Here is a 72089-nt window from a genome sequence, read left to right on the forward strand (position 1 = left end):
TTAAAATGTATATACATGTAGTGTTTTAATATGTATTTATACACTTTTGAAAGACTTCAATACACTTATCAAAATACTTCTACTTAACAAAAATGCTTACAATTACATCCCCGTTCAGTTTCATCAACAATTCTACTCGTATGCACCCGTATTCGTACTCGTACAATACACAGCTTTTAGATGTATGTACTATTGGTATATACACTCCAATGATCAGCTCTTAGCAGTCCATGTGAGTCACCTAACACATGTGGGAACCATTATTTGGCAACTAGCATGAAATATCTCATAAAATTACAAAAATATGAGTAATCATTCATGACTTATTTACATGAAAACAAAATTACATATCCTATATATCTAATCCATACACCAACGACCAAAAACACCTACAAACACTTTCATTCTTTAATTTTCTTCATCTAATTGATCTCTCTCAAGTTCTATCTTCAAGTTCTAAGTGTTCTTCATATATTCTACAAGTTCTAGTTACATAAAATCAAGAATACTTTCAAGTTTGCTAGCTCACTTCCAATCTTGTAAGGTGATCATCCAACCTCAAGAAATCTTTGTTTCTTACAGTAGGTTATCATTCTAATACAAGCTAATAATCATATTCAAACTTTGGTTCAATTTCTATAACTATAACAATCTTATTTCAAGTGATGATCTTACTTGAACTTGTTTTCGTGTCATGATTCTGCTTCAAGAACTTCGAGCCATCCAAGGATCCGTTGAAGCTAGATCCATTTTTCACTTTTCCAGTAGGTTTATCCAAGGAACTTAAGGTAGTAATGATGTTCATAACATCATTCGATTCATACATATAAAGCTATCTTATTCGAAGGTTTAAACTTGTAATCACTAGAACATAGTTTAGTTAATTCTAAACTTGTTCGCAAACAAAAGTTAATCCTTCTAACTTGACTTTTAAAATCAACTAAACACATGTTCTATATCTATATGATATGCTAACTTAATGATTTAAAACCTGGAAACACGAAAAACACCGTAAAACCGGATTTACGCCGTCGTAGTAACACCGCGGGCTGTTTTGGGTTAGTTAATTAAAAACTATGATAAACTTTGATTTAAAAGTTGTTATTCTGAGAAAATGATTGTTATTATGAACATGAAACTATATCCAAAAATTATGGTTAAACTCAAAGTGGAAGTATGTTTTCTAAAATGGTCATCTAGACGTCGTTCTTTCGACTGAAATGACTACCTTTACAAAAACAACTTGTAACTTATTTTTCCGACTATAAACCTATACTTTTTATGTTTAGATTCATAAAATAGAGTTTAATATGAAACCATAGCAATTTGATTCACTCAAAACGGATTTAAAATGAAGAAGTTATGGGTAAAACAAGATTGGATAATTTTTCTCATTTTAGCTACGTGAAAATTGGTAACAAATCTATTCCAACCATAACTTAATCAACTTGTATTGTATATTATGTAATCTTGAGATACCATAGACACGTATACAATGTTTCGACCTATCATGTCGACATATCTATATATATTTCGGAACAACCATAGACACTCTATTTGTGAATGTTGGAGTTAGCTATACAGGGTTGAGGTTGATTCCAAAATATATATAGTTTGAGTTGTGATCAATACTGAGATACGTATACACTGGGTCGTGGATTGATTCAAGATAATATTTATCGATTTATTTCTATACATCTAACTGTGGACAACTAGTTGTAGGTTACTAACGAGGACAGCTGACTTAATAAACTTAAAACATCAAAATATATTAAAAGTGTTGTAAATATATTTTGAACATACTTTGATATATATGTATATATTGGTATAGGTTCGTGAATCAACCAGTGGCCAAGTCTTACTTCCAGACGAAGTAAAAATCTGTGAAAGTGAGTTATAGTCCCACTTTTAAAATCTAATATTTTTGGGATGAGAATACATGCAGGTTTTATAAATGATTTACAAAATAGACACAAGTACGTGAAACTACATTCTATGGTTGAATTATCGATATCGAATATGCCCCTTTTTATTAAGTCTGGTAATCTAAGAATTAGGGAACAGACACCCTAATTGACGCGAATCCTAAAGATAGATCTATTGGGCCTAACAAACCCCATCCAAAGTACCGGATGCTTTAGTACTTTGAATTTTATATCATATCTGAAGGGTGTCCCGGAATGATGGGGATATTCTTATATATGCATCTTATTAATGTCGGTTACCAGGTGTTCACCATATGAATGATTTTTATCTCTATGTATGGGATGTGTATTGAAATATGAAATCTTGTGGTCTATTATTATGATTTGATATATATAGGTTAAACCTATAACTCACCAACATTTTTGTTGACGTTTTAAGCATGTTTATTCTCAGGTGATTATTAAGAGCTTCCGCTATCGCATACTTAAATAAGGACGAGATTTGGAGTCCATGCTTGTATGATATTGTGTAAAAACTGCATTCAAGAAACTTATTTTGTTGTAACATATTTGTATTCTAAACCATTATATAATGGTCGTGTGTAAACAGGATATTTTATATTATCATTATTTGATAATCTACGTAAAGCTTTTTAAACCTTTATTGATGAAATAAAGGTTATGGTTTGTTTTAAAATGAATGCAGTCTTTGAAAAACGTCTCATATAGAGGTCAAAACCTCGCAACGAAATCAATTAATATGGAACGTTTTTAATCAATAAGAACGGGACATTTCAATAGCTATGGAGGTGATGGGTATGGTTCATGGGTATGCTCGTGAGGTCAATCTAGTATTTATCATCTCCGTTGAGTCTACGTACTTTCCTGCAATATTGAATCTCAATATTGATACGTACGTGAATTCGAGGCCAACCTTGCACTTGTTAAATGACGTTATATGTATTTTTACTATGAAATACAGTATGGTGAGTTTCATTTGCTCCCTTTTTATTTGCTTTTGCAATATATTTTTGGGCTGAGAATACATGCGCTCTTTTATAAATGTTTTACGAAATAGGCACAAGTACTAAAACTAATTCTATGTGGGTTTAAACCAGAAATATACCCTTAGCTTGGTAACATTAAACTACTTGTCTATGTACGGTAGGCGCGAATCCTAAAGATAGATCTATTGGGCCTGACAAACCCCATCCTGACTATGGGATGCTTTAGTACTTCGAGGTTATTTTAAACACACCTGGTCTGGTGTACTTTAGAGGGTAAAACATGAACGTTAAGGCTTGTTACCGGGTGCCTACAACTTATAGAATACTTTTATACACTTGCGAGTGTACATATATTTATAAACGGAAATCTTGTGGTCTATTAATATATTGAAATGATTGTTATGATAAACCTATCAACTCACCAACCTTTTGGTTGATACTTTAAAGCATGTTTATTCTCAGGTATTAAAGAAATCTTCCGCTGTGCATTAGCTCATTTTAAGGATATTACTTGGAATCATTCATGGCATATTTTGAAAGACGTTGCATTCGAGTCATTGAGTTCATCAAGATTATTATTATGTCAATTATAGTTGGATGTATTATTAAATGGTGTGCATGCCGTCAACTTTCATTGTAAAGAAAGTTTGTCTTTTAAAAACGAATGCAATGTTTGTAAAATGTATCATATAGAGGTCAAATAAATCGCGATGTAATCAACTATTGTGAATCGTTTATAATGTATATGAACGGGTCCTTTCAGTTGGTATCAGAGCGGTGGTCTTAGCGAACCTGGTCTGCATTAGTGTATCTAACTGATAGTCGTTAGGATGCATTAGTGAGTCTGGACTTCGACCGTGTATGCATGTTAAAAGTTTTGCTCATCATTTTTGTCGGAAATTACCTGCTTATCATTCTTAGTCTAGACACATCTTATTGCATTGATTGCATGAATAGTGTATAGACAAAATTCATATCTTAGCGTATCTGCTAATTCATATCTTAGCGTATCTGTTACTGTAAACTTTGCCTGACATATTCCGTAAATTCCTCCGTAATCTACGAAACCTTTTACTCTATATAATTAGAATACCACCCGATAGCCGGAAAATTATTTCATATCGAAAAATTCTTTATTCAATTGTACAAAATGGAATTCGTCATTAGTTCAAGTCCCTCGGATTCCGAAATGGAATCCCACTCAAGTTCCGAAAGCAGTGTGACCGGAATGGATCAACCAATTAGTCATCATCTATTCTGGATGAATTGGGGATGGGTTCGTAGCCTCCTTAATCATTGGAGACAAGAAGAAGGTGATCCCTTCCATCCACCACATTGCCCTCTTGGCAAAGAACCTGATGCACTTACCGGCGAACCTATCCGAAACACGATTTTCTCTCTTATTTCTAGAGTATCTCGTCACGATTACATACTACACCAAATTCTAGATTTTATTTATCCACTCGTCCGAACCGACAATCACCCCGGTGTAATAGAAGAACTCAACGAGCTTCGCGCTCGGGTAGTGGCTTTGGAGAATATGGTGCAATGGTTACAAACACCAGCAGCAGCACCAGCAGCATAAACAGTACCACCATCAGAAACACCAACAGTACCATCACCACCACCAACAACAACATCGGCATCCCACACCGTAACATCACAATCTGTATCTCAAACATCAACGTCATACGCCCTGTAAATATCCAGGAATATCAATAACAACAAACGATGAAGTATTAATTCATAAACTTCATTGAAGAGATATCTCTGTGGCAGTTATGTAATCTCCAAAATCTTAGAGATTATTTAATTCTGACCGTAAATCGGATGAGTGAACGGAGATGGTAGAGTAGAAACTTTGATCGAAAATGGTGTACGATTTACAAGCTAGAATTGTTTTACCAATAGCATCAACAGGACCGTAGCATCATCAACACAGTCAGTGCCGTCAGTATCGTCAGAATCAATAGCACATGTAACATCACAAACTCTGTCAGTTCAAGAATCATTGTGGACATCATTACGAATCAACAACAAATATATTGTATCAACGAGTTATGAAGTATTAACTCATTTCCAATCGAAAAATTTATATGTATATTTTATATGTATAAATTTTTAAACCATAATAAATCTTCTCGTACTAAGCTATTATGTGTGAATCTTAACTACTCAGTTAATTCATATTACAAATATGCAATGATGTACGTACTTCGTCTGCAACTTAACCATCGTTAATTTCAATCTCTGTCTCAATTCAATAAAAATCCAATTCATAATAAATCAAGTGTATTATTCGAATATATGTTTGATTTTACACTTTCATCATCGATGTACTCGAAACTTTTCAAATAACATCATTCGTACCTTGCGAAGTTCACAAGAATTTCACGAAAACCAACAAATAACAAAGTAATGATTCATAATTTCAATATTATTGAAGAAATACTTATGCAATTTATAAAGTTTTAGGGATTACTTAATTCTAGTTCCAACCATAAAACAAATGAGTTTAATTTAATATTAACTCATTAAATCTATATTACATCTAAAGAAAATATACACATATATTTTCATAAAGACTGTAATAAACTTCTTTTGTACAAAATATTAATTGTGAAATTTTTTTTAACAGGTAGGTAATACCCGAGAGATATATAAATTCACAATTAATAGATTACATTTTTCGAAACTGATTCAGCAATCATCAACTATACTCCCTACTTTCACAACAATATCCATTCTTTCATATAAATCAAAACAATCATACTCATTCAAATTCAATTACATATTCTAATTTTGAAATCGCATAATTCAATTCGAAATACAACCAGTATCATCACTCTTAGATTCCTATATCTTTCAAAGCTATACTTTGACTTCAAAACTATGTTAGAACATCATATGTATTAACGATTACAATATGTGCTCAAACCCTTCGAAATTCCTGAAGACACTTCAACTAAGGAACAATCGAGATGATGATCTAACCACATGTTACCCACAGTTATACACCTGAAAAACTCTCAAAACCCAAGACATAGTTCGACACGTATCCGTGTTAGACCCTTTGGCATTTACTAGCTAAAATAACTTTTCAATTCCATTTCAAAATAGACAGTTTTGTCACAGCTCCAGCAAGTCAACTTCGACTTCTCAATCAAAACAGTCTTATTATAACCTCGATAGATACGTTGCCCTTTCGCCAACGTTATCGGGGAATCGTTTATATTCACCACATTAGCAATAAACTTACAAACAACTTCACTGATCTTTGACTTTCCAAAAAAAAATCATTATAATTATCGAAACCTTATCATATACTCATTCGTACCTTATAACAAGAATTGCCATACCAATTATTGTGAATCAGCAATCAGTATTTGAAACCTCACAGCATGTCTACATCAACAATTACATATACACACAACGTCTACCTCCAAGACTTACATTCTTTGAATGAGAAATTTCTGAAAAACACCCTAAACTGCGAACCATTTCTCGAAATTTTGAAAAATGCTGATGAAGCAGCAAAAACTGTAAACGACCTTAACAGTAAAAAGTTGGATGATAAAGGATAGTATATTGGCAAAGCTTAGAAAAAGAGAAGCTTTGGAATTAGAAAACGGATTGAGCAAAGTATGAAGGAGGCTGTGGACAAATCACAAAGGTTGAACCTGCCTTCAAAGAATCCAAATGATTCAGTACTTGCTGAAATCATTAACGAATACCTTGCTCCTGACTCTAAACCCCTGCGGACAATATCCTTCATCATCCTCTGATATTAGACATTCTAAGATATCATCGTATCTTTCATTATAAATATCATCCATACTTCTGAAGATATTTTTATAATTATTCTTATCTGAAATCATTTACCTCTTCGCGCTATCTGTATTATATCATAAAAGAAACTATTTTAGTTTCTAAATTCTGAAACATTCGAGTTTAAAATAGGAATATTCTTGAAGAAGTGTTGGGAGCTGAAGCATGAGTTAGTATAATATAATGACACTTGATCAACATGATTATATTACAGTAATTCATGCTGAGTTTCTAAATGGAACATGATGATTCACAGATCATAACATCATCATGTGCTATGTTACACGACTCTTGTATTCTCTTTGATCTCTAAATATCAAGAAAATATTTCTTGATGATTCGGCCTTTTCCGAGGTATTCTGGTAATTTGACAAGTCAAGATCGTGCCATTACAATTTCCTTCCTAGAACATTAACAATGTTCATTCCGAAATTTATATCTACGAATTCTGGACCATTACAAGCGGTGCTTAATCGCAAGAAGAAGAAACGAAAGGACAAAGCTCCGAACTAGAAATGGGAGTATAAATCATAGCAAATAGAAGAGAGCATTAACTGTGGATGACAATGATTATAGAAGAAGCAAGGACTTTGAAATATAAGGGAAGATATAAAACCCAACAACAACCCAGAAATCACAAATCGTATATATCAATGCATATAGCAATATAAAGACACGGGAGAACTAAAAACACTATAAACCCAAGAGTATAGTAGAAGTAAATAGATTCTTCCGGAGGCAGATGAAAAAGAAGAGCGACAGATATGAAAGTGAGGAGTATATCAAGAATCAGCACTGGATGAAGCATATTGACAAATACTTTAAAATATGAGTTGAGAAGGTGTGAGTTGTAAGAAAACAAATGAGGTGGATTTATAGTGAAATATCCGACAGAGAAATCAAAATGGATTATCGCATTAATTCGAAGAGGATCATAATTTCCTTAATCGCCGAATAATCAAATCCAATATATATTACAAAGATTTTCTTTTCGGAGATCAATCGTGATGACGTCAAAAGATACGACGAATCACTATTATCTTATTTCATTCATTTACGATAACTTCACTAACACGCTTCTAATAATCGAATTATTTTATCCATTCTTCTTGAACATGATAAAACTCTATAATCGTTATAATAACATTCTCATTGTTAGTCATGACGACCTCTATCAAATTTCGGGGACGAAATTTCTTTAACGGGTAGGTACTGTGACGACCCGGAAATTTTCGACCAAATTTAAACTTTAATCTTTATATTATTCCGACATGATAAGCAAAGTTTGTTAAGTTAAATCTCAAGAATTTTAAACTGTGTTCATACATTCATTATAGCTTCGACCAAATTCCGACGATTCACGAACCGTTATATATAAATAGATATGTATATGTATATGTATGTGTATATATATATATATATATTATAACTTGAGAATATTAATAAAGTATTAAACGTATAATACTTTACACGAACGTATTTGTTTCAATATGATTTTCGACGAAATAAAAAAAAATATATTAAATGATTGAATTATCAGAAACATTGAATTATGATTACAAGTCTCTGTTGAGAGGTCCACTATGATTTGAGAAAATCTATTCCTCTTAATGATATTCAGAATAATTTGTAAAGCTATTTATAAATAAAAACAAAAAGTGTCATTTACGAAAGTTAGACAAAAGTTAGTGAAGAATTGGTTTCCATAATATTATATTAATCTATTTTCAAACGTACAAAGACGTTTTCAGTTTAAAAAGAACTTTATTATTAAAATGTATATAACTTTTATAAATATCTAGAATCACTTTTGACAACTCATTACTTAACCAGTATAATAAATATAATGATATTTATATTTATTTCATTAAATATATATAATGATTTAAATTAATATTATATATATTTATACGCGTATTATACATACATAGTTTTTATACTTTTACTATACTTTAACTTTACCTTTACTTTACTTTTACTTTACTTTAACTTTAATAATTCACTTTAATAATTCATACTTTAATAATTCACTTTAATAATTCATACTTTAATAATTCACTTTAATAATTCATACTTTAATAATTCACTTTAATAATTCATTTTAATAATTCATACTTTAATAATTCACTTTAATAATTCAAAAATCTATTATAAATAGAATTCAGTAGGTTTCATTATTTCATAGAAACTTGAAAATATATTTCTCTAAACTCTCTCAATCGATTTATATATATATATATATATATATATATATATATATATATATATATATATATATATATATATATATATATATATATATATATATATATATATATATATTTGCTCTGTATTATTTCAAGATATTATTAGTATACATAAAATATTACGACAGAGTGCTGTCCGAGTGATTTCAAAATAGTTTTTTTGAATGAGTCGAAGCTAAGGAAATTATGGGTTATAGCTATGGAGGTGATGGGTATGGTTCATGGGTATGCTCGTGAGGTCAATCTAGTGTTTATCATCTCCGTTGCGTCTACGTATTTTCCTGCAATATTGAATCTCAATATTGATACGTACGTGAATCCGAGGCCAACCTTGCACTTGTTAAATGACGTTATATGTATTTTTACTACGAAATACAGTATGGTGAGTTTCATTTGCTCCCTTTTTATTTGCTTTTGCAATATATTTTTGGGCTGAGAATACATGCGCTGTTTTATAAATGTTTTACGAAATAGGCACAAGTACTAAAACTAATTCTATGTTGGTTTAAACCAGAAATATACCCTTAGCTTGGTAACATTAAACTACTTGTCTATGTACGGTAGGCGCGAATCCTAAAGATAGATCTATTGGGCCTGACAAACCCCATCCTGACTATGGGATGCTTTAGTACTTCGAGGTTATTTTAAACACACCTGGTCTGGTGTACTTTAGAGGGTAAAACATGAACGTTAAGGCTTGTTACCGGGTGCCTACAACTTATAGAATACTTTTATACACTTGCGAGTGTAATATATTTATAAACGGAAATCTTGTGATCTATTAATATATTGAAATGATTGTTATGATAAACCTATGAACTCACCAACCTTTTGGTTGATACCTTAAAGCATGTTTATTCTCAGGTATTAAAGAAATCTTCCGCTGTGCATTAGCTCATTTTAAGGATATTACTTGGAATCATTCATGGCATATTTTGAAAGACGTTGCATTCGAGTCATTGAGTTCATCAAGATTATTATTATGTCAATTATAGTTGGATGTATTATCAAATGGTGTGCATGCCAACTTTCATTGTAAAGAAAGTTTGTCTTTTAAAAACGAATGCAATGTTTGTAAAATGTATCATATAGTTGTCAAATACCTCGCGATGTAATCAACTATTGTGAATCGTTTATAATGTATATGAACGGGTCCTTTCACCATTCGAGTAAAAGCTATGAATATAATGATTCACACTAACCTTACTACTCAAATAAAGGAGGTGCAACAAGGAGTTTTAAAAGAGGGAAATTTAAAGGATGAAATACCCAAGGATCGAAGAAGCATCTTAATATTCAGGAAGACGGAACCCGGTATAGTGCTGAAAGAATTTCGGTACCAAAATTTGGAGATATGAGAGAAATGGTACTTAGAGAAGCTCATAAAACCAGATACTCAATACATCCTGGAACGGGGAAGATGTACAAGGATATCAAGAAACATTTTTGGTGGCCAGGTATGAAAGCCGATGTTGCTAAATACGTAGGGGAATGTTTGACGTGTTCTAAGGTCAAAGTGGAGCATCAGAAACCATCAGGTCTACTTCAACAACCCGAAATCCCATAATGGAAATGGAAAAACATTACCATAGATTTCATCACTAAATTGCCAAGGACTGCAAGTGGTTTTGATACTATTTGGGTAATAGTTGACCGTCTCACCAAATCAGCACACTTCCTGCCAATAAGAGAAGATGACAAGATGGAGAAGTTAGCACGACTGTATTTGAAGGAAGTCATCTCCAGACATGAAATACCAATCTCTATTATCTATGATAGGGATGGCAGATTTATTTCAAGATTCTGGCAGACATTACAGCAAGCATTAGGAACTCGTCTAGACATGAGTACTGCCTATCATCCACAAACTAATGGGCAGAGTGAAAGGACGATACAAATGCTTGAAGATATGCTACGAGCATGTTTTATTGATTTTGGAAATAGTTGGGATCGACATCTACCGTTAGCAGAATTTTCCTACAATAACAGCTACCATTCAAGCATTGAGATGGCGCCGTTTGAAGCACTTTATGGTAGAAAGTGCAGGTCTCTGATTTGTTGGAGTGAAGTGGGGGATAGACAGATTACGGGTCCGAAGATAATACAAGAAACTACCGAGAAGATCATCTAAATTCAACAACGGTTGAAAACCGCCCAAAGTCGACAAAAGAGCTACGCTGACATTAAAAGAAAAGATATAGAATTTGAAATTGGAGTGTTGGTCATGCTTAAGGTTGCACCTTGGAAAGGCGTTGTTCGATTTGGTAACGAGGGAAATTAAATCCAAGGTATATAGGACCATTCAAGATTATTGATCGTGTCGGACCAGTAGCTTACCGACTTGAATTACTCCAACAACTCGCGACTGTACATAACACTTTCCACGTCTCAAATTTGAAGAAATATTTTGCTAAAGAAGATCTCACTATTCCGTTAGACGAAATCCAAATCAACGAAAAACTTCAATTCGTCGAAGAACCCGTTGAAATAATGGATCGTGAGGTTAAAAGACTTAAGCAAAACAAGATACCAATTGTTAAAGTTCAATGGAATGCTCATAGAGGACTCGAGTTCACCTGGGAACGAGAAGATCAGATGAAGAAGAAATACCCACACTTATTTCCAGAAGATACGTCAACACCTCCAACTGCTTAAAATTTCGGGACGAAATTTATTTAACGGGTAGGTACTGTAGTGACCCGAACTTTTCCATGTTTATATATATTAAATGAAATTTTTATTTACATGATTAAGTGTTTCCAACATATTAAGCAATCAAACTTGTTAAGACTTTATTAATTGAAATAGGTTTCATATAGACAATTGACCTCCCAAGTTGACCGGTGATTCACGAACGTTAAAACTTGTAAAAACTATATGATGACATATATATGATTATATATATAGTTAAAATGATATTATGATAAGTAAGTATCTCATTAGGTATTTTAACAATGAGTTATATACATAAAATTGAGTTATTGAATTAAGAAACTCGAAACGATATATATAACGATTATCGTTATAAAAACGTCTTACTAAATACATATGAATCATATTAAGATATTGATACACTATGTTTAATCATGATAAATGATAAGTAAACATGTCATTAAGTGTATTAATAATGAACTACATATGTAAAAACAAGACTACTAACTTAATGATTTCGAAACGAGACATATATGTAACGATTATCGTTGTAACAACATTTAACTGTATATATATCATACTAAGATATATTAATATATTATAATATCATGATAATGTAATAATTTAACATCTCTTTAGATATAATATACAATGGGTTAACAACATTTAACAAGATCGTTAACCTAAAGGTTTCAAAACAACATTTACATGTAACGACTAACGATGACTTAACGACTCAGTTAAAATGTATATACATGTAGTGTTTTAATATGTATTCATACACTTTTGAAAGACTTCAATACACTTATCAAAATACTTCTAATTAACAAAAATGCTTACAATTACATCCTCGTTCAGCTTCATCAAGAATTCTACTCGTATGCACTCGTATTCGTACTCGTACAATACACAGCTTTTAGATGTATGTACTATTGGTATATACACTCCAATGATCAGCTCTTAGTAGCCCATGTGAGTCACCTAACACATGTGGGAACCATCATTTGGCAACTAGCATGAAATATCTCATAAAATTACAAAAATATTAGTAATCATTCATGACTTATTTATATGTAAACAAAATTACACATCCTTTATATCTAATCCATATACCAACGACCAAAAACACCTACAAACACTTTCATTCTTCATTTTTCTTCATCTAATTGATCTCTCTCTAGTTCTATCTTCAAGTTCTAAGTGTTCTTCATAAATTCTATAAGTTCTAGTTTCATAAAATCAAGAATACTTCCAAGTTTGCTAGCTTACTTCCAATCTTGTAAAGTGATCATCCAACCTCAAGAAATCTTTCTTATTTACAGTAATATATCTTTCTAATACAAGGTAATACTCATATTCAAACTTTGATTCAATTTCTATAACTATAACAATCTTATTTCGAGTGGAAATCTTACTTGAACTTGTTTTCGTGTCATGATTCTGCTTCAAGAACTTTCAAGCCATCCAAGGATCCTTTAAAGCTAGATCTATTTTTCTAATTTCTAGTAGGTTTATCCACAAAACCTGAGGTAGTAATGATGTTCATAACATCACTCGATTCATATATATAAAACTACCTTATTCGAAGGTTTAAACTTCAAATCACTAGAACATAGTTTAGTTAATTCTAAACTTGTTCGCAAACAAAAGTTAATCCTTCTAACTTGACTTTTAAAATCAACTAAACACATGTTATATATCTATATGATATGCTAACTTAATGATTTAAAACCTGAAAACACGAAAAACACCGTAAAACCGGACATACGCCGTCGTAGTAACACGGCGGGCTGTTTTGGTTTTGATAATTAAAAACTATGGTAAACTTTGATTTAAAAGTTGTTCTTCTGGGAAAATTATTTTTCTTATGAACATGAAACTGTATCCAAAAATTATGGTTAAACTCAAAGTCGAAGTATGTTTTTGAAAATGGTCATCAAGACGTCGTTCTTTCGACTGAAATGACTACCTCTTACAAAAATGACTTGTAACTTATATTTCCAACAATAAACCTATACTTTTACTGTTTATATTTATAAAATAGAGTTCAATATGAAACCATATCAATTTGATTCACTCAAAACGGATTTAAAACGAAGAAGTTATGGGTAAAACAAGATTGGATATTTTTTTATTGTTGTAGCTACGGTAAATATTGTAACAATTCTATACAAATTATATCCTAGCTAACTTATATTGTATTATACATGTATTCTAATATATTATGTAATCTTGGGATACCATAGACACGTATGCAAATGTTTTGACATATCATATAAATCCATCTATATATATTATTTGGAACAGCCATAGACACTCTATATGCAGTAATGTTGGGGTTAGCTGTACAGGGTTGAGGTTGATTCCAAAAATATATATACTTTGAGTTGTGATCTAGCCTGAGACGTGTATACACTGGGTCATGGATTGATTCAAGATAATATATATCAATTTATTTCTGTACATTTAACTATGGATAACTAGTTGTAGGTTACTAACGAGGACAGCTGACTTAATAAACTTAAAACATCAAAATGTATTAAAAGTGTTGTAAATATATTTTGAACATACTTTGATATATATGTACATATTTGTTATAGGTTCGTGAATCGACCAGTGGCCAAGTCTTACTTCCCGACGAAGTAAAAATCTGTGAAAGTGAGTTATAGTCCCACTTTTAAAATCTAATATTTTGGGATGAGAATACATGCAGTTTTATAAATGTTTTACGAAATAGACACAAGTAATTTAAACTACATTATATGGGTGAATGATCGAAGCCAAATATGCCCCTTTTGCTTGGTAATCTAAGAATTAGTAAACCGATCTACTAATTGACGCGAATCCGAAAGATAGATCTATTGGGCCTAACGAACCCCATCCAAAGTACCGGATGCTTTAGTACTTCGAATTCGTTTTTATCATGTCCGAAGGATTTCCCGGAATGATAGGGGATATTCTTATATGCATCTTGTTAATGTCAGTTACCAGGTGTTCACCATATGAATGAATTTTATCTCTATGTATGGGATGTATATTGAAATATGAAATCTTGTGGTCTATTATTATGATTTGATAATATATAGGTTAAACCTATTACTCACCAACATTTTTGTTGACGTTTTAAGCATGTTTATTCTCAGGTGATTATTAAGAGCTTCCGCTGTTGCATACTAAAATAAGGACAAGATTTGGAGTCCATGCTTGTATGATATTATGTAAAAACTACATTCAAGAAACTTATTTTTGATGTAATATATTCTTATTGTAAACCATTATGTAATGGTCGTGTGTAAACGGTATATTTTAGATTATCATTATTTGATAATCTATGTAATGCTTTTTAAACCTTTATAGATAAAATAAAGGTTATGGTTGTTTAAAAAATGAATGCAGTCTTTGAAAAACGTCTCATATAGAGGTCAAAACCTCGCGACGAAATCAATTAATATGGAACGTTTATAATCAATATGAACGGGACATTTCAGATAGTAGCCCCAACAAGATTTTTGATGTAACAAAATACAATATTAAATAAAAACAAGTATCATAGTGGTATTTAAATGGGCATAACATTTCACATGTAAAGGAATTACTTATCGTAAGATGTAAAAGTGCAAAATTCACCTTTAAAAATAGTAAAATCTCATTTTCGGCAACTAAACTGCTTCGAACGGGGGAAAGCCTTAAGGAAGACTTGCTCGTAGAGTAGTTTTATAGTTATCTTTCAAAAATGGGCCTAATTAGCAATTAAAATTTTTCAAAAAATTCTCCTTAAAATTTTGCCCGATTTTGTGGGGAATGTAGTGACTTCAAATATGTGTTTTGCGGCCATTAATTATCATTAAAATGATACTACACACTCATATAATCGCATTCACTATGAAATTTAGAAACAAAAATAATTGTTACGTTATGAATCTAGAAAAATAAAAAAGCGGCTAAAAATACTCGAACAATAAAACCAAGACGTTGTAAAAGCATCAACGTTTTGTACCTAAATACAATATTATAGTGATATTACTTATAGTAAGATCTAAAAGTGCAAAATTCACATGTGAAGGTATTACTTATCGTAAGATCTAAAAGTGCAAAATACACCTTTAAAAATAGTAAAATGTGATTTTTGTCATCTAAACTGCTTCGAACAGGGGAACGACTCAAGGAAGTCTTGCTCGTAGCGCCGTTTTATTGTTATTTTGCAAAATTGGGCCTAATCTGCAATTGAAAATTTTTCAGAAGATTCTCCACAAAAATTTGCTCGATTTTGTGGGGAATGTATTGACTTAAAATATGTGTTTTGCGGAAATTAATTATCATCAAAACCAAACTACACTCTCATATATTCGCAGTCAATATGAAATTTAGAAACAAAAACAAAAATAAGGTTATGAATCTAGAGAAATAAAAAAGCGACTAAAAATACTCAAACAATAAAAACAAGCCTTTATAAAAGAAGCAACATTTTGTAGCTAGGTTAGATAGTAGCCCCAACATGATTTTCGATGTACCTAAATACAATATTAAATAAAAACAATTATCATAGTGGTATTTAAACAGGCATAACAGTTTACATGTGGAGGTATTACTTATCGTAAGATCTAAAAGTGCAAAATTCACCTTTAAAAATAGTAAAATGTCATTTTCGATATCTAAACTGCTTCGAACGGGGGAAGCCTTAAGGAAGTCTTGCCCGTAGCATAGTTTTATAGTTATCTTATAAAAATTGGCCTAATCAGCAATTGAAAATTTTTCGGAAAATTCTCCACACGATTTTGCCCGATTTTGTGGGGAATGTAGTAACTTCAAATATGTATTTTGCGGCTATTAATTATCATCAAAACGAAAGTACACGCTCATATATTCGCATTCAATATGAAATTTAGAAACAAAAAAAGAATAAGGTTATGAATCTAGAAAAATAAAAAAGCGGCTAAAAATACTCGAACAATAAAACCAAGAGGTTATAAAAGCATCAACGTTTTGTAGCTAGTGGTGTGATAGTAGCCCCAACATTATTCTCAATGTACCTAGATACAATATTAAATAAAAATAAATATTATAGTGGTATTTAAAGAGGCACAACAATTCACATGTGAAGGTATTACTTATCATAAGATTTAAAAATGTAAAATTCACCTTTAATAATAGTAGAATGTCATTTTTGGCATCTAAACTGCTTCGAACGGGGGAAACCCTTAAGGAAGACTTGCTCGTAGCGCCGTTTTCTAGTTATCTTGCTGAAATAGGGCCTAATCTGCAGTTGAAAATTTTTCTAAAAATTATCCACAAAATTTTGTCCGATTTTGTGGGGAATGTAGTGACTTAAAATATTTATTTTGCAGATGATCATCTAAACGAAACTACACTCTCATATATTCACATTCAATATGAAATTTAGAAACAAAAATAAAAATAAGGTTATGAATCTAGAGAAATAAAAAAGCGGCTAAAAATACTCAAACAATAAAACCAAAACGTTATAGAAGAAGCAACGTTTTGTAGCTAGTGGTGAGATAGTAGCCCCAATATGATTCTCGATATACCTAACTACAATATTAAATAAAAAAAAGTATCATAGTGGTATTTAAAGAGGCACAACAATTCACATGTGAAGGTATTACTTATCGTAAGATCTAAAAGTGCAACATTCACTTTAAAAATAGTAAAATGTCATTTTCGGCGTCTAAACTGCTTCGAACGCGAGAAAGCCATAAGAAAGTCTTGCTCGTAGCGCAGTTTTATAGTTATCTTGCGAAAATTCGCCTAATCTATAAATGAAAATTTTTTGAAAAATTCTCCACAAGATTTTGCCCGATTATGTGGGGAATGTGGTGATTTCAAATATGTGTTTTGCGACCATTAATATTCATCAAAACGAAACTAAACACTTATATATTCGCATTCAATACGAAATTCAGAAACAAAAACAAAAATAAGGATATGAATCTAGAGACATAAAAAAGCGGCTAAAAATACTCGAACAATAAAACCAAGACGTTATAAAAATAAGCAACGTTTTGTAGCTAGTGGTGAGACAGTAGCCCCAACATGATTCTCGATATACCTAAATACAATATTAAATAAAAACAAATATCATAGTGGTATTTAAAGAGGCACAATAATTCACATGTGAAGGTATTACTTATCGTAAGATCTAAAAGTGCAAAATTCACCTTTAAAATAGTAAAATGTCATTTTCGGCATCTAAACTTCTTCGAATGGGGGAAAGCCTTAAGGAAGTTTTGCTCGTAGCGCCGTTTTGTAGTTATCTTGTGGGGAATGTTGTGACTTCAAATATGTGTTTTGCGGCTATTAATTATCATCAAAATGAAACTACACTCTCATATATTCGCATTAAACATGAAATTTAGAAATAAAAACAAAAATAAGATTATGAATCAAGAGAAATAAAAAATGGCTCAAAACCAAGACGTTATAAAAGTAGCAACGTTTTGTAGCTAGTGGTGAGATAGTAGCCCCAAAATTATTCTTGATGCACCTAAATACAATATTAAATAAAAACAAGTATCATAGTGATATTTAAATGGGCACAATAGTTCACATGTGAAGGTATTACTTATCGTAAGATCTAAAAGAGTAAAATTCACCTTTAAAAATAGTAAAATGTCATTTTCTGCAACTAAACTGCTTCGAACGAGGGAAAGCCTTTTGGAAAACTTACTCGTAGAGCAGTTTTATAGTTATCTTGCGAAAATGGGCCTAATCAGCAATTGAATTTGTTTTGGAAAATTCTCCACAAAAGTTTGCCAGATTTTGCGGGGAATGTAGTGACTTCAAATATGCGTTTTGCGGCTACTAATTATCATCAAAACGAAACTACACTCTCATATATTCGCATTCATTATAAAAGTTAGAAACAAAAACAAAAATAAGGTTATGAATCTAGAGAAATAAAAAAGCGACTAAAAATACTCGAATAATAAAAAAACATTATAAAAGCAGCAACACATTGTAGCTAGTGGTGAGATAGTAGCCCCAACATTATTTTCGATGTACCTAAATATAATATTAAATAAAAACAAGTATCATAGTGGTATTTAAACAGGCACAACAATTCACATGTGAATGTATTACTTATCGTAAGATCTAAAAGTGCAAAATTAACTTTTTAAAAAATAGCAAAATGTCATTTTCGGCATCTAAACTGCTTCGAACGGGGAAAGTCTTAAGGAAGTTTTGCTCGTAGCACAGTTTTATAGTTATCTTGCGAAAATGGGCCTAATCAGCAATTGAAAATTTTTCGGAAAATTCTCCACAACATTTTACCCGATTTTGTGGGGAATGTAGTGACTTCGAATATGTGTGTTACGGCTATTAATTATCATCAAAAAGAAACTGCACTCTCGTTTAAAAATTCACCTTTAAAAATATTAGCACCAACGTTTTGTAGCTAGTGGTGAGATAGTAGCACCAACGTTTAAAATTTCACCTTTAAAAATATAAAATATCATTTTCAGTATCTAAACTGCTTCGAACGGGAAAAAGCCTTAAGGAAGACTTGCTCGTAGCTTCGTTTGCTAGTTATCTTGCAAAAATTAGGCGTAATCTGTAGTTGAAAATTTTTCGCAAAATTCTCCAAAAAATTTTGCCTGATTTTGTGGGGAATGTAGTGATTTCAAATATGTGTTTTGCGGCCATTAATTATCATCAAAACAAGACTACACACTCATATATTCATATTCAATATGAAATTTAGAACAAAAACAAAAAAAGGTTATGAATCGCGAGAAATAAAAAAGCGGATAAAAATACTCGAACAATAAAACCAAAACGTTATAAAAGTAGCAAAGTTTTGTAGCTAGTGGTGAGATATTAGCCCCAATATGATTCTCGATGTACCTAAATATAATATTAAATAAAAACAAGTATCATCGTCGTATTTAAACAAGCACAACAATTCACATGTTAAGGTATTACTTATTGTAAAATCTAAAAGTGCAAAATTCACCTTTAAAAATAGTAAAATGTCATTTTTGGCATCTAAACTTCTTCGAACGGGGGAATGCCTTAAGGAAGTCTTGCTCGTAGCGCCGTTTTCTACTTATCTTGCAAAAATAGGGCCTAATCTGCAGTTGAAAATTTTTTGGAAAATTCTCCATAGATTTTGCCCGATTTTGTGTAGAATGTAGTGACTTCAAATATGTGTTTTGCGGATTAAAACGAAACTTCATTCTCATATATTTCGCATTTAATATAAAATTTAGAAACAAAAAATAAAGGTTATGAATCTAGAGAAATAAAAAAGCGGGTAAAAATACTCGAATAATAAAACCGAGATGTTATAAAAGCAGCAACGTTTTGTAGCTAGTGGTGAGATAGTAGCCCCAACATGATTCTTGATGTACTTATATACAATATTAAATAAAAACAAGTATCATAGTGGTATTTAAACAGGCACAACAATTCACATGTGAATGTATTACTTATCGTAAAATTTAAAAGTGTAAAATTCACCTTTAAAATAGTAAAATGTCATTTTCTTATTCTAAACTTCTTTGAACGGGGGAAAGCCTTAAGGAAGACTTGCGCGTTGCGCCGTTTCCTAGTTATCTTGAGAAAATAGGGCCTAATATGCAATTGAAAATTTTTCAAAAAATTCTCTACAAAATTTTGCCCGATTTTGTAGGGAATGTAGTGACTTCAAATGTGTATTTTGCGGCTAGTAATTATCATCAAAATGAAACTACACTCTCATATATTCGTATTCAATATGAAATTTAGAAACAAAAACAAAAATAAGGTTATGAATCTAGAGAAATAAAAAAGCGGCTAAAAATAATCGAACAATAAAACAAAGACTTTATAAAAGTAGCAACGTTTTGTAGCTAGTGATGAGATAGTAGCCCCAATATAATTTTCAATGTACCTAAATACAAGTGTTATAGTGGTATTTAAAAAGGCACAACAATCCACATGTGAATGTATTACTTATCGTAAAATCTAAAAGTGAAAACTTTGCCTTTAAAAATATAAAATGTCATTTTTGGCATCTAAACTGCTTTGAACGGGGAAAAGCCTTAAGGAAGACTTCCTCGTAGCGCCGTTTGCTTGTTATCTTGCAAAAATAGGGCGTAATCTGTAGTTGAAAATTTTTCGCAAAATTCTCCACAAAATTTTGCCTGATTTCGTGGGGAATTTAGTGATTTCAAATATGTGTTTTGCGGCCATTAATTATCATCAAAACAAAACTACACACTCATATATTTGTATTTAATATGAAATTTGGAATAAAAACAAAAATAAGGTTATGAATTGCGAGAAATAAAAAAGTGGATAAAAATACTCGAACAATAAAACCAAAACGCTATAAAAGTAGCAAAGTTTTGTATCTAGTGGTAAGATAGTAGCCCCAATATGATTCTCGATGTACCTAAATATAATATTAATTAAAAACAAGTATCATCGTGTTATTTAAACAAGTACAACAATTCACATGCGAAGGTATTACTTATCGTAAAATCTAAAAGTGCAAAATTCACCTTTAATAATAGTAAAATGTCATTTTTGGCATCTAAACTTATTCGAACAGGGGAATACCTTAAGGAAGTCTTGCTCGTAGCGCCGTTTTTTACTTATCTTACGAAAAAAAAGCCTAATCTGCAGTTGAAAATTTTTCGGAAAATTCTCCACAAGATTTTGCCCGATTTTGTGAAGAATGTAGTGACTTCAAATATGTGTTTTATGGCCATTAATTATCATTAAAACAAAACTTCATTCTCATATATTCGCATTCAATATAAAATTTAGAAACAAAAAATAAAGGTTATGAATCTGGAGAAATAAAAAAGCGGATAAAAATACTCGAACAACAAAAACCGAGACGTTATAAAAGCAGCAACGTTTTGTAGCTAGTGGTAAGATAGTAGCCCCAACATGATTCTTGATGTACATATATACAATATTAAATAAAAACAGTATCATAGTAGTGTTTAAACAAGCACAACAATTCACATCTGAATGTATTACTTATCGTAAAATCTAAAAGTGCAAAATTCACCTTTAAAAATAGTAAAATGACATTTTCAGCATCTAAACTGCCTTGAACGGGGGAAAGCCTTAAGGAAGACTTGCTCGTAGCGCCGTTTCCTAGTTATCTTGCGAAAATGGGCCTAATCTGCAGTTGAAATTTTTTTGAAAAATTCTCCAGAAATTTTTTTCCGATTTTGTGGGGAATGTAGTGACTTCAAATATGTGTTTTACAGCTATTAATTATCATCAAAAAGAAACTACACTCTCATCTATTCGCATTCAATATGAAATTGGAAAACAAAAACAAAAATAAGGTTATGATTCTAGAGAAATAAAACGCGGCTAAAAATAATGGAACAATAAAACAAAGACGTTATAAAAGTAGCAACGTGTTGTAGCTAGTGGTGAGATAGTAGCCCCAACATTATTTTCTATGTACCTACATAAAATATTAAATAAAAACAAGTATCATAGTGGTATTTAAACATGCACAACAATTCACATGTGAATGTATTATTTATCGTAAAATCTAAAAGTGCAAAATTCACCTTTAAAAATAGTAAGTTGTCATTTTTAGTATCTAAAATGCTTCGAACGGGGTAAGCTTTAATAAAGTCTTGCTCGTAGCGTCGTTTTTTTAATTATCTTGCGAAAATGAGCCTAATCTACAATTGAAAATTTTTCGAAAAATTCTTCACTAAATTTCGCCCCATTTTGTGGGGATGTAGTGACTTCAAAAATGTATTTTGCGGCCATTAATTATCATCAAAGCGAAACAACACTCTCATATTTTCGCATTAAATATGAAATTTAGAAACAAAAACAAAAATAAGGTTATGAATTTAGAGAAAAAAACTGCTAAAATACTCAAACAATAAAACTAATACGTTATAAATGCCGCAACGTTTTGTAGCGAGTGGTGAGATAGTAGCCCCAACATGATTCTAGTTGTACTTAAATACAATATTAAATAAAAACAAGTATCATAGTAGTATTTAAACAGTCACAACGGTTCAGATGTGAAAGTATTATTTATCGTATGATCTAAAAGTGCAAATTTCACCTTTAAAAATAGTAAAATGTCATTTTTGGCATCTAAACTACTTCGAACGTGGGAAAGCCTTAAGAAAGAGTTTCTCGAAGCGCCGTTTTCTAGTTATCTTGCCGAAATAGGCCTAATCTGCAGTTGAAAATTTTTCGGAAAATACTCCCCAAAATTTTGTCCGATTTTGTGGGGAATGTAGTGACTTCAAATATGTGTTTAACGGCTATTAATCATCATCAAAACAAAATTACACTCTCATATATTCGCATTCAATATGAAATTTACAAACAAAAACAAAAATAAGGTTATAAATCTAGAGAAATAAAAAAGCGGCTAAAAATAATCGAACAATTATACAAAGACTTTATAAAAGCAGCAATGTTTTGTAGCTAGTGGTGAGATAGTAATCCCAACATAATTTTTGATGTACCTTATTACACGTATTATAGTGGTATTTAAATAGGCACAACAATCCACATGTGAATATCGTAAAAATCTAAAAGTGTAAAATTCACCTTTAAAAATAGTAAAATGTCATTTTTTGGCATCTAAACTTCTTCGAACGGGGGAATGCCTTAAGGAAGTCTTACTCGTAGCACCGTTTTCTGGTTATCTTGCTAAAATAGGGCCTGATCTGCAGTTGAAAATTTTTCAAAAAATTCTCCACAAGATTTTGCCCGATTTTGTGGAGAATGTAGTGACTTCAAATATGTGTTTTGCAGCTATTAATTATCATCAATACGAAACTTCATTTTCATATAGTCGCATTCAATATAAAATTTAGAAACAAAAAAAATAAGGTTATGAATCTTGTGAAATAAAAAAGCGGCTAAAAATACTCGAACAATAAAACCGAGACGTTGTAAAAGCTGCAATGTTTTGTAGCTAGTGGTGAGATAGTAGCCCCGACATGATTCTTGATGTACCTATATACAATATTAAATAAAAACAAGTATCATACTGGTATTTAAATAGACACAACAATTCACATGTGAATGTATTACTTATCGTAAAATCTTAAAGTGCAAAATTCACCTTTAAAAATAGTAAAATGTCATTTTCGGCATCTAAACTGCTTTGAACGGGGAAAAGACTTAAGGAAGACTTGATCGTAGCGCCGTTTTCTAGTTATCTTGCGAAAATAGGGCCTAATCTGCAGTTGAAAATTTTTCGAAAAATTCTCCACATAATTTTGCCCGATTTTGTAGGGAATGTTGTGACTTCAAATATGTGTTTTACGGCCATTAATTGAAGCGACCCGTCCTAATCCATAAGGACGAATACAATAACATATGGATACATTGCCAGGTATCTGACCTCTAAATTGTGACAACCCGGAAATTTCCAACCAAATTTAAACTTTAATCTTTATATGTTTCCGACATGATAAGCAATATTTGTTAAGTTAAATTTCAAGAATTTTAAACTATGTTCATACATTCATTCAACCTCGACCAAGTTCCAACGATTCACGAACCATTAAACGAATATGATTATATATGTATATGTGTATATATATTATAACTTGAAACGTAAACAAAATATTAGATTAAATACTTTATATGATTGTATCTGTTTCAAAATGTTTATCAATAAAATTAGAAGATAAGATCAAATGATTGAATTATCAGATATATTGAATTATGATTACAAGTCTCTGTTGAAAGGCCCACGTTGATTTGAGAAATCTTTCCATTTTAACAATATTCGAAAAATGGTAAAGTGATTTATAAATAAGAACAAATTGTCAATCATTGAGAACTAGACAAAGGATAGTGGAAGATTGAATCTCATAAAGACTCGATTGATCTATTTAGTTTCAAACGTACAAAAACGTTTTCAGTTTAAAAAAAACATTATTATTAAAACGTATATAACTTTTATAAATATCTAGAACCACTTTTGACAACTCATTACTTAACTAGTATGATAAAGATAACGATATTTATATTTTATTTTATTAAATATATATAACGATTTAAATTAATATTATATATATTTATACGCGTATTATACGTACATAGTTTTATACTTTTACTATACTTAAACTTTACATTTACTTTATTTTTACTTTACTTTAACTTTAATAATTCACTTTAATAATTCATACTTTAATAATTCACTTTAATAATTCATACTTTAATAATTCACTTTAATCATTCATACTTTAATAATTCACTTTAATAATTCAAAAATCTATTATAAATAGAATTCAATAGGTTTCATTATTTCATAGAAACTTGAAAATATTTTTCTCTAAACTCTCTCAATCGATTTACATATTTATATTTATTCCGTATTATTTCAAGATATTATTAGTATACATAAAATATTACGACGGAGTGCTGTCCGAGTGATTTCGAAATAGTTTTTCGAGTAGGATAGGATTAAGGAAATTATGGGTTATATCTATGGAGGTGATTGAGTATGATTCATGGGTATGCTCATGAGGTCAATATAGTGTTTATCATTTCCGTTGCGTCTACGTACCTTTCCTGCAATATTGAATCTCAATATTGATACGTGAGTACTCATAATTTAACTTTTACATACTAATAGTGTATCCCTGACTAGTGCTCGAGTATTTAGGATTATGCATGCTTGTACTTTTGATATTGCCCTTAGACAGGTTAGGTTTAATCTTGAATTAGTTACACTTGCGATTGAGATAAGGTATAAGATATGCATGTCCTTGGAAAGCTAGCGAAAAATTAAGAACTTTTCCTTTAGATATCAAATGGTTTCGATGAACGGATTAGAAGTTATAATCAATTGAATTTTCAATATTTTTATTAAAAATGATTATTATTATTATCGTCGTTTTTATCGTCGTTCTAGTTTTATCTTATTATTATCATTATTATTATCTTTATCAATAAAAGAGATTTATCATTAAAAATTGTTATTTTTTTTATTATTACTATCGTTATTATCGTTAAAGTTATAATTAGTATTATTATTATTATTATTAGTATTATTATTATTATTATTATTATCATTATTAATATATATATCATTATTTAAAAATGGTTATTGTTATTGTTATTATTATTATTACTATATTATCATTAAGATAATTATTAGTATTATCATTAATAATGTTATACTAACTATCATTATTAATATTAGTGTAATTAAAACAAATATTTGTAAAACCTAATTATTTTGATTACTATTATTATCATTATTATGAACACGATATAAAAGACGATTAAAAGCTATTAAACGAAACGATTAGGAAATAATGAGTAAGAGTATCAAGATGAAATTAAAATATTATAAGATATTGATTTAGATAAAATTATCGTTCTTATTATTTTTATCATTACTATTATTATTAAAAGTATCGTTAGTAGTAAAACTATCATTTTAACAAAAATTATCATTTTAATAGAAATGTCATTGTTACTATAAAATATCATTATTATTATTATTTTAAATAGAATTATTATTTTAAAGATAATATTAAAAATTATCGTAAATATTAAAGTTATCATAATTAGAATTATTGTTTTATCATAATGTCATCTTAGTAATTATAAATATTGATATTTTTATAATAATAATTATTATTACAAAATAATACAACTTTTACTTACTATCATTATAGATATTATTTTATCAAATAAATATGTGATACAAACATATTTTACTACGTATAATAACTTACTTTAATAATACCTATCATATTATCTTTATGATATTAAATGAACCCTATAAATTTTATTACTTAATATATATAAAAGTATATTTTATTATATAAATTTAATATAAAATTTTATTTATTAATAAATAAATTATATTATTTACTCTAATAAATCTTTTAAAAATATTTAAAAATATAAAACGACGATATTTAAACTATATATTAATCATGTATAGATTTTTGGAAATTATTTCGAGTCAAATTTACTTTTGTTGACTTTTGCATATTAGTCTCGAGCATTAGGATTGTTGTACACTATGACTTGACCTAATTTGTTAGACAAATATTGACCAACACATAAATATATATAATTAATTTAGGTTCGTGAATCCGAGGCCAACCTTGCACTTGTTCAATGACGTTATATGTATTTTTACTACGAAATACAGTATGGTGAGTTTCATTTACCTTTTTACCCTTTATATTTTTGGGACTGAGAATACATGCGCTTTTATAAATGTTTGACAAAATAGACACAAGTAATTGAAACTACATTCTATGGTTGAATTATCGAAATCGAATATGCCCCTTTTTATTAAGTCTGGTAATCTACGAATTAGGGAACAGACACCCTAGTTGACGCGAATCCTAAAGATAGATCTATTGGGCCTAACAAACCCCATCCAAAGTACCGGATGCTTTAGTACTTCGAATTTTATATCATGTCCGAAGGAGGATCCCGGAATGATAGGGGATATTCTTATATGTATCTAATTAATGTCGGTTACCAGGTGTTCACCATATGAATGATTATTTTTGTCTCTATGCATGGGACATATATTTATGAGAACTGGAAATGAAATTCTTGTGGTCTATTAAAATGATGGAAATAAATGATTATGATAAACTAATGAACTCACCAACCTTTTGGTTGACACTTTAAAGCATGTTTATTCTCAGGTGTTAAAGAAATCTTCCGCTGTGCATTTGCTCATTTTAAAGATATTACTTGGAGTCTTTCATAGCATATTTCGAAGAACGTTGCATTCGAGTCATTGAGTTCATCAAAGATTATTATTAAATCAATTTATAGTTGGATAGTGGATATTGTGAAATGCTATGCATGCCTGTCAATTTTCGATGTAAAGAAAGTTTGTCTTTTAAAAACGAATGCAATGTTTGTAAAATTTATCATATAGAGGTCAAATACCTCGCAATGTAATCAACTATTGTGAATCGTTTATAATGTATATGAACGGGTCCTTTCAGTTGGTATCAGAGCGGTGGTCTTAGCGAACCAGGTCTGCATTAGTGTGTCTAACTGATAAGTCGATAGGATGCATTAGTGAGTCTGGACTTCGACCGTGTCTGCATGTCAAAAGTTTTGCTTATCATTTTGTGTCAAAAATTAACTACTTATCATCCTCAGGAAATAACCTGCTTATCATTTTTAGTCTAAGACACGTCTTGCTGCATTGATTGCATGAATAGTGTATAGACAAAAATTTATATCTTAGCATATCTGCTAAATCATATCTTATCGTATCTGTTACCTTAAACTTTGTCTGACTTATTCCGCAAAGTCCTCCGTAATCTACGAAATCTTTTGATCTATATATATATATATATATATATATATATATATATATATATATATATATATATATATATATATATATATATATATATATATATATATATATATATATATATATATATGTATATATATATATATATTCTATGTAATTAGAATACCATCCGTTAGCCAAAATCATTTCATATAAAAAAAATCCTTTATCCAATCGTACGAAATGAAATTTGTCATCAGTTCAAGTCACTCAGATTCCGAAATGGAATCCCATTCAAGCTCCGAAAGCAGTGTGACCGGAATATATCAACCAATCAGTCATCACCTATTCTGGATGAATTGGGGATGGGTTCGTAGCCTCCTCAATCATTGGAGACAAGAAGAAGGTGATCCCTTCCATCCACCACATTGCCCTCTTGACGAAGAACCTGAAGCACTTACCGGCGAACCTGTCCGAAACACCATTTTCTCGCTCATTTCCAGAGTATTTCGTCACGATTATATATTACATCAAATTTGAGATTTTATTTATCCGTTTGTCTGAACCGACAATCACCCGGTGTAATAGAAGAAGTCAATGAGCTTCGCGCTCGGGTAGTAGCTTTGGAGAATATGGTGCAGAGATTACAAACACCAGCAGCAGCATCAGCAGCATAACCAGTACCACCATCATCAACGCCAACAGTACCATTACCACCTCCAACCACAACCGCGTCGTAAACCTCAACTTCACAATCTGTCCCACGAGCATCAACGTCATACGCACCATAGATACCAAGGAGTACCAACAACAATAACTGACGAAGTATTAATTCATAACTTCATTGGAGAAACATTCCGCCGCGATTATGTAATCTCTAAAGTCTTAGAGATTATCTAATCTAGCCCTAACCATAAATCAGTTAAGCGAACCAAAATGATAGAAGGAAGAGTAGAAACCCTGAAAAAAATGGTGTGTGATTAACAAGCTAAACTTGCTTTACCAACAGCATCAACAGTACCGTCAGCGTTACCAGCGTCGTCAGTACAGTCAACATCCAAATCAACAACACCGATAACATCACAAACTCCATCAGTTCAAGAATCACTGTGGACATCATTACGAATCAATAACGTGTATATTGTATCAACGAGTTATGAAGAATTAACTCATTACCTCTGAAGAAATTATATGTATATTATATATATATATATATATATATATATATATATATATATATATATATATATATATATATATATATATATATATTGAAATAAATCTTTCCGTGCTAAGCTATTGTGTGTGAATCTTAACTACTCGATTAATTCATATTACAAATATGCAATAATGTACGTCCTTCGACCGCAACTTAACCAGCGTTAACTACAATCTCTGTCGTAATCAACAAATTCCAATTCATAATAAATCAAGTATATATTTGATTTTACACTTTCATCATCGATGTACCCGAAACTTTTCAGATAACATCATTCGTACTTTGCGAAATTCACAAGAATTCCACGAACCGAACATCATACATCAACAAATAACGAAGTATTGATTCATAATTTCAATGTCATTAAAGAAATACTACGTAAAAGTTATGTACTTTTTAAAGCCTTTAGGGATTATTCAATTCTAGTTTCAACCGTAAATCAAATGAGTTTAATTTAACATTAACTCATTAAATCTATGTTACATCTGAAGAAAATATACATATATATATATAAAGACTGTAATAAAATTCTTTTGTACAAAATATTAATTGTGAAATTTTTTTTAACGGGTAGGTAATACCCGAGAGATATATAAATTCACAATTAATATGTTACATTCTTCGAATCTGATTCAGCAAATCATCCATTATACTCCCTACTTTCACAACAATATACATTCTTTTATAGAAATCAAAACAACCATACTCATTCAAAATTTAATTACATATTCTAATTTTGAAATCTTAAAATTCAACTTGAGATATGACCAAAATCATCACTCTTAGATCCTTACATCTTTCACAAGCTATATGTTGACTTCAAAACTGTGTTAGAACATCAAATGTATGTTAACGATTACAATCTGTGTTCAAACCCTTCGAAAATTTCTGAAGACACTTCGAATGATGAGCAATCGAGATGATGATCCAACCACATGTTACCCACAGTTATGTACCCAAAAAAAACTCTTGAAACCAAAGTAAAAGTTAAAACAACGTATCCGCGTCAGATTCTTTGGCATTTATTAGCAAAAATAACTTTGCGACTCCTATTCAAAGTAGCCAGTTTTGTCACAGCTCCAGCAAGTCAACTTCGACTTTTAAGTCAGACTAACCTTATTATAACCTTGAGATATACACCATCGTTACCAGGGAACCTTTTACATTCCACCACATTATTAGCAGATGTACCAACAACTTCATTACCCTTTGACTTTAGCCTCTCCAAAAAGTCATTATAATTATTCATTGAAACCCCATCATTTACTCATTCGCATCTTGTAATGAGAATTGCCATACAAATCATTGGGAATTAGCAATCAGTATTTTAAAATCTTGCAGCATGTCTACGCCAACAGTTATATGTGTATATATAACGTCTATCTTCTGGACTTAATTTGAATGTGAAGTTTCTGAAAAACACTCCGAACTACGAATTGGTTCTCCGAAAATGAAAAAAATGCTGATGAAGCAGCAAAAACTATAAACGACTTTAAATGGTAAAAGCTGGATGATAATGATGAAGTGTGCTGGCAAAGCGCAGAAAAAGAGAAGTTTTGGAACTGGAAAACTAATTGAGCAAAGTAGGAAGGAGGCTGTGGACAAATTACAAAGACTGAACCTGACTTCAAAGGATCCAAATGATTCAGTACCTACTGAAGTCATTAACGAATACCTTGCTACTGACTCTAAACCCCTGCGGACAATATTCTTCATCATCCTCTGATATTAGAAATTCTAAAATATCATCATATCTTTAATTATAAATATCCTCCATATTTCTGAAGATATTTTCTTAATTTTTCTTATTTAAAATCATTTACCTCTTCGCGCTATCTGTATCACATCATAAAAGAAACTATTTTAGTTTCTAAATTCTGAAACATTCAAGTTTAAAATAGGAATATTTTGAAGTAGTGTTGGGAACTGAAGCATGAATTAGTATAATATAATGACACTTGATCAATGTGATTATATTACAGTAAGTCATGCTAAGTTTCTAAATGGAACGTGATGATTCACAGATCATAACATCATCATGTGCCATGTTATACGACTCTTGTATTCTATTTAACCTCTAAAATATCAAGAAAATATTTCTTGATGATTCGGCCTTTTCCAAGGTATTCTAGTAATTTGACAAGTCAAGATCGTGCCATCACAATTTCCTTCCTAGAACATTAACAATGTTCATTCCAAAATTCATATATGTGAATTCGGGACCATTACAAGCGGTGCTTAATCGCAAGAAGAAGAAATAAAAAGACAAAACTCCAAAATAGAAATTGGGGTATAAATTGCAGCAAATAAAAGAGAGCATTAACTGTGAATGATAATGATTATAGAAGACAGAAGCAGAGACTTTGAAATATAAGGGAACATATAAAGCCTAACGACAAACCAGAAATTATAAACCATATATATCAATGCATATAGCAATATAAAGACACGGGAGAACTAGAAACATTATAAACCCAAGAGTATAGTAGAAGTAAATAGATTCTTCCGGCAGTAGATGAAAAAGAAGAATGACCGATATGAAAGTTAGAAGTATATCGAGAATCAGAACTGGATGGAGCATATTGATGAATACTTTAAAATATGAGTTGAGGGGGAAAGAATAGAAGGTGATGAAACATGACTAGGAACTTAGAAATCAACAGATTTAACTCACACAATGGCGGAATAAGTGAATCAAACCCTCTAGTGAATAGGTTAAGTTTTTTTTTTTGATTAATTTAGTCAAACCACAACTAAATCAAGTGTGATTAGATCAACACCTAGAGCTATTATCCACCACCTGGGTGATTTGGACTGAGAGAGAATCGGAGGAGCTCACTAGATCTGAGTGTGTGTAACAAATGAGAGGCTTAACCTAAAATGAAGAACATAAGACTTTATATACCCCTGCTGTTGACTCACCCATACGATTCATTCTTTATACGTACGAGTTGGCTTCATCAGCCGTACGGGTGATCACTCACTCGTGTCTTCTCATTTAGGTTGTAATTGTGACTTAGCTCAGCATCAACCGTGCATATGAGCCTGTCAGCCGTACTAGTGAGGCTTCACTCGTACGTCTGACTAAGTCTAACATAGTCAAACATCTAAATCTCGTTCCTGCAGTTCCTGTAACCACATACAAACATGGATAGGATAATAACGAGCAATCATGGTAGCCTGTAAACTGTTGTACCTGCAATGGACGTGGGTAGATGTCTAGGGACTTGCATAAAATGCATCAACAGAAGGTGTGAGTTGTAAGGAAACGAAGGAGGTGAATTTATAAGAAAATCTCCGACACAATAATTAAAATGGACGATCGCATTTAAAACGGGTCCTAATTCCCTTGATTACCGGAGAGTCAAATCTTATTAAGAAGATTTTCTTCAAATTCCTTGAAATCTGGAAATCAATCATATCTACGTCAAATGATAAGATGAATCTACACTTACTCATTTCACTCTTCTATGTTAGCTTCGTTCGTACTCTTCATATAAATGGATTGTTTATCCAAATTATTTGCTGATGATAAAACTCTAATTTTCAGCCTGTATGCATCATGAAAACATACTTATTATCATTCACGACCTTTCCACTCAAATTTCGGGACGAAATTTCTTTAACGGGTAGGTACTGTGACAACCCGGAAATTTCCAACCAAATTTAAACTTTAATCTTTATATGTTTCCGACATGATAAGCAATATTTGTTAAGTTAAATTTCAAGAATTTTAAACTATGTTCATACATTCATTCAACCTCGACCAAGTTCCAACGATTCACGAACCATTAAACGAATATGATTATATATGTATATGTGTATATATATTATAACTTGAAACATAAACAAAATATTAGATTAAATACTTTATATGATTGTATCTGTTTCAAAATGTTTATCAATAAAATTAGAAGATAAGATCAAATGATTGAATTATCAAATATATTGAATTATGATTACAAGTCTCTGTTGAAAGGCCCACGTTGATTTGAGAAATCTTTTCATTTTAACAATATTCGGAAAATGGTAAAGTGATTTATAAATAAGAACAAATTGTCAATCATTGAGAACTAGACAAAGGATAGTGGAAGATTGAATCTCATAAAGACTCGATTGATCTATTTAGTTTCAAACGTACAAAAACGTTTTCAGTTTAAAAAAAACATTATTATTAAAACGTATATAACTTTTATAAATATCTAGAACCACTTTTGACAACTCATTACTTAACTAGTATGATAAAGATAACGATATTTATATTTTATTTTATTAAATATATATAACGATTTAAATTAATATTATATATATTTATACGCGTATTATACGTACATAGTTTTATACTTTTACTATACTTAAACTTTACATTTACTTTATTTTTACTTTACTTTAACTTTAATAATTCATACTTTAATAATTCACTTTAATAATTCAGACTTTAATAATTCATACTTTAATAATTCACTTTAATAATTCAAAAATCTATTATAAATAGAATTCAATAGGTTTCATTATTTCATAGAAACTTGAAAATATTTTTCTCTAAACTCTCTCAATCGATTTACATATTTATATTTATTCCGTATTATTTCAAGATATTATTAGTATACATAAAATATTACGACGGAGTGCTGTCCGAGTGATTTCGAAATAGTTTTTCGAGTAGGATAGGATTAAGGAAATTATGGGTTATAGCTATGGAGGTGATTGAGTATGATTCATAGGTATGCTCATGAGGTCAATATAGTGTTTATCATTTCCGTTGCGTCTACGTACCTTTCCTGCAATATTGAATCTCAATATTGATACGTGAGTACTCATAATTTAACTTTTACATACTAATAGTGTATCCCTGACTAGTGCTCGAGTATTTAGGATTATGCATGCTTGTACTTTTGATATTGCCCTTAGACAGGTTAGGTTTAATCTTTAATTAGTTACACTTGTGGTTGAGATAAGGTATAAGATATGCATGTCCTTGGAAAGCTAGCGAAAAATTAAGAACTTTTCCTTTAGATATCAAATGGTTTCGATGAACGGATTAGAAGTTATAATCAATTGAATTTTCGATATTTTTATTAAAAATGATTATTATTATCGTCGTTTTTATCGTCGTTCTAGTTTTATCTTATTATTATCATTATTATTATCTTTATCAATAAAAGGGATTTATCATTAAAAATTGTTATTTTTTTTATTATTACTATCGTTATTATCGTTAAAGTTATAATTAGTATTATTATTATTATTAGTATTATTATTATTATTATTATCATTATTAATATATATATCATTATTTAAAAATGGTTATTGTTATTGTTATTATTATTATTACTATATTATCATTAAGATAATTATTAGTATTATCGTTAATAATGTTATAGTAACTATCATTATTAATATTAGTGTAATTAAAACAAATATTTGTAACACCTAATTATTTTGATTACTATTATTATCATTATTATGAACACGATATAAAAGACGATTAAAAGCTATTAAACGAAACGATTAGGAAATAATGAGTAAGAGTATCATGATGAAATTAAAATATTATAAGATATTGATTTAGATAAAATTATCGTTCTTATTATTTTTATCATTACTATTATTATTAAAAGTATCGTTAGTAGTAAAACTATCATTTTAACAAAAATTATCATTTTAATAGAAATGTCATTGTTACTATAAAATATCATTATTATTATTATTTTAAATAGAATTATTATTTTAAGGATAATATTAAAAATTATTGTAAATATTAAAGTTATCATAATTAGAATTATCGTTTTATCATAATGTCATCTTAGTAATTATAAATATTGATATGTTTATAATAATTATTATTATTACAAAATAATACAACTTTTACTTACTATCATTATAGATATTATTTTATCAAATAAATATGTGATACAAACATATTTTACTACGTATAATAACTTACTTTAATAATACCTATCATATTATCTTTATGATATTAAATGAATCCTATAAATTTTATTACTTAATATATATAAAAGTATATTTTATTATATAAATTTAATATAAAATTTTATTTATTAATAAATAAATTATATTATTTACTCTAATAAATCTTTTAAAAATATTTAAAAATATAAAACGACGATATTTAAACTATATATTAATCATGTATAGATTTTTGGAAATTATTTTGAGTCAAATTTTACTTTAGTTGACTTTTGCATATTAGTCTCGAGCATTAGGATTGTGGTACACTATGACTTGACCTAATTTGTTAGACAAATATTGACCAACACATAAATATATATAATTAATTTAGGTTCGTGAATCCGAGGCCAACCTTGCACTTGTTCAATGACGTTATATGTATTTTTACTACGAAATACAGTATGGTGAGTTTCATTTACCTTTTTACCCTTTATATTTTTGGGACTGAGAATACATGCGCATTTATAAATGTTTGACGAAATAGACACAAGTAATTGAAACTACATTCTATGGTTGAATTATCGAAATCGAATATGCCCCTTTTTATTAAGTCTGGTAATCTAAGAATTAGGGAACAGACACCCTAGTTGACGCGAATCCTAAAGATAGATCTATTGGGCCTAACAAACTCCATCCAAAGTACCGGATGCTTTAGTACTTCGAATTTTATATCATGTCCGAAGGAGGATCCCGGAATGATAGGGGATATTCTTATATGTATCTAATTAATGTCGGTTACCAGGTGTTCACCATATGAATGATTATTTTTGTCTCTATGCATGGAACATATATTTATGAGAACTGGAAATGAAATTCTTGTGGTCTATTAAAATGATGGAAATAAATGATTATGATAAACTAATGAACTCACCAACCTTTTGGTTGACACTTTAAAGCATGTTTATTCTCAGGTGTTAAAGAAATCTTCCGCTGTGCATTTGCTCATTTTAAAGATATTACTTGGAGTCTTTCATAGCATATTTCGAAGAACGTTGCATTCGAGTCATTGAGTTCATCAAAGATTATTATTAAATCAATTTATAGTTGGATAGTGGATATTGTGAAATGGTATGCATGCCTGTCAATTTTCGATGTAAAGAAAGTTTATCTTTTAAAAACGAATGCAATGTTTGTAAAATTTATCATATAGAGGTCAAATACCTCGCAATGTAATCAACTATTGTGAATCGTTTATAATGTATATGAACGGGTCCTTTCATAAATGATACATTTTACAAACATTGCATTCGTTTTTAAAAGACAACTTTCATTACATCGAAAGATGACAGGCATGCATACCATTTCATAATATCCTAACTATAAATGACCTAATCTGTCATTTAATTAATAATAATATTTATTTAACCCAATGACTTGAATGCAACGTTTTTTGAAATATGTCACGAATGACTCCAAGTAATATCTCTAAAATGAGTAAATGCACAGCGGAAGATTTCTTTAATACCTGAGAATAAACATGCTTTAAAGTGTCAATCAAAAGGTTGGTGAGTTCATTAGTTTAACATACCTGATCATTTCCATAATTTTAATAGACCACAAGATTCTCATTTTTCATAAATAACATTACACTCGCAAGTGCATAAAAATCATTCCTATAATGGACACCTGGTAACCGAACTAACAAGGATGCATATAGAATATCCCATGCATACTCGCAAGTATGCCATAAATATTGGCAATCGTAATCACCATTTAAATCGAAGTACTAAAGCATTCTAAATTCCAGAATGGGGTTTATTAGGCCCATAGATCTATCTTTAAGATTCACGTCAATTATGGGCCATTTCCTTAATTCTTAGGTTACCAGACTTGAAGGGGCGATATTCGATTTCGATAATCCAACCATATAATGTAGTTTCAAGTACTTGTGTCTATTTCGTCAAACATTTATAAAAACAGTGCATGTATTCTCAGCCCAAAAATATATATTGCAAAAGCATTTAAAAAGGGAGCAAATGAAACTCACAATACTATATTTCATAGCAATAATGCATATGACGGCACTGAACAAGTACAGGGTTGACCTCGGATTCATGAACATATATTAATTTTATATATATATATATATATATATATATATATATATATATATATATATATATATATATATATATATATATATATATATATATATATATATATATATATATATATATATATATATATATGGGCAGGATCAATGGGGAAGTAACCAATTGGTGGGAAGCGGGGGGAAGCAAAAAAAAAAATTCGTTTTTTTTGAAATTTCTTTTCCGGCCTCAAGATCACACGAAAATATAAACATTTAGAAGAGACACTTCGTGATGAATGTTATTATTTAGGAGGGAAAACGATCGACAAAAATAACATTCAAGATAATATTGTTCGTGAAGAATATTAACGTTTTTTTTTCATATTTTGTGAAGTAAAATTTAGCCGATTTAGAGTTTAGGGTTTGGTGTTTTGGGTTCATTCCATAAACCCAAAACACCAAACCCTAAACCCTAAACCATAAACCCTAAACCCTAAACTCTAAACCGTTCGTGTTAAAAACTAAATCTAAACCCTAAATCTAAACCCTAAACCCTAAATTTCTAAACCCTAATAACTAAACCCTAAAAACCCTAATATCTAAACCCCAATAGCTAAAACCTCAAAATACGCTCGAAAAACACGATAATTGTTATATATTACTTCTTCAAGCGTTTTCCCGCCAAAATAAAAACATTTATCACAAAGTTTCTCTACTAAATGTTCATATTTTCATCTCATATATAATGTTCGTGAACAAAATTTTTTCAAAAAACAAAAAAAAAAGTTTTTGCTTCCCCCCGATTAGTTACTTCCCTCTTGATCCTACCACTATATATATATATATATATATATATATATATATATATATATATATATATATATATATATATATATATATATATATATATATATATATATATATATATATATATATATATACATTGGTCATTATATGTCTAACAATTAAGATCGAGTCATAGTGTACCACAATTCTAATCCTCGACATCGATATGCAAAAGTCAATTTGACTAAAAAAAAATGATTTCCAAAATTTATACATGTTTGTTATATAACTAAAATATAGTCGTTTTATTTATCTAAATATATTTATCAAATTTTATTAAAGTAAATAATAAAAGTCATTTATTAATAAAATTCTATTTTAAAATATATATACGATAAAATATGCTTTTATATATCTTAAGTAATAAATTTTATAAAGTTCACTTAATATCATAAAAAAAATATAGTGGTATATATTATTAATGTAATTATATTACGCGTGGTAAAAATATCTTTGTATTACATATTTATTTGATAAAATAATATTGATAATAATAATAAAAGTTGTATTATTTTGTAATAATAATAATTATTATTTTCTACTAATAATAATAATAACAATATTTATATTTACTAATGATGATATTAATTATAATAAAATGATTATTTTAATCATGATAATTTTAATAATAACGATACTTTTTATTATTAACTGTAATAATAATAATATTTTATAAAAATAATAATTTTACTCAAAATGATAATTTTTAATAATAATAATAATACTAAAATAATAATAATAACGATATTTTATAATAACAATGATATTTCTATTAAAATGATGATTTTAATAAAAATGATAGTTTTAATATTAATGATACTATTATTAATAATAATAACGATAAAATAATAAAATGATAGTTTTGAAAAAAAAATATTAATTATTTTAGTGATTATAATAATAATAATACTAAGAATAATAATAATAATAATAATAATAATAATAATAATAATAATAATAATAATAATAATAATAATAATAATAATAATAATAATAATAATATGGATAATATTAATAATAACCTTAATGATAATAACGATAGTAATAATAATAACAATAACAATTTTTAATGATAATACTTATATTAATAACGATAATGACAATAATAATAATATTAATAATAAGAATGACAATAATAACGACGATAACGATAACGACGAACGTAATAATAATAATAATAATAATAATAATAATAATAATAATAATAATAATAATAATAATAATAATAATAATAATAATAATAATAATAATAATATTAATAATAATATTAATAATATTAGAGTTAACGATAATTCAGTTGACCATATCTTTAAATCCGTTCATTGAAAGCATATAATTTCTAAATGGAAAGTTATTAATTTTTCGTCAGCTTTACAACGACATGCATATCATATACCTTATCTCAGTAGCATATGTATTAAATTCACAATTCATCAAAAACTATCTAACGACAACATTAAACATACAAGTTTGCATAATCATATATACTCGAGCACTAGTCAGGGATACACTATTAATATATAAAAGATAGGATATGAGTGCTCACGTATCAATATTGTGATTCAATATTAAAGGAAAGTACGTAGACGCAACGGAGATGATAAACACTAAATTGACTTACGAGCAATACCCATGAAAAATACCCATAACCTCCATAGCTATAACCCATAATTTCCTTAGCTCTATCCTACTCGAAAAACTCGTTTTGAAATAACATGCGAGCAGAACTTCGGCGTAGTATTTTATGTATAATACTAATAATTATAATAATAATAATAATACTACTACTATTAATAATATAGATTAATAATAATAATAATAATAATAATAATAATAATAATAATAATAATAATAATAATAATAATAATAATAATAATATAAATAAAATAAATATACTACGATGTAATATAGATAGAGAAATGAATTGATGAATGAATCACAGAATGGATCGAGCTTTATAGCCCCCGACTGGAGACCCACAGCTCCGCGATTGCGAAGCTTTTGGGAGTAAACATGCCGCGGTTGCGGAGTTCCTGTATCCAGCTCACTCACAATGATTTCATGGCTGCCGACAGTTTTAATATTATTATATATATAATATATTTAATTTATATAATTAATTGTATATTATATTATATTTACGTGCATAGTAATCTTGTAATTTTTTTTCCGATAACTTGTATGTTTACGCTCGACTTATGTCCCGGTTTCGGTTTTTCAAACGCATTTTTGTACGCTTAGAAAACTTGTACTTTACGTTTCGTGACGTGTACCTTTATCAAAATATAGACTTAAATTACCCATAAACTATATTACTCAATTGTAACTTGAACATTCGAGTGTTTTGGTCATTTGCTCGTCGCCATGTCATATGTACGCATATACATATATGTATAATAGTATTATTTTAAATCAAAACATTATATATATATATATATATATATATATATATATATATATATATATATATATATATATATATATATATATATATATAAGTTTATTTATATTAGAAATATTTATTTAATAATATAATATTTAGTTTTTCAAACATAATTATACTTCAAAGTTCATTTATAATAGAAAATATTATGTCATATCACGTTTACATTTTTGAGATAATATATATATATATATATATATATATATATATATATATATATATATATATATATATATATATATTCATAATACAAAGCTTTTAATTAAGTTCCTCCAAATTCATAAATCGATTATCTTATAAAATATTTTAATAATAAAGTTCTTTTTAAACTGAAAACGTTTTTTTTTTGTACGTTTGATATTAGTTCAAATAAACATGATAACTTTGTTTTCCAAGACTAATTATATTTAAGAACCATTATGTTAAAAGTTTAAAATAATGAAAATCGTTATATCATAACATGTTTTAGAAAGGTAAAATCATACATGGCACATAACAGGTTTCAAGTTTCAAAATCATCGTTCGTTGGTGAAGCATAAGATAAGTCCAATGGTTAATTAAATGTATGAAATCATTTAATGTACAACGTTGATTTTCTTAATGTCATAACCCGTCCTTAACCATAAGAACGTGTTAGATAACGTATGATTTCATTGCGAGGTATTGACCTCTATATGCGACATTTTTAAAAGAAAAACTGCATATATTATACATTACAAACCATAACCTTTATTTTTGATACAAGCTTTAGACAATAAAAAGATGATTATCGTTTAGCGATAATCTTCGACTTACAAACTTTACAAATGATGATAACAACACGATTTCTAGCATATTTTACAACACAAATCCTTGGGTATGCAGTTTTATTTTTGACACATATATGCGTACGCAAGATCCTGCTCAAATTCAACATAATGCAGCGGAAGCTTCTAATTATCACCTGAGAATAGACATGTTTTTAAAAGGTCAACATAAAGTTGGTGAGATATAGGTTTAATGCCGGTAGCAATATATATATATATAGACCACAAGTTTTCATATATAAACATTTTCATAAAAATATTCTAAGTGGTTGAGCACTTGGTAACCATACTTAACATTTAATCACGTCGCATATTCCCTTTATTATGAAATCTTACTACACCGTACCAAGTGTAGTCACAAAATGAAGTACTGTGCAACCGTTGAATACTGGTCGTCCAGTCCGGTTGGGGTTGTCAGGCTCGATAGATCTATCAACAGGATTCGCGTTTACAATACCGCTGTAAATAACAGTTACCAAGCTACAGGGAAGTATGCCAGTGGTACAACTCAACGTAGAATATATTTTTCAGTTACTTGTGTCCATAACGTAAAACATAAAATACATGTATTCTCATCCCGAAATATTTAGAGTTTAAAAGTGGGACTATATACTCACTGTTTTCTTGAAGATATGTAATTTCGACTCGGTCTCCGATTAATATCACGAACCTATCCATATATAATATATCAATACCTTATCTTTTTAAACAATCGTCACATATATATACTTGTTATACTTTCAATACTTTTAATAATTCCTTAGTCCGTAGTTAGCAGTCCGATGTTAGTAATTCAATTTTAATGGTTCATTTTTAGGTGTTTAATAAACCCCCAATGAAATAAATAAAACCCCCATCGTATATGTATTGGTCGAGATTAATCTTGACCCACGGTACCGGTGTTGTCAAATGACGTGTTGCGTACATAAAGTACCGGTGTTGTCAAATGACGTGTTGCGTACAATCATGGGATCTTATGATTAATCTTCTCGTATTGTTTACGGGTGATCCTGAACCATATAAAATTAAATTATGAGTACATATATATAAAATATCATGTTATTTTAGAAAGATGTGGTTTATTTAATTTTTTTCCAATTAATCACGTAGCTAAACTAGTCTTGGATATCCGATTTCGTTTTGGTCATAGTTTCTTCGTTACAACTCCGTTTTCGTTGATTCAACTTGCCATCTCCTTGGATCGAGTTCCTATTTAAGACTATGAACTGTAAATACCTTAGTTTGTATTCGAAATCACAGATCATAGGTCAAACTTTAGTGAAACTTATGAAGTTAATCATTTTTGTTACAAAAACATCATTTAATGACCATTTTTCTAAAAATACTTATACTTTGAATTAAATCATGAAATTTTTATGTGTTAACATATTTATAGTAAAAATCATTTTTCCAGAAAATAAACCTCCAATTCAAAGTTTAAGATGGTTTTTAATTATCCAACCCAAAACAGCCCCCGGTTATACTCCGACGTCGTAAAAACAGTTTTTAAGGTGTTCTTTGAAAAACCAAGTTATACCTTGTTAAATTAGCATATATTTAAGTTATATTACAGGTCTTGAAGTATTTTAAAAGTTAAGTTAGAAGGATCTATTTAGTTTGCAAACAAGTTTGAAAACATTCAAACTATGTTCTTGTTGTTAAAATTTTATACCACAAAATAAGATAGCTATATATATATGAATCGAATAAGGTTATGAACAAAGTTACTACCTCAAGTTACTTGGACAAGATTGCTGTAAAAGAGAAGTAAAAATCTAGAACCAAAAGAGTGGTGGAGTTGGATGAAAGATTGGAAGTAAGTTTGTGTTCTTGGAAGGATTCTTGAAGTGTTTTTGTAAGGTTTTTCTTATGGTGTTTAAGTGATGTTTTTATGGCTAGATCTTCATGGATACTAGCTGAATGGTTATGGAGTTTAAGGCTCTTAAAAATGTGTGTGTTTTTAGCTAGAGGTTTGAGGTAAAAATGAATCAAAAATTGAAAATGGATGGAGTATAAATGGTGGTGTAAAAGGTGTATAAGTTTGTAATTTTGTGAAAAAATCTTTTAATCATGTGAAATTGTCATACTAGATAACAAAAGTAGTTACCTTATACATAAGGCATTGAACAAGGGCTGGTTGGTGGTGATTTGATGTGTATATACCAATAGTAAATACGTATAGAAGCTAGGTATGATACGAGTACATGTACTCTAGATATACGTATAGAAATCTTGTGAAAAATGGAATGAGAATTCAAATATAGCTATCTTTTGTGAATATACTTATATTTTTTTATGTATTTAAGTCCTTAAAAAGTGATTAAATACATTACTTATACGATATATGTATAAACGCTATAGGTCATAAGTATTTATGTCAATTAACGTTACGTATGGTTATCGTTTTGAAAACTTAAGTTAGTAGTTTCAAAATATACTTATAACTTATTGTTATTGATACAAAATGAGATATTAAAACATCCTTAGATCATGTTAAATATGTATATATACATATATATACACAAACGTATAATTATCATATATTGTATAGTTCGTGATATCATCGGTCAAACTAGACGGTCAAACGTTGTGTAAAACTCTTTTCAAAAACATAAATCTCAACAATTTGGATTGCTTATCATGTTGGTAAGGTTTAATTTATGTAAATATTAATCTTATAAGTATAGAACGATCGAAAAAGTGCGGGTCATTACAGTACCTACCCGTTAAATAAATTTCGTCCCGAAATTTTAAAATTGTACCTATTTTGCGTCATCGAGAAACAAGTGTGGATACTTTTGTTTCATCTGATCCTCTCGTTCCCAAGTAAACTTAGGACCTCTTCGAGCATTCCAACGAACCTTAACGATCGGTATGTTGCTCTGCTTGAGCCATTTAACTTCACGGTCCATGATCTCGATTGGTTCTTCTATGAATTGTAGTTTCTCGTCGACATGGATTTCTTCAAGAGGAATGGCGAGATCTTCCTTTGCAAGACACTTCTTAAGGTTTGAGACGTGAAAGGTATTATGTACCTCGGCAAGTTGTTGCGGTAACTCGAGTCGATAAGCTACCGGTCCAATGCGTTCGATGATCTTGAACGGGCCTACGTACCTTGGGTTCAGTTCACCCCTTTTGCCGAAACGTATTACACCTTTCCAAGGTGACACCTTTAGCATAACCATGTCACCGATCTGAAACTCTAATGGTTTCCTTCGGACATCGGCGTAGCTCTTTTGGCGACTACGGGCTGTTTTCAATCTCTCCTTAATTTGTACTATCTTCTCAGTCGTTTCGTGTATGATCTCGGGACCAGTTAATTGTCGATCTCCTACTTCATTCCAATAAATAGGAGATCTACACTTCCTTCCGTACAATGCTTCGAATGGCGCAGCTTTAATGCTCGCATGATAACTATTATTATACGAGAATTCTGATAATGGTAGATATTTATCCCATCCGTTTCCAAAATCGATCACACATGCCCTGAGCATGTCTTCAAGAGTCTGAATCGTTCATTCACTCTGCCCGTCGGTTTGCGGATGATACGCGGTACTCATATCCAAACGAGTTCCTAGGGCCTCCTGTAGTGATTGCCAGAACTTTGATGTAAATCTACTATCACGATCAGATATAATGGAAATGGGTATTCCATGCCTTGAAACAATTTCCTTTATATATAATCGTAATAGTTTCTCCATTCTATCCGTTTCCTTTATAGGCAAGAAATGTGCAGACTTGGTGAGGCGATCAACAATCACCCAAATGGTGTCGTATCCCCAGGCAGTCTTTGGTAACTTCGTGATGAAATCCATGGTAATACCATCACATTTCCATTCTGGGATTTCTGGTTGTTGAAGTAACCCTGACGGCTTTTGGTGTTCTGCTTTGACCTTGGAACAAGTTAAACACTCCCCAACATATGTTGCAACGTCTGTCTTTAAATTGGGCCACCAATAATGCGTCTTAAGATCTTGATACATCTTTCCGACTCCAGGATGTATCGAGTATCTTGTCTTATGTGCCTCGTTCAATATCAACTTCCTTAATCCACCCAACTTCGGTACCCAAATACGGTTTGCAAAATATCGAATTCCGTCTTCCCGTATAACGAGTTGCTTCTCATACTTCTTCATTATTTCATTTCTTATGTTTTCTTTAGTAAGTGCTTCTCGTTGAACCTCTTTGATTTGTGAGTTGAGATTCATGCGAATTTTTATGTTCATCGCTCGTACTCGAATTGGTTCTCGTTCCTTTCTGCTTAATGCGTCAGCCACCACATTCGCTTTCCCTGGATGATAACGAATTTCACAATCATAGTCATTTATCAGCTCGACCCACCTACGTTGCCTCATGTTCAGCTGTTTTTGATCGAAAATATGTTGAAGGCTTTTATGATCAGTAAACACAGTGCATTTAACCCCATACAAGTAGTGTCTCCATATCTTTAATGCAAACACGACTGCTCCCAGTTCTAAATCATGCGTCGTATAATTCTGCTCGTGAATCTTCAATTGTCGGGATGCGTATGCAATAACTTTCTTCCGTTGCATAAGAACGCAACCAAAACCTTGTCGCGAAGCGTCACAATATATTTCAAAATCATCGTTCCCTTCTGGTAACGATAAAATAGGCGCCGTAGTTAACTTCTTCTTTAGTAATTGAAATGCACTCTCCTGCTCAGATGTCCATTCATATTTCTTCCCTTTTTGCGTTAACGCTGTCAACGGCTTAGCTATTCGGGAAAAATCTTGAATAAACCTTCTATAATAACCGGCTAAACACAAAAATTGGCGTATCTGCATTGGTGTCTTAGGAGTCTCCCATTTTTCAATGGCTTCAATTTTTGCTGGATCAACCTGAATTCCTTTGCTACTAACAACGTGGCCAAGAAATTGCACTTCTTTCAACCAGAAAGCACATTTAGAAAATTTAGCATATAGCTGTTCTTTTCTTAACAACTCTAATATCAACCTTAAATGCTGCTCATGCTCTTGCTCACTCTTGGAATAGATAAGAATATCATCAATGAAAACGATAACAAACTTATCTAAATATGGACTACAAACTCGATTCATGAGGTCCATGAATACAGCTGGCGCATTCGTCAATCCAAACGGCATGACCAAAAATTCGTAATGACCGTAGCGTGTCCGAAAAGCAGTTTTCGGTATATCTTCTTCTTTGACACGTAATTGATGATAGCCCGATCTTAGGTCAATTTTCGAGTACACACATGATCCTTGGAGTTGATCAAATAAGTCGTCAATTCTCGGTAGTGGATACCGATTCTTGATAGTTAACTTATTTAATTCACGATAATCTATACACATTCGGAAAGATCCGTCTTTCTTCTTGACGAATAAAATTGGAGCTCCCCACGGTGAAGTACTTGGTCGTATGAATCCACGATCCAGTAATTCTTTTAGCTGACTCTGAAGTTCTTTTAACTCGGACGGTGCAAGTCTATATGGAGCACGGGCAACCGGTGCAGCTCCTGGTACAATATCTATTTGAAATTCTACAGATCTAAATGGAGGTAATCCCGGCAACTCTTCCGGAAATACTTCAGGAAAATCTCTTGCCACAGGCACGTCATTGATGCACTTCTCTTTTTCTTTCTTTTCGACTTTATTAACATGTGCTAAGATAGCATAGCACCCTTTCTTCAAGCACTTTTGAGCTTTCAAATAACTAATGAGTTTTAGCTTTGAGTTACCCTTCTCTCCATAAATTATTACTGGCGTTTTATCCTTACGAGGAATGCGAATTGCCTTCTTAGCGCACACAACTTCAGCTCCTATTTTGGACATCCATTCCATGCCGATTATTACATCAAAACTTCCTAATTCTACGGGTATCAAATCAATCTTAAATGTTTCTCCGGCTAAATTTATTTTACAATCACGGCAAATTTTATCGGCTTTAATTAGTTTACCATTAGCTAACTCAATCATGTACTTAGCATCTAGAGGTAATGATGAACAATTCAATTTAGCGTGAAAGTCTCTACACACGTAACTTCTATCAGCACCAGTATCAAATATAATAGATGCGGATAAGTTATTAATGGTAAACGTACCCGTAACAAGCTCCGGGTCTTCACATGCCTCTCTAGCATTAATAACAAATGCTCTCCCACGTGCAGGTCCGATATTCTTCTCTGGATTCGGGCACTGGCTCTTATAGTGACCTTGTTTTCCACACCCAAAACAAGTAATGGTAGCCAAAGCAGTTCTATTTGCATTGGTGGCAGGAGTCTTGGTACCATTTGTATTTGTAACGAGAGCCCTACAATCTTCAGCAAGATAACCCTTTCGATTACATTTGTTGCATACCACATTACAGTAACCAGAGTGATGTTTGTGGCATCGGTTGCATAAAGGATTTTGTCCTTTATAACCAAAGCTTAAACCACTACCCGCACCTTGCGTGTTTTCTTGTTTCTTAAAAGATTGTTGTTGGTTACCTCGATCATAATTTCCATTCCACTTTCTTTTGTTACCTGATACCTTCACATCAGTATTGGATACTTTCTTATCCATGATGACCTGATCCATTAGCTCGTTTGCCATGGTTATAGCTTCATGAATTGTCTTAGGTTTCGATGCTGTAACATTTGCCTTGACCTTTTTGGGCAAACCATCTTTGTACATTTCAATCTTCCGTTCTTCGGTTGGAACCAATTCAGGACATAGCAAAACTAATTCCATGAATCGCTGATTGTAGTTGGTGATTTCAGTACCAATAACCTTCAGACTTCGTAACTCATCTTCCAACTTCCTAACCTCGTTCCTTGGACAATATTCGTTTATTAACATTGTTTTGAATTCTTCCCACGGAGTATCATAAGCTACATCTCCTCCTACAGCCTTCACATAATTTTTCCACCACGTGAGTGCACTATCTTGTAAAGTGCACAATGCATACTTGGTCATGTCCTTTTCAACACAACCACTGATTTTAAACACAGTCTCCATCTTTTCTATCCACCGGGTTAAACCGATCGGTCCTTCTGTTCCACTGAATGATGAGGGCTTGCAAGCTTGAAAAGTTTTGTAAGTGCACCCCACACGAGGATTTGGGTTAACTGCAGCACCTCTTGCAGCCTCGACCCATAACATTCTGTCGTTCACTCGCTGATTGATGAGTTCCTGGATTTCTTGTTCCGTCATTCGGTTCAATCGCGCCATATTCTTCTATAAGAATGAAAAGAAAATAATTATTCACATGGAATATTATAGATGTAGTGTATATTTACAGTACATTATAGCTTATTAATAATATGAACCAGGTATTATTATAAAAGCCTTTTCTTCTTATTAGCGTTTTATAATTATATCTAGGGTAGTACCTACCCATTAATGTCCATACTTAATAGCTTAGTACAGAATCAATTACTACCATCTAAATAATACTTAACCATGGAAAATTATTGCATTTCACACTTCACTATTTTACATATGCTTATCTTACATCGAACATTAAACAAACCACACTAATAATATTATACAAAACATTATATGATCCCATGGTTTAATACGGCAGCGCATCGTTTGGTCTATTTTCTAGGACGTTTAGGTTCAAAGAATCGCTTAACGCTTATCCTGGCTGTCTGCCTATATTTTGGCTGTGGGACTGAAGAACTGGATGCCGGGATAGAACGAATAGGAATAGCGGGAATAGGGGTGGTAGTGTCTAGTGGAGTTGGTGCCACATCATCCTTACTAAACTCGGGATTTGAATTTTCTAATTCATTAGCCTTTCGTTTCTTTCCTAGTTCGAACTTGTCTTTTGTAATTTCCTGTATTTCTTCCTCGGGTTCACTTTCCTCCTCGGGTTCACTTTCCGGGTTCTTTATAGTTGGTTCATCCGGAATTTGTGAGTCTTCCCCAAAGATATTATTTTCGTCATCGGATAGGTTAATGACTGAAACACCATCTGAAGATTCTGATTCGGAGTCGCTGAATGTGATAATAAGTTTTGAGCTCGACATCTATCACACAACAACTAACCCATTAGTACTACATAATATTTACATATAAATTTTAACCAACAATGATAAGCAATGGTTTTTAAATCAGACCCGGTCAAAGTCCAGACTTACTAATGTATCCTAACGACTTATCAGTTAGACACACTAATGCAAACCTGGTTCGCTAAGACCACCGCTCTGATACCACATGTCATAACCCGTCCTTAACCATAAGAACGTGTTAGATAACGTATGATTTCATTGCGAGGTATTGACCTCTATATGCGACATTTTTAAAAGAAAAACTGCATATATTATACATTACAAACCATAACCTTTATTTTTGATACAAGCTTTAGACAATAAAAAGATGATTATCGTTTAGCGATAATCTTCGACTTACAAACTTTACAAATGATGATAACAACACGATTTCTAGCATATTTTACAACACAAATCCTTGGGTATGCAGTTTTATTTTTGACACATATATGCGTACGCAAGATCCTGCTCAAATTCAACATAATGCAGCGGAAGCTTCTAATTATCACCTGAGAATAGACATGTTTTTAAAAGGTCAACATAAAGTAGGTGAGATATAGGTTTAATGCCGGCAGCAATATATATATATATATATATACCACAAGTTTTCATATATAAACATTTTCATAAAAATATTCTAAGTGGTTGAGCACTTGGTAACCATACTTAACATTTAATCACGTCGCATATTCCCTTTATTATGAAATCTTACTACACCATACCAAGTGTAGTCACAAAACGAAGTACTGTGCAACCGTTGAATACTGGTCGTCCAGTCCGGTTGGGGTTGTCAGGCCCGATAGATCTATCAACAGGATTCGCGTTTACAATACCGCTGTAAATAACAGTTACCAAGCTACAGGGAAGTATGCCAGTGGTACAACTCAACGTAGAATATATTTTTCAGTTACTTGTGTCCATAACGTAAAACATAAAATACATGTATTCTCATCCCGAAATATTTAGAGTTTAAAAGTGGGACTATATACTCACTGTTTTCTTGAAGATATGTAATTTCGACTCGGTCTCCGATTAATATCACGAACCTATCCATATATAATATATCAATACCTTATCTTTTTAAACAATCGTCACATATATATACTTGTTATACTTTCAATACTTTTAATAATTCCTTAGTCCGTAGTTAGCAGTCCGATGTTAGTAATTCAATTTTAATGGTTCATTTTTAGGTGTTTAATAAACCCCCAATGAAATAAATAAAACCCCCATCGTATATGTATTGGTCGAGATTAATCTTGACCCACGGTACCGGTGTTGTCAAATGACGTGTTGCGTACATAAAGTACCGGTGTTGTCAAATGACGTGTTGCGTACAATCATGGGATCTTATGATTAATCTTCTCGTATTGTTTACGGGTGATCCTGAACCATATAAAATTAAATTATGAGTACATATATATAAAATATCATGTTATTTTAGAAAGATGTGGTTTATTTAATTTTTTTCCAATTAATCACGTAGCTAAACTAGTCTTGGATATCCGATTTCGTTTTGGTCATAGTTTCTTCGTTACAACTCCGTTTTCGTTGATTCAACTTGCCATCTCCTTGGATCGAGTTCCTATTTAAGACTATGAACTGTAAATACCTTAGTTTGTATTCGAAATCACAGATCATAGGTCAAACTTTAGTGAAACTTATGAAGTTAATCATTTTTGTTACAAAAACATCATTTAATGACCATTTTTCTAAAAATACTTATACTTTGAATTAAATCATGAAATTTTTATGTGTTAACATATTTATAGTAAAAATCATTTTTCCAGAAAATAAACCTCCAATTCAAAGTTTAAGATGGTTTTTAATTATCCAACCCAAAACAGCCCCCGGTTATACTCCGACGTCGTAAAAACAGTTTTTAAGGTGTTCTTTGAAAAACCAAGTTATACCTTGTTAAATTAGCATATATTTAAGTTATATTACAGGTCTTGAAGTATTTTAAAAGTTAAGTTAGAAGGATCTATTTAGTTTGCAAACAAGTTTGAAAACATTCAAACTATGTTCTTGTTGTTAAAATTTTATACCACAAAATAAGATAGCTATATATATATGAATCGAATAAGGTTATGAACAAAGTTACTACCTCAAGTTACTTGGACAAGATTGCTGTAAAAGAGAAGTAAAAATCTAGAACCAAAAGAGTGGTGGAGTTGGATGAAAGATTGGAAGTAAGTTTGTGTTCTTGGAAGGATTCTTGAAGTGTTTTTGTAAGGTTTTTCTTATGGTGTTTAAGTGATGTTTTTATGGCTAGATCTTCATGGATACTAGCTGAATGGTTATGGAGTTTAAGGCTCTTAAAAATGTGTGTGTTTTTAGCTAGAGGTTTGAGGTAAAAATGAATCAAAAATTGAAAATGGATGGAGTATAAATGGTGGTGTAAAAGGTGTATAAGTTTGTAATTTTGTGAAAAAATCTTTTAATCATGTGAAATTGTCATACTAGATAACAAAAGTAGTTACCTTATACATAAGGCATTGAACAAGGGCTGGTTGGTGGTGATTTGATGTGTATATACCAATAGTAAATACGTATAGAAGCTAGGTATGATACGAGTACATGTACTCTAGATATACGTATAGAAATCTTGTGAAAAATGGAATGAGAATTCAAATATAGCTATCTTTTGTGAATATACTTATATTTTTTTATGTATTTAAGTCCTTAAAAAGTGATTAAATACATTACTTATACGATATATGTATAAACGCTATAGGTCATAAGTATTTATGTCAATTAACGTTACGTATGGTTATCGTTTTGAAAACTTAAGTTAGTAGTTTCAAAATATACTTATAACTTATTGTTATTGATACAAAATGAGATATTAAAACATCCTTAGATCATGTTAAATATGTATATATACATATATATACACAAACGTATAATTATCATATATTGTATAGTTCGTGATATCATCGGTCAAACTAGACGGTCAAACGTTGTGTAAAACTCTTTTCAAAAACATAAATCTCAACAATTTGGATTGCTTATCATGTTGGTAAGGTTTAATTTATGTAAATATTAATCTTATAAGTATAGAACGATCGAAAAAGTGCGGGTCATTACACTTAACTTGTCAATATCCAACATCTAATTTATTTACACTACTCGTTCTTACTTTCACATTAAACAAAATGGAAGTTATAATAATTATCTTATCAAAGTCACAGGGAAATTATTGTAAAGTAAGAATTGGTAATCAAACAGAAATCTCCACTAACCCTTGTCCAGTTCTCGTTAATTGACACATTTGTTCTTACTTATAAATTACTTTACCATTTTTCCGAATGTTATCAAAAAGAACAGATTTCTTAAATCATAGTGGACCTCATAACAAAGACCCGTAATCATAATCACAATGTATCTGATAATTCAATCATTTGATATTATTTTTTAATTTCCGTCGATAAACATATATTGAAACTAATACATTTATGTAAAGTATTATTCATCAAGTACTTTGTTAACGTTTTCAAGTCATATAATAATTTCATAACTTATTTTCATATCAACCAAACTGTTAAATTGTAAGACCCGAATATTCGTAGTGTACATATGTGTATATGAGTTACTCAAGTTTGGGGTTTTTGTTGCACATAATTAAAAAGACAAAAGATGCTGAACTGGGAGGTCGCGCGTCGCGCGGCTAGGTGGCGCGCCGCGCCATCTGTCTGCGACAGATTCCTTTCTTTTTTTTTTAAAATAGATATTTTGAGGGCGATTGTGTAATTTCACTTTGGGGCCGAATTTAATACCCTAGATCAGTTTTGGGGAGCTCATTTACTACTCCCACAACAACCTCATCTTCTCCAATTAAACTCTAGAGAGAGACTGCAATCCTTGAGAGAGAAAGCTCCATTAAAGGGTAAAAGAGGTTGAATCGGGTCTCGGTGCAAATTATAAAGTCGTTCATCTAGTCGATAGCTACGTGGTGATTGTGTTGGTAAGTTATAAAACTCAATTTCTTACTTTAATTGCTTTAAGGGTTAGGGTTTGGGCTAGTGATGAACCAAAGACCCATTTTGTTAGTATTTTGGGGATTTTGGGTGAATATGGGTTATGAAGGCTCATTGATGACTAACCTAGGGTTTGAATGTGTTAATTGGACTTTTGAGTCTTAAATTTAGTTAGTTAGTGCTAGAACACTTTAATAATATGTAAATGGGTGTTATTGGGTATGGATGACCCAAATGAGTGTGTTGACCTTGAAATGGGTCAAATGAGTCTTTAATGACCTAAGTGGCCTAGCAATTATGAAAACGAGTTAGCCTTGTGACCTAAATGTGTTTTAAACCATCTTGACGAATGATTAGGGTTTTGGTGTGTGTTGACCCAATTTAGGGTTAAGGGTGCAAATGGGTTGAAATTGCACCATTGGGTCAAAATGGCTTAGAATGGTGAAAGGGTTTGGTTGACCGACTTGAGTTTGTGTTTGATGATGTGTATAATATGATAGGTACGTTACTTTGAAGTCTTGCAAGCTCGGGTATCTTTTCACAAGACTTTGAGGTGAGTGGAATAATTATATGCGTATGTATATAATGTATCTATTTGTTGTAGCGTGAAAGGTGTAGTGTCGAGGTGTTAAGACACCACGTTTCACGTGAAGAGTGTAGTATCGAGGTGTTAAGATGCCACTCGGGTGTAGCATCGAGGTGTTAAGATGCAACCTATGAGTGTAGTGTCGAGGTGTTAAGACACCACTCCGTAAAATAATGAGTGTTGCATCGAGGTGTTAAGATGCCACTCGGGGTGATGTGCCGAGGTGTTAAAGTGCCACCCTAGGGGTTAGTGGTGCGAGGTGTTAAGTGCCCTAACGGATGTTATGAACACCGATGGCGTTTTCGCGAGCGTCGTTCCCTTGTACTATTGGTCGACCATGGTTATTTGTGTTGTAAGCATATTATATTATTCGAGTTATATTCATATGCGGTTATTATGCTAGCTTGTAGTATTGGTGATTTATAGCTCGTTATTGTGATGGTAAGCTAAGTGTGTATGCTAGCGTGCTTGCGGTTTGGTGTGTAAGTGTATGCAAGTAGGTATAATTATATATGTATTCGTATAATTATTGCATTCACTAAGCTTTGCTTACCCTCTCGTTGTTTACCATTTTATAGGTTCGGTTTTGGACAAGGGTAAGGGCATCGTTTTGGACTAGAGATCCCGCTTGATGCTAGGGGACGCTTTTGGCTTTAGTAGCTCTTGGAGTTTGACCGATAGTTGGGTAGTTTAATCCCAAACGCCATGCTCATTGTGTAGTTTGGAACTTAAACTTTTTGGTGGTCGAAACTTGTAGATTGTATTAAACTCGTAAAACGGCCGATGTGGGCCCCACTTGTAAAACATCATTTTTATGTTTGAATCGTGATAGTTTTACATATTTGAATGTGTGGTTAAAAGCGTGTCGTCTAAAAATGTCGGGAACTAGCTGATCTTTTTCGCATTTTAAAACTTTCCGGACATACCACTTTGGCGCGGCGCGCCAGGGCGGGTATGCTGCACAGGAAAAAAAAAATTTTGTATTTTCACGTGGTTTGGTCGAGGGTTGGTTTGGGTTGTTACAAGTGGTATCAGAGCATGGTCTAAGGGATTTAGGTGACTTGAGATAGGCGCCTAGACTTAGACTTTTTGTGTGCTCGTTTATGCGGGACTTGTAGGACTTTGGGTCGAATCGGGATGGTTAGTGCATAGGTTTATGTGAACTAATCATGCGCTATTTGTTGTGTTGTGTTTAGCAATCATCAAGCGAGATGGACGTTGTACTAACGAGTTAACGCGACGTGCTCGCGTAGTAATGACTAGCTACCATCACTACGAGTGCAAATCGTGTCAAACAAGTAATGTACGACGATTGTTGAGCTAGATGGAGTAGTGTGGCGTATATGTATGTATATATGTAATCTGTCCTTCCATTTTGTGGTTTAACCTAATTCGTTTTATAGAATGAAGACGAGAAACGGTCCCGAACATGATAATGGAAGTACATGCGGGGACGCCGAGTTCTCAACCTAGGTTGAGGCCATCTTTAAGAAGTTAAAATCGGATTTTCTTGCGGATGTTCGAAAGGTCTTCCAAGATTCGGTTGATGAGCAAATAACCGATCTAATTAATGAACGAATGAAGGCCACTATCAAAGAGGGCCTTGACGCTAGGAATATCTACCCTCGCGGTGAAGGAGGTGAAGGAAGGCGGGACTTCCACTACAAGAACTTCAAGGATGCTCAACCCCCGATGTTTAATGGGGTGCGGGATCCTCTAAAAAGTACATGTTGGATCTCCGATATTGAGGGAGCTTTCCGTACTGCGGAATGTCCTCCCGAAAGGAAGACGAGGTATGGTTCTAGCATGTTACGCGAAGAAGCTAAGTTGTGGTGGGACGATAAAATCAACTTGTATGGTGAAGAACAATGTATGGGCTTGACATGGGAGGAGTTCAAGAAAGAATTTTTCAGAGAATACCGAACTTCATCCGATCTCGATAGAATCCGGGACGAGTTGCACCATTTGCAACAAGGTTCCATGGATTTGGTTACCCTCAAGTCTACATTCTTGGCAAAGACTCGTTTTTTCCCGGAATATGTGGGTGATGATCATAAGCTCATGAAGGATTTCTACCGTACTTTAAATGATGAGTACAAGGGGAAGATTAGTCGGGGTATGGCTAAGTCTTTTGATGAATTGTTCGAGTTGGCTCGGGGTTTTGAGCCGGAGGTTCCAAGAAAGAGTGATTTCATGTTTTCCAAAAGAAAGTTTGAAGGTTCTAGTTACTCTAACGCCTCAAACAAGAAGAGCAAGAGCAAGAGGGGGGCCGAAAGTGTCAATAGTGCGAAGAAGGGCACTACCGGCGGGTTTTCTTATACGTGCTACAACTGTGGGCAACCTGGTCATATGGCTCGTGAGTGTCCGAAACCACGTTCCGGAAACAAAATCACTTGTTTTAATTGCGGCAAAGAGGGGCATAAGAAGCCGGAGTGTCCCGATTTGCGAAATGATAATGTGAAGCGGTTAGAGAAGGCGGCGGGTACGGCTAGGGGTCACAACTACTTGACGACTAATGATGAAGCCAAACAATCGAACGAAGTTGTCTCAGGTACTTTCATGGTTAATTCTAATCCGGCGAGGATTCTTTTTGATAGCGGTGCAAATTTGTTGTTTGTGTCTCCTAAATTTGTGCCTAAACTTGATAGACCATTAGCTAAGTTGAGTCGTCCTGTAGAAGTCGAAATAGCGAACGGCAAGACGGTGCTAGTGGTTGATGTGTGTGAAAATTGTGATGTTGTTTTTGGTGCCGAAACCTTTAAAATTAATCTTATTCCAATGACCTTGGGCGACTTTGATATTGTCGTTGGTATGGATTGGCTTGATCGTTATAGAGCCGATATTGCATGCCATGATAAGTTTATTCGTGTGAAGACCCCAAGTGGGGGAGAGTTGATTATTCACGGTGATAGGCGGAGGAGACCGGTGTCGATATGCACTTTTGCACGGGCACATCGTCATGTTGTTACCGGCGGCATGGCTTTCCTTGCTCATGTTGTTGATACTCGTGATGAGCCGCCACCCTTCGTGGAATTCCGGTTGTTAGTGATTTCGAAGACGTTTTCCCGGACGAATTACCGGGTGTTCCAGCGGAAAGACAAGTTGAATTTCGCATCGAGTTGGTTCCGGGGGCTACCCCCATTGCTAAAACTCCTTATCGTTTAGCGCCAACGGAGATGCAAGAGTTGTTAAATCAAATTCAAGAATTGCTCGAGAAGGGTTTTATTCGACCGAGTGCTTCACCGTGGGGCGCTCCAGTGTTATTTGTGAAGAAGAAATATGGTAGTATGCGTATGTGCATTGATTACCGTGAGTTGAATAAAGTGACGATCAAGAATCGTTATCCATTACCTAGGATTGACGATTTATTTGATCAACTTCAAGGTGCAACGTATTTCTCTAAGATCGACCTACGGTCCGGCTATCACTAAATGCGGGTCCGTGAGGAAGATATTGAGAAAACGGCTTTTAGAACGCGGTATGGGCATTTTGAGTTTGTGGTGATGCCTTTTGGCCTTACGAATGCACCAGCGGCATTCATGGATCTTATGAACCGAGTGTGCCAACCTATGTTGGACAAGTCGGTAATAGTTTTCATTGACGACATACTAGTCTACTCGAAAAGTATGAACGAGCATGAACGTCATTTGCGTGAAGTATTGAAGACGCTACGAAAGGAGAAGTTGTATGCTAAGTTCTCCAAATGTGAATTTTGGCTAAGGGAAGTCCAATTCCTTGGTCATATTGTGAACAAAGACGGTATTCAAGTAGATCCGGGGAAGATAGAGACGGTGAAGAGTTGGGGACGACCGACTACACCTACGGAAATCCGAAGTTTTCTCGGATTGGCCGGTTATTATCGTCGGTTTATCCAAGACTTTTCTAAGATTACTTCTCCATTAACGAAGTTGACGAGGAAGAATTCTAAGTTTATTTGGGAGAACGAACAAGAAATTGCTTTTCAATTGTTAAAAGTGAAGTTGTGTCAAGCTCCGGTGTTAGTATTACCGGAAGGTGTGGAAGATATGACAGTTTATTGTGATGCTTCGCTAAATGGGCTCGGGTGTGTTCTAATGCAAAGAGGTAAAGTCATCGCTTATGCCTCTCGACAATTAAAGGAACACGAAACAAGATATCCGACTCATGATCTTGAGTTGGCGGCGGTAGTGCATGCGTTGAAAATTTGGCGCCATTACTTGTATGGTGTCAAGTGTACGATTTATTCGGATCATAAGAGTTTGAAACATCTCTTTAATCAACGAGATTTGAATTATCGCCAACGTAGGTGGATGGATGTGGTGAAAGACTACGATTGTGAAATACTTTATCATCCGGGTAAGGCGAATGTTGTCGCGGATGCGTTGAGTCGAAAGAGTCAACATCCGGCGATAAAAGTAGGGTCGTTACGTTTGATTATTTCCAACGATTTTCTTGAGAAGCTTGGCGAGATTCAAATAGAGGCTTACGTTTACAATAAGCATGTGGAACGAATCGTGGGCCAATCGGAGTTCATTACTATGGGCCCGCGTGGTTTGTTGTCCTTTCAAAGAAGGGTGTGGGTGCCTAAGATGGGTGATTACCGACGGGTGCTACTTGATGAAGCACATAAGTCAAAATATTCCATTCATCCGGGCGCGACAAAAATGTATCATGACTTGAAGAAAGATTATTGGTGGCCGGGCATGAAACGTGATGTTGTGAAGTATGTTGAGCAATGTGTCACGTGTTTACAAGTAAAAGCCGAACACCAAAAGCCGTATGGTAAGTTGCAACAGTTAGAAATCCTGAAATGGAAATGGGAGCACATTACCATAGATTTCACTACAAAGTTATCTAAAACAGCGAGAACCCAATTCGATTCGATTTGGGTTATAGTTGACCGATTGACAAAAAACGCTTTGTTTCTTCCCATTAAAGAAGCGATATCGTCGGAGACCTTGGCTAAGTTGTTTATCAAGGAAGTGGTCTCGCGACATGGGGTTCCTATATCTATTATTTCGGATCGAGATACCCGTTTTACATCTCGGTTTTGGGAAAAGTTTCAAGAAGATATGGGTACGCAATTGAAGTTGAGCACGGCGTATCATCCTCAAACGGACGGTCAAACCGAACGTACGAATCAAACTTTGGAAGATATGCTATGAGCGTGCATCATTGACTTCGGTGGTAGTTGGGATGAGCATTTGCCTTTGGTGGAATTCTCGTACAATAATAGTTATCATACTAGTATCGGGATGCCACCTTACGAAATGCTTTATGGGCGTAGGTGTCGAACTCCATTTTGTTGGGGAGAAGTGGGTCAAAGAGAGATCGGGAGTACCGATTTGGTTTTAGAGACTAATAGCAAGATCGATTTGATTCGGGAACATTTGAAGAAGGCTCAAGATAGGCAAAAGTCGTATGCCGATAGACGTAGGCGATTGATTGAGTTCCAAAAAGGCGATATGGTGATGCTTAAGGTTTCGCCATGGAAAGGTATTATTCGATTTCGAAAACGGGGAAAGTTAGCTCCTCGATTTATTGGACCGTTCAAGGTTTTAGCTCGTGTTGGTGAAGTTGCATATCGATTAGAATTACCCGAAGAGCTTGCGGGGATCCATAATACATTTCATGTTTCCCACCTCCGTAAGTGTCTTGCGGATGATTCCTCATGGATGCCTTTAGACGAGATCGAGCTAAACAACAAGTTAGAATATGTCGAAGAACCGATTGCTATCCTTGACGAGAAGGTGAAAATGTTGAGGAATAAAGAGGTGAGGACCTTTAAGGTTCAATGGCGACGAAGTAAAGGTTCCGAGTTCACTTGGGAGCCCGAAGAGTTCGTGTTATTTTATCTTCCCTCGTGTCATGCGGCTTGGATTGCGAGGACGCAATCCGAATAAGTGGGGGAGAGTTGTAAGACCCGAATATTCGTAGTGTACATATGTGTATATGAGTTACTCAAGTTTGGGGTTTTTGTTGCACATAATTAAAAAGACAAAAGATGCTGAACTGGGAGGTCGCGCACCGCGCGGCTAGGTGGCGCGCCGCGCCATCTGTCTGTGACAGATTCCTTTCTTTTTTTTTTTAAATAGATATTTTGAGGGCGATTATGTAATTTCACTTTGGGGCCGAATTTAATACCCTAGATCAGTTTTGGGGAGCTCATTTACTACTCCCACAACAACCTCATCTTCTCCAATTAAACTCTAGAGAGAGAGTGCAATCCTTGAGAGAGAAAGCTCCATTAAAGGGTAAAAGATGTTGAATCGGGTCTCGGTGCAAGTTATAAAGTCGTTCATCTAGTCGATAGCTACGTGGTGATTGTGTTGGTAAGTTATAAAACCCAATTTCTTACTTTAATTGCTTTAAGGGTTAGGGTTTGAGCTAGTGATGAACCAAAGACCCATTTTGTTAGTATTTTGGGGATTTTGGGTGAATATGGGTTATGAAGGCTCATTGATGACTAACCTAGGGTTTGAATGTGTTAATTGGACTTTTGAGTCTTAAATTTAGTTAGTTAGTGCTAGAACACTTTAATAATATGTAAATGGGTGTTATTGGGTATGGATGACCCAAATGGGTGTGTTGACCTTCAAATGGGTCAAATGAGTCTTTAATGACCTAAGTGGCCTAGCAATTATGAAAACGAGTTAGCCTTGTGACCTAAATGTGTTTTAAACCCATCTTGACGAATGATTAGGGTTTTGGTGTGTGTTGACCCAATTTAGGGTTAAGGGTGCAAATGGGTTGAAATTGCACCATTGGGTCAAAATGGCTTAGAATGATGAAAGGGTTTGGTTGACCGACTTGAGTTTGTGTTTGATGATGTGTATAATATGATAGGTACGTTACTTTGAAGTCTTGCAAGCTCGGGTATCTTTTCACAAGACTTTGAGGTGAGTGGAATAATTATATGCGTATGTATATAATGTATCTATTTGTTGTAGCGTGAAAGGTGTAGTGTCGAGGTGTTAAGACACCAAGTTTCACGTGAAGAGTGTAGCATCGAGGTGTTAAGATGCCACTCGGGTGTAGCATCGAGGTGTTAAGATGCCACCTAGGAGTGTAGTGTCGAGGTGTTAAGACACCACTCTGTAAAATAATGAGTGTTGCATCGAGGTGTTAAGATGCCACTCGGGGTGATGTGCCGAGGTGTTAAGGTGCCACCCTAGGGGTTAGTGGTGCGAGGTGTTAAGTGCCCTAACGGATGTTATGAACACCGATGGCGTTTTCGCGAGCGCCGTTCCCTTGTACTATTGGTCGACCATGGTTATTTGTGTTGTAAGCATATTATATTATTCGAGTTATATTCATATGCGGTTATTATGCTAGCTTGTAGTATTGGTGATTTATAGCTCGTTATTGTGACGGTAAGCTAAGTGTGTATGCTAGCGTGCTTGCGGTTTGGTGTGTAAGTGTATGCAAGTAGGTATAATTATATATGTATTCGTATAATTATTGCATTCACTAAGCTTTGCTTACCCTCTCGTTGTTTACCATTTTATAGGTTCGGTTTTGGACAAGGGTAAGGGCATCGTTTTGGACTAGAGATCCCGCTTGATGCTAGGGGACGCTTTTGGCTTTAGTAGCTCTTGGAGTTTGACCGATAGTTGGGTAGTTTAATCCCAAACGCCATGCTCATTGTGTAGTTTGGAACTTAAACTTTTTGGTGGTCGAAACTCGTAGATTGTATTAAACTCGTAAAACGGCAGATGTGGGCCCCACTTGTAAAACATCATTTTTATGTTTGAATCGTGATAGTTTTACATATTTGAATGTGTGGTTAAAAGCGTGTCATCTAAAAATGTCGGGAACTAGCCGATCTTTTTCGCATTTTAAAACTTTCCGGACAGACCACTTTGGCGCGCCGCGCCCCTACCTGGCGCGCCGCGCGGGTATGCTGCACAGGAAAAAAAAAATTTGTATTTTCGCGTGGTTTGGTCGAGGGTTGGTTTGGGTTGTTACATAAATGTTTTATTAATATTTCTCAATTTGATAATCACACATATGTATATATTCATACATATCTATTTACACATAATTGTTCGTGAATCATCGAGAGTAGCCGAAGGGTAAATGAATACATGAACATAGTTAAAAGTTTTTGAGATTTCAACGTTGCAGACTTTGCTTATCGTATCGAAAACATATAAAGATTAAGTTTAATTATCATCAAAACAAAACTACACACTCATGGATTCGCATTCAATATGAAATTTAGAAACAAAAACAAAAATAAGGTTATGAATCTAGAGAAATAAAAAAGCGGCTAAAAATACTCGAACAATAACAATAAGGTTCGCTAGTGGTGAGATAGTAGCCCCAACATGATTCTTGATGAACATAAATACAAAACTAAATAAAAACAAATATCATAGTGATATTTAAATAGGCACAACGGTTCACATGTGAAGGTATTACTTATCGTAAGATATAAAAGTGCAAAATTCACCTTTAAAAATAGTAAAGTGCATTTTCGTATCTAAACTGCTTCGAACGGGGGAACACCATAAGGAATTCTTGCTCGTAGCGCCGTTTTCTAGTCATCATGCGAAAGTGGGCCTAATCTGCAATTGAAAAATTTTCAAAAAATTCTTCACAAGATTTAGCCCGATTTTGTGGGGAATATAGTGACTTCAAATAGGTGTTTTACGGTCATTAATTATCATCAAAATGAAATTACACACTCATATATTCGCATTCAATATAAAATTTAGAAATAAAAACAAAAATAAGGTTATGAAACTATAGAAATAAAAAAGCGCCTAAAAATACTCGAACAATAAAACCAAGACATTATAAAAGTAGCAACGTTTTGTCGCGAATGGTGAGAAAGTAGCCCAAACATGATTCTCGAAGTATCTATATATAATATTAAATAAAAACAAGTATTATAGTGGTATTTAAACAGGCACAAAAATTCACATGTGAAGGAATTACTAATCGTAAAATCTAAAAGTGTAAAATTCACCTTTCAAAATAGTAAAATGTCATGTTTGGCATTTAAACTGCTTCGAATGGGGGAATGCCTTAAAGAAGTCTTGCTCATAGTGCCGTTTTCTACTTATCTTTCGAAAATGGGCCTAATCTGCAATTGAAAATTTTTCTGAAAATTCCCCACAAGATTTTGCCGATTTTGTAGGGATGTAGTGACTTCATATATGTTGAGGGCATTAATTATCATCAAAACGAAACTACACTCTCATATATTCGCATTCAATATGAAATTTAGAAACAAAAACAAAAATAAGGTTATGAATCTAGAGAAATAAAAAAGCGACTAAAAATACTCAATTAATAAAACCAAGACGATATAAAAGCAGCATCGTTTTGTAACTAGTGGTGAGATAGTAGCCCCAACATGATTATCGTTGTACCTAAATATAATATTAAATAAAAACAAGTATCATAGTGGTATTTAAACAGGCACAACAGTTCACATGTGAAGGTATTACTTATCGTAGGATCTAAAAGTGCAAAATTCACCTTTAAAAATAGTAAAATGTCATTTTCAGCATCTAAACTGCTTCGAATGGGGGAAAACCTTTAGGGAGTCTTGCTCGTAGCGCAGTTTTATAGTAATCTTGCGAAAATGATCCTAATCAGCAATTGAAAAAAATTTTCGAAAATTCTCCACAAAATTTTGCCCGATTTTGTGGGAAATGTAGTGACTTCAAATATGTGTTTTAAGGCTAGTAATTATCATCAAAACAAAACTACACACTCATATATTCGTATCCAATATGAAATTTAGAAATAAAAATAAAAATAAAAATAAGGTTATCAATCTAGAGAAATAAAAAAGCGTCTAAAAATAATCGAACAATAAAACAAAGACTTTATAAAAGCAGCAACATTTTGTAGCTAGTGCTGAGCTAGTAGCCCAATATAATTTTCAATGTACCTAAATACAAGTATTATAGTGGTATTTAAACAGGCACAACAATCCACATGTGAATGTATTACTTATCGTAAAATCTAAAAGTGAAAAATTCACCTTTAAAAATATAAAATGTCATTTTTGGCATCTAAACTACTTTGAATGGGGAAAGCCTTAAGGAAGACTTCCTCGTAGCGCCGTTTGCTTGTTATCTTGCAAAAATAGGGCATAATTCGTAGTTGAAAATTTTTCGCAAAATTCTCCACAAAATTTTGCCTGATTTCGTGGGGAATATAGTGATTTCAAATATGTGTTTTGCTGCTATTAATTATCATCAAAACAAAAATACACACTCATATATTCGTATTCAATATGAAATTTAGAACAAAAATAAAAATAAGGTTATGAATCACGAGAAATAAAAAAGCGGATAAATATACTCGAACAATAAAAACAAAACGTTATAAAAGTAGCAAAGTTTTGTAGCTAGTGGTGAGACAGTAGCCCCAATATGATTCTCGATGTACCTAAATACAATATTAAATAAACACAAGCATCCTCGTATTATTTAAACAAGTACAACAATTCACATGCGAAGGTATTACTTATCGTAAAATCTAAAAGTGCAAAATTCACCTTTAAAAATAATAAAATGTCATTTTTGGCATCTAAACTTCTTTAAACAGGGGAATGCCTTAAGGAAATCTTGCTCGTAGCGCCGTTTTCTACTTATCTTGCGAAAAAAGGGCTTAATCTGCAGTTGAAAATTTTTTGGAAAATTTTCCACAAGATTTTGCCCGATTTTGTGGAAAATGTAGTGACTTCAAATATGTGTTTTGCGGCCATTAATTATCATTAAAACAAAACTTCATTCTCATATATTCGCATTCAATATAAAATTTAGAAACAAAAAATAAAGGTTATGAATCTAGAGAAATAAAAAAGCGGATAAAAATACTCGAACAATAAAACCGAGACGTTATAAAAGTAGCAACGTCTTATAGCTATTGGTAAGATAGTAGCCCCAACATGATTCTTGATGTACCTATATACAATATTAAATAAAAACAAGTATCATAGTGATATTTAAACAGGCACAACAATTCACATGTGAATGTATTACTTATCGTAAAATCTAAAAGCGTAAAATTCACCTTTAAAAATAGTAAATGTCATTTTCGACATCTAAACTACTTTGAACGGAGGAAAGCCTTAAGGAAGACTTGCTCATAGCGTCGTTTCCTAGTTATCTTGCGAAAATAGGGCCTAATCTGCAGTTGAAAATTTTTTGAAAAATTCTTCACAAAATTTTGCCAGATTTTGTGTGGAATGTAGGACTTTAAATATGTGTTTTACGGCTATTAATTATCATCAAAAAGAAACTACACTCTCATCTATTCGCATTCAATATGAAATTGGAAAAAAAAACAAAAATAAGGTTATGATTCTAGAGAAATAAAAAAGCGTCTAAAAATAATCGAACAACAAAACAAAGACGTTATAAAAGCAGCAACGTTTTATAGCTAGTGGTGAGATAGTAGTCCCAACATTATTTAATATGTACCTATATAAAATATTAAATAAAAATAAATATCATAGTGGTATTTAAACATGCACAACAATTCACATGTGAATTTATTACTTATCGTAAAATCTAAAAGTGCAAAATTCACCTTTAAAATTTGTAAATTGTCATTTTTTGGCATCTAAAATGCTTCGAACGAGGGAAAGCCTTAAGGAATTATTGCTCATAGCGTCGTTTTTTAGTTATCTTGCGAAAATGGGCCTAATCTTCAATTGAAAATTTTTCGAAAAATTCTTCACTAAATCTCGCCCCATTTTGTGGGGATGTAGTAACTTCAAATATGTGTTTTGCGGCAATTAGTTATCATCAAAACGAAACAACACTCTCATATTTTTGCATTCAATATGGAATTTAGAAACAAAAATAAAAATAAGGTTATGAATCTAGAGAAAAATACTGCTAAAATACTCAAACAAAAAAACCAGTAGGTTATAAAAGCCGCAACGTTTTGTAGCTAGTGGTGAGATAGTAGCCCCAACATAATTCTAGTTGTACTTAAATACAATATTAAATAAAAACAAGTATCATAGTGGTATTTAAACAAGCACAACAGTTCACACGTGAAAGTATTACTTATCGTAAGATCTAAAAGTGCAAAATTCACCTTTAAACATAGTGAAATGTCATTTTCGGCATCTAAACTGCTTCGAACGTGGGAAAACCTTAAGGAAGAGTTTCTCGAAGCGCTGTTTTCTAGTTATCTTGCCGAAATAGGGCCTAATCTGCAGTTGAAAATTTTTCGAAAAATACTCCCCAAAATTTTGCCCGATTTTACGATGAAAATGTAGTGACTTCAAATATGTGTTTTACGGCTATTAATTATCATCAAAACAAAACTACACTCTCATATATTCGCATTCAATATGAAATTTAGAAACAAAAATAAGGTTATAAATCTATAGAAATAAAAAAGCGGCTAAAACTTATCGAACAATTAAACGAAGACTTTATAAAAGCAGCAACGTTTTGTACCTAGTGGTGAGATAGTAGCCCCAACATAATTTTTAATGTACCCAAATACAAGTATCATAGTGGTATTTAAATAGGCACAACAATCCACATGTGAATGTATTACTTATCGTAAAATCTAAAAGTGTAAAATTCGCCTTTAAAAATAGTAAAATGTTATTTTTGGCATCTAAACTTCTTCGAACGGGGGAATGCTTTAAGCAAGTCTTGCTCGTAGCACCGTTTTCTGGTTATCTTGCAACAATAGGGTCTGAACTGCAGATGAAATTTTTTCAAAACATTCTCCACAAAATTTTACCCGATTTTGTGGAGAATGTAGTGACTTCAAATATGTGTTTTGCGGCCATTAATTATCATCAATACGAAACTTCATTTTCATATAGTCGCATTCAATATAAAATTTAGAATCAAAAAAATAAGGTTATGAATCTTGAGAAATAAAAAAGCGGCTAAAAATACTCGAACAATAAAACCGATACGTTATAAAAGCTGCAACGTTTTGTAGCTAGTGGTGAGATAGTAGCCCCAACATGATTCTTGATGTAACTATATACAATATTAAATAAAAATAAGTATCATAGTGGTATTTAAACAGACACAACAATTCATATGTGAATGTATTACTTATCGTAAAATCTTAAAGTATAAAATTCACCTTTAAAAATAATAAAATGTCATTTTCGGCATCTAAACTGCTTTGAACGGGGGAAAGCCTGAAGAAAAACTTGATTGTAGCGCCGTTTTCTAGTTATCTTGCGCAAATAGGGCCTAATCTGCAATTAAAAATTTTTCGGAAAATTCTCCACAAAATTTTGCCTGATTTTGTAGGGAATGTAGTGACTTCAAATATGTGTTTTGCGGCCATTAATTATCATCAAAACAAAACTACACACTCATGTATTCGCATTCAATATGAAATTTAGAAACAAAAATAAGGTTATAAATCTAAAGAAATAAAAAAACGGCTAAAAATACTCGAACAATAAAAATAAGGTTAGCTAGTGGTAAGATAGTAGCCCCAACATGATTCTTGATATACATAAATACAAAACTAAATAAAAACAAATATCATAGTGATATTTAAACAGGCACAACGGTTCACATGTGAAGGTATTACTTATCGTAAGATATAAAAGTGCAAAATTCACCTTTAAAAATAGTAAAATGCATTTTGGTATCTAAACTGCTTCGGACGGGGGAACGCCATAAGGAATTCTTGCTTGTAGTGCCGTTTTCTAGTTATCTTGCGATAGTGGGCCTAATCTGCAATTGAAAACGTTTTCAAAAAATTCTCCACAAGAATTAGCCCGATTTTGTGGGAATGTAGTGACTTCAAATATGTGTTTTGCGGACATTAATTATCATCAAAACTAAACTGCACTCTTATATATTCGCATTCAATATGAAATTTTGAAACAGAAATAAAAATAAGGTTATGAATCTATAGAAATAAAAATGCGGCTAAAAATACTCGAACAATCAAACCAAGACGTTATAAAAGCAGCAACGTTTTGTAGCTAGTTGTGAGATAGTAACCCCAACATAATTCTCGTTGTACCTAAATACAATATTAAATAAAAACAAGTATCATAGTGGTATTTAAACAGATACAATAGTTCACATGTGAAGGTGTTACTTACCGTAAGATCTAAAAGTGCAAAATTCACCTTTAAAAATAGTAAAATTTTATTTTCGAAATCTAAACTGCTTCGAACGGAGGAAAGCCTTAAGGAAGTCTTGCTCCTAGTACCGTATTCTAGTTATCATGCGAAAATGGGCCAAATCTGCAATTGAAAATTTTTCAGGAAATTATCCACAAAATTTTGCCCGATTTTGTGTGGAATGTAGGACTTCAAATATGTGTTTTGCGGTCATTAATTATCATAAAAACAAAACTACACTCTCAAATATTCGTATTCATTATGAAATTTAGAAACATAAAAAAATAAGGTTATGAATCTAGTGAAATAAAAAAGTGGCTAAAAATACTCGAACAATAAACAAAGACGTTATAAAAGCAGCATAATTTTGTTTTTAGTGGTGAGATAGTAGCCCCAACATGATTCTCGATGTATGTAAATACCATATTAAATAAAAACAAGTATCTTAGTGGTATTTAAACAGGCACAACAATTCACATGTGAAGGTATTACTTATCCTAAGATCTAAAAGTGCAAAATTCACCTTTAAAAGTAGTAAAATGTCATTTTCAGAATCTAAACTCCTTCGAATGGGGGAAAACCATAAGGAAGTGTTGCTCGTAGCGTTGTTTTCTAGTTATCTTGCGAAAATGGGTCTAATCTACAATTGAAAATTTTACAGAACATTCCCCATAAGATTATGTACGATTTTGTGGGAAATGTATTGACTTCAAATATGTATCTTGCGGCCACTAATTACCATCAAAATGAAACTACACTCTCATATAAACAAAAATAAGGTTATGAATTTAGAAAAATAGAAAAGCGGCTAAATATTCTCGAACAATAAAATCAAGACGTTATAAAAGTAGCAACGTTTTGTAGCTAGTGGTGAGATAGTAGCCCCAACATGATTCTCGATGTACCTAAATAAAATATTTAATAAAAACAAGTATTATAGTGATATTTAAATAGGCACAACAATTCACATGTGAACGTATTACTTATCGTAAGATCTAAAAGTGCAAAATTCACCTTTAAAAATAGTAAAATGTCATTTTCGGCATCTAAACTGCTTCGAAAGGGGGGGGGGAATCTTTAAGGAAGTCTTGTTCGTCGATCTGTTTTCTAGTTATCTTGCAAAAATGAGCCTAATCTGCAATTGAAAAATTTTTGGAAAATTATCCACAAAATTTTGCCCGATTTTGTGTGGAATGTAGTGACTTCAAATATGTGTTTTACGGCCATTAATTATCATAAAAACAAAAATACACTTTCATATATTCGTATTCATTATGAAATTTAAAAACATAAAAAAACAAGATTATAAATCTAGTGAAAAAAAAAGCGGCTAAAAATATTCGAACAATAAAACAAAGACGTTATAAAAGCAGCAACGTTTTGTAGTTAGTGGTGAGATAGTAGCCCCAACGTGATTTTAGATGTACCTAAATACAATATTAAATAAAAACTAGTATCATAGTGGTATTTAAACAGCCACAACAATTCACAAATGAATGTATTACTTATCGTAAGATCTAAAAGTGCAAAATTCACCTTTAGAAATAGTAAAATGTCATTTTCGGCATCTAAACTGCTTCGAACGGGGGGAAACTTTAAGGAAGTCTTGTTCGTAGCTTCGTTTTCTAGTTATTATGCGAAAATGGAACTAATCTGCAAATGAAAATTTTTCAAAAAATTATCCACAAATTTTGCCCGATTTTGTGTGGAATGTAGTGACTTCAAATATGTGTTTTGCGGCTATAATTATCATAAAAACATAACTACACTCTCATATATTCGCATTCATTATGAAATTTAAAAACAGAAACAAAAAGAAAGTTATAAATCTAGTGAAATAAAAAAGCGGCTAAAAATACTCGGACAATAAAACAAAGACGTTATAAAAGCAGCAACGTTTTGTAGTTAGTGGTGATATAGTAGCCCTAACGTGATTCTCGATGTATCTAAATATATTATTAAATAAAAACTAGTATCATAGTGGTATTTAAACGGGCACAACAATTCACATGTGAAGGTATTATTTATCCTAAGATCTAAAAGTGCAAAATTCATCTTTAAAAATTGTAAAATGTTATTTTTGGAATCTAAACTGCTTTGAACGGGGGAAAGCCTTTAGAAAGTGTCTCTCCTAGCGTCGTTTTCTAGTTATCTTGCGAAAAATTGGCTTAATCTGCAATTGAAAATTTTTTGAAAAATTATCCACAAAATTTTGTCCGATTTTGTGGGGAATGTAGTGACTTCAAGTATGTGTTTTGCGGTCATTAATTATCATAAAAATGAAACTACACTCTCATATATTCGTATTCATTATGAAAAATTTAGAAACATAAAAAAATAAGGTTATGAATCTTGTGAAATAAAAAACGGCTAAAAATACTCGAACAATAAAACAAAGACGTTATAAAAGCAGCATTATTTTGTAGTTAGTGGTGAGATAGTAGCCTCAACATGATTCTCGATGTACCTAAATACAATATTAAATAAAAACAAGTATCATAGTGGTATTTAAACAGGCACAACAATTCACATGTGAAGGTATTACTTACCTAAGATCTAAAAGTGGAAAATTCACCTTTAAAAATAATAAAATCTCATTTTCGGTATCTAAACTGCTTCGAACGGGGGAAAACCTTAAGAAGTCTTTCTCGTAGAGCCGTTTTCTAGTTACCTTGTGAAAATCGGGCTAATCTGCAATTGAAAATTTTCCGCAAGATTCTCCACAAAATTTTACCCGATTTTGTGGGGAATGTAGTGACTTCAAATATGTGTTTTACGGCCATTAATTATCATCAATACGAAACTACACTCTCATATATTCGCATTCAATATGAAATTTAGAAACAAAAACAAAAATAAGGTTGTAAATCTAGAGAAATAAAATAAGCGGCTAAAAATACTCGAACAATATAACCAAGTCGTTATAAAAGCAGCAAGGTTTTGTGGCTAGTTGTGAGATAATAGCCCCAACATGATTGTCAATGTACCTAAATACAATCTTAAATAAAAACAAATATCATAGTGATATTTAAACAGGCACAACAGTTCACATGTGAAGGTATTACTTATCGAAAGATCTAAAAGTGCAAAATTCACCTTTAAAAATAGTGAAATGTAATTTTTGGCATCTAAACTACTTCGGACGAGGGAAAGCCTTAAGGAAGTTTTGCCGGTAGAGCCGATTTCTAGTTATCTTGCTAAAATTGGCCTAATCTGCAATTGAAATTTTTTCGGAAATATCTTCACAAAATTTTGTCCGATTTTATGGGGAATGTAGTGACTTCAAATATTTGTTTTGCGGCCATTAATTATCATAAAAAAGAATCTACAATCTCATATATTCGCATTCAATATAAAATTAAGAAACAAAAAAAAAATAAGTTTATTAATATAGAGAAATAAAAAAGCTGCTAAAAATACTCAAACAATAAAATCAAGACGTTATAAAAGCAGCAACATTTGTAACTAGTGGTGAGATAATAGTTCCAACATGATTCTCGATGTACTAAAATACAATATTAAATAAAAACAAGTATCATAGTGATATTTAAACTGGCACAACAGTTCACATGTGAAGGTATTACTTATCATAAGATCTAAAAGTGCAAAATTCACCTTTAAAATTAGTAAAATGTCATTTTCGGCATCTAAACTGCTTCGAACGGGGAAAGCCTTGAGGAAGTCTTTCTCAAGCGCCGTTTACTGGTTATCTTGCGAAAATGGTCCTAATCTGCATTTAAAAATTTTTTGAAAAATTCTCCACAAAATTTTGACCGATTTTGTGGGGATTGTAGTGACTTCAAATATGTGTTTTGCGGCCATTAATTATCATCAAAACGAAACTGTACTATCATATATTCGCATTCAATATGAAATTTAGAAACAAAAACAAAAATAATGTTATTAATGTACAGAAATAGAAAAGTGCCCAAAAAACTCGAACAATAAAACAAAGACGTTATAAAAGCAGCAACGTTTTGTAACTAGTGGTGAGATAGTAGCCCCAACATGATTCTTGATGTACCTAAATACAATATTAAATAAAAACAAGTATCATATTGGTATTTAAACATGCACAACAATTCACATGTGAATGTATTACTTATCGAAATATCTTAAAGTGCAAAATTCACCTTTAAAAAGAGTAGAATGTCATTTCGGCATCTAAACTGCTTCGAACGGGGGAAAGTCATAAGGAAG

The sequence above is a fragment of the Rutidosis leptorrhynchoides genome, chromosome 8, assembly GCF_046630445.1.
Source record: "Rutidosis leptorrhynchoides isolate AG116_Rl617_1_P2 chromosome 8, CSIRO_AGI_Rlap_v1, whole genome shotgun sequence".
NCBI classification, from domain to species: domain Eukaryota; kingdom Viridiplantae; phylum Streptophyta; class Magnoliopsida; order Asterales; family Asteraceae; genus Rutidosis; species Rutidosis leptorrhynchoides.